A 72,089-nucleotide genomic window follows, 5' to 3' on the forward strand; every position below is an offset into this window, starting at 1 on the left:
AAGCCCTGCTCAAAGTCCTCTTCTTCCATGGGACATGTCTGTAACTCCTCTCTCTGGGATTATAGTCATCCTGATGAATCATTTTTAGCCGTTGCTTTCTGCCTCTCTCTCAGGGCTTCCTCTTCTCACAGTTAACTGTTGCTCAGGCTCTGGGGATTTGTTTTCCTTGGTAATTTTGGCAGCCATTCCTTTCCTTGTGTTATATATTGTTCTTGACTGGGAATCCCCTCAAAAGGCCCTGGGAAGTAGGTAGGAGGTAAAAGCTTCCAGTAAATTCACGAATGAGGACAGGCATGGAAGGGACCATTTGGCTTACTTTCCATGTCACTGGTAAGAAGTCAGCATATGAAAGTAGCTTGGTGCTTCCTCGGGAAAAGTCCACGTGTCCAGCTAGAAAGATCCACGTCACAGGGTCAACTATCCCAACAGTGTAAGAAGTGCTGGGGACGCAGGAGACACGCAGGGAATGGAGAGACAGAACAAGAACTTCACCCTCACCCCATGCAGGCAAGGTGCGGCAGCAGAGGAAGGTTCAATGAATACTGCAGTCCCTGCCACAGCAAGTGGGCAAGGATGGAAAGGAACAGAACAATGGATTCCACAGGCCTCCTACCTCCCTTCCCCCTCAGTAGATGCAAATGCTTCCCCACAATGCGGAGAACACTTTAGCTGCTGTGCAAAGCTTGGGCAAAACAGTATCACCTTAATTTTTATAAATGAAACAATTCTTCACAACTTGTTGATCTCCACCCACATCACTTATTGAGAAATGTTACACACAAATTAATTGCTAGATGTGGGAGCTTGTGGGAGAGCTTGGACTTTCTGGGTGCATTTGGAGAAGGCAAGCTTCCAAGTCTGGGACCACAGTAGAAGTGTTTGTGAAAGGCTGAACGTGCCTAGTTTTCCCATAACTTCAAACACACAGAGAAAACAGAATTACACAGCCAATGAGAGGGACAGGAGCTTTACTTTTAAAGTGACCAAGAAAGAAAGTGGTAGTAACAAAAGAAGAAAGAAAAAGACTCACAAAGGAAGACCGATGACACCTGTTTAAGGCTTTTATCGATTTGCACTATTTTATTATATCAGTGTGGTGCTCGAAAGGAAGTAGGGCTGACAAGTAATGAACTCTAGTTAGAAATTTCCAGATGAAGCTGAAAATGGCATTAGCACCTGCCTTGTCCTAATCATCTGAGACCTTGCTGGTGTAAGTGTCTTGATCATTACAAGGGAGCCCAAATGATCTGCACTAACAATGATCCGTCAAATTCTAAGAGGCAAAGGTTGTGCAAACCAGTGGTGCAGGAAGCCATAGCACATGCAAGACTCGAATTACAGAGCCCGGTTCTGGTCCCTGTTCTGCACTGAATAACTGCGTCACTTTGGGGGAGTCTTCTGAATCTTTCTGAGCCTGAAATTTGCTGCCCTAATAAAGGAATAAGAATGTCAATTTTGACAGGCCACGATCAAGGAGGGCTGCACCAAGTGGCCCCGAGCGCTCACTGTTTTACAGTCCTTCTCCTTGGTAGATGATGTTACATGAATGTCAGCATTATCTGATATCCATAGAAAAGTCAATATTCTTTGGGTTTAGTGAAATTATTTGTGAAATTATATTTATAAACATGCAGTTGTAATGGATGTATTTATCCTCAAAAGGCTTGAGAACCACTGCTTCAAGCTTTGGGGAGTAAAGATGTTTTTTCTTTTTCTTTCTGATCTTATAAGTTTTTAAATGAATCATCAAACATATAAAATGTATTAAACACCAACCCTGTGCCAGTCACTGGTATAGATGCTAGGGACACAGTAGTGAACAAAGCAGCAAGAACATTCCTTCCTCCAAGAAACTGATATTCTAGTGGGTGGGTTCTTTATGCTAACCAATGAGGGGGGCATGACTATCTAAGCGGTGTACTTGAGAATCATGTGAATGGAGAGCAATTTGGGAAGACTCGCCCATGGCTTCAAGGGTGAGCTAAGAGTGAAGATCTGGCTTGACTGACTTCACCTTCAGTTGGCACTCCCTCCAGATGCCCCAGGAAGGAAGGCAGCTGTGGGGATTGCCAGTTGGCCAGGTAGACATAGAATGTGTTGGATATTCTCATGGAGCATGGCGGCACCACACTCATTTGGCCACTGAATTTCTCCTAAGGGGAAACGTTCTTCCTGTTGAGAGAATTTAACCTAAGGACATAATTTCACACATGGTTAAAGGTTACCCAATGCCCATGGCCAAAGAAGATGAAGAAAGTGTGTGTAGAGAAAAGTACGTGCAAGCCAAGGAGGGAGAGAAGAAAAAGGTAGGGAAGGAGAGAGAGAAGGAGGAGGAGTAAAGAAGAAAACAAAAAAAGAACTCATTGAAATGTTTTGCAAAGAAAATGTGCTCTATGTTTGCAAATATTACGAGCTGTCAGCTAGAAGAAATACTGTACAGGCCTTAAAAGTAATAAACACAGAGCTTATGCAGCACCACAGAACATACCCATCACATAATAAGTGGAAAAATCCAGTATAGATTTGTACGCACACATGTTTATATATGTGCAACATGCTTGGGTGATAAATGAAAGGGTCTCACACAGGGCTTTGCTGGGGGATCATGGATGCATTCCCCCCTCCCTAAATGTCTTTAGTGTTGTTACAGATTTTACAACATGAAAGCTTTAAAAGCACATGTTCCCAGATTTGCTTTTATTAGTCTGTATTATAATGAATGTTGAAGTCTGATCTAGAAACCAAATTTTCTTAGGAAATAAAGGGTCCAATTATTGTTCTAAGTGGTAATCACTGGCTCGTGCAGGGGGAGCAGACAGTCTGGGAAGACTCACAGGCAGATCTGACAGAGTCATGGAGGCTGAAGACTGCACTGGGAACGCGGCTGCCTACTGTTCCCCACTTGAACTTGAGCAGAGAATCTTAATGAAATAACTGTGATGAAGCACTTCACCTTCCTTAACAGGGATGAGGCCAATATGTCACTTTTATTAGTCCAAATAGGAAAGTACTCTAATGAGCATTCAGCTTCTGAAACGTGCTGCTTAACTTGGCCTGGTTGACATTATGCAGTAAGCACCAGGTTTCAAGTAGAAATAAGGTGGTTTTGTAAAAAATTCCTTCCAGAGACTTTTATATAATATAGACACATATCTTTCTCTGTTTTCCAGAAACCACGAGTCACCCAAATACCAATGTATTGTTTAGCATATTATGTAACCATTAAATCATGTTCTCAAAAACGACTTGAGTAATATAAATCCTCACGACATATTTATTTATAAATATAAAAAGAAGCTCATTTGCATTCATGCCGATTGTTTTCCAGTGTTTTATTTGTATGCTTATGAGCGGGGGCAGCCAGGTAATGACAACAGCAAGGACAACAGGAAGAGCAAACTGATCTTCAACTTGGATTAGTCAGAGCTCTACCAGGTGCTCTAACTATTGTCCCTTCACACAGCTTAGTGGAGGGGTTATTTCTCCATCTCAGCAAAGCACCTCGTTGTTGTTGCTGCTGTCATCCCACTTTACAGATGAGCAAACTGTAATTCAGAACACTTGTCCCTTGCTTCCGTGTCAAATCCAGTATGGATGAGAGTGAGGTTGATTTTATGTCAAAGTCATAGCAGAAAACAATAAAAAAATGAATAACCACCAACATAAGACAATGTGAATGAATGATGCCCTTAGAATGGCATATTCTGAAGCCATTGAAAATGTCAGGGCTGGAGACCCCACCCCTGGTTTAACTGGGGACATTCTGCCTGGACAGTGCTCTGAGAGACACCAGCTATAAACACTTAACCACGTGTGATCACCCCTCTGTGGGGCCCGGAGAGTGAAGTGTAAAGTATGAAGGAACTGGAGGGGAGTTAATGCTGGAGGGAGGTGACACAGAGACTGCCCCATTTCACAGCTGTCAGCTGACAGTAGGGCCACCATTGCAAGGTGGGAACTAAATCTCTGACTGAAAACTCAGTCTTGCGGTCTCAGAGAAGAGAGGACAGTTAGGGCAGCATCCACTGGGGGGTAAGTGGGGAATCTCCAGATAGGAAAAACTCCAGAGCAGGGAGCCCCACTTGTGGGCATAAACCATACCCCAAATTCTGTGAATGGTGACCCCTGGGCCAGGTATGCATGGGAGTCCCCAAGCATCTCTATTTAAGTTGACACTCAGCTCAGGCACAGAGTGTGAAATTTGAGTTTAACCAAACTAAAAACAATCAAAATTCTCTTTGAGAAAGAATCCCGATGTTCTAAAACACATTATTTGTGATGTTCACAACATAATCCAAGATTTACTTGACCTAAAGAAAAGCAACAAGAAAATTTGACCCATTCCTAAAAGAGAAGGCCATCAATGGAGATCAAGTCTAATGCTATGAAGATGCTGAAATTAAAACCCAACAAATTGAAAATTGGCATAACTGTTATCAAAGACATAGAGGAAAATATACTTATAATAATAAAATGATAGGAAATTTCAACAGATAAGTAGAAAAAAATAAATAAAATTTTAAAAATAGAAATTAAAAAGAATAAAATAAAATATTCACTGATTGGCCTTAGTAGCAAAATGAAAATGAAAGTATATTGTCTGAATACAAACCAATAGAAATTATTAAATAGGAAAAAAAAAACCACAAGAACATTTCTTTTTTTTTAAAGAGAGAGTGAGAGAGGAGAGAGAGACAGAGAGAGAGAGAGAGAGAGAATTTTTAATATTTATTTATTTTTTTTAGTTCTCGGTGGACATAACATCTTTGTTGGTATGTGGTGCTGAGGGTCGAACCCGGGCCGCATGCATGCCAGGTGAGCATGCTACTGCTTGAGGCACATCCCCAGCCCACAAGAACATTTCTTTCCAAGGACTTCTGGGACAATATTAAACAGGGATGAGAGGTGGGAGGGAAAGGGAGTGAGAAGGGAAATCACATGGAAATGGAAGGTGATCCTCAGGGTTATACAAAATTACATATAAGAGGAAAGGAGGGGTAAGACAAGATAATACAAGTGGAAGAAATGATTTACAGTAGAGGGGGTAGAGAGAGAAAAGGAGAGGGGAGGAGAAGGGAGGGGAGGGGGGATAGTAGAGAATAGGATAGACAGCAGAATACATCAGTCACTAGAATGGCAATATGTAAATCAATGGAAGGGTAACTGATGTGATTCAGCAATCTGTATACGGGGTAAAATTGGGAGTTCATAACCCACTTGAATCAAACTGTGAAATATGATATATTAAGAACTATGTAATGTTTTGAAGGACCAACAATAAAAATAAAATAAAAAAAAATTCTAACATGGACAATATTCGTTCCAGGGATGAAGGCAAAAAAATATATTGAAACTATCACTATATAGTTAGTGGGTGAAGATTTCTCAGAAATAGTAGAAAATATAAATGTACTTATTCAAAAGAACATCAATCTATAATCTTAGTTATTCAAGAGGCTGAGACAGGAGGATTGCAAGTTTGAGGCCAGCCTCAGAAGCTTAACAAGGCCCTAAGCAACTTAATAAGACCCTGTTTCAAAATTTTTAAAAAAATTAAAAATTAAAAAAAAATTAAAAAGTCTGGTTACATGCCCCTGGTTTCAATCCCTGGTACCTAAACAAACAAAAACCCAAGAAAGACTCATCAAATTCAAAGAAATATTAATATAAAGAGAACTACATGTGAAGCCATCCTAGTCAACTGCCAAAAACCCAGCATTGTATATTACAGGAGATCAATAATCCAAAATGATTGCTGAGGGTTCATTGGAAGCAAAAAAAGTCAACCCAGAAATACAAATCCAAAAAAGAAGATATCTTTCAATATGAGAAAAAGGAAAAAATCTTTTCAAAAGAAAAAGAGAGAATTCATTTTTCAGTGACACTTCACTACAAAAAAAAAAAAAAAGAAAGAAAGAAAAAGGTGTTCTGATGCTATGAAGGGACCTGATATTGAGGCAAGAAGCCAAAGAATAGGGCAAAACCTGGGTACATATTAAATACTATTTTATTCTCTTATTTAAAATATCTATGTCTCTTTAAAGAAAAAATATAAATGTCGCAACTACAGCATGGAGAGTATGGAGTATTAAATAGATCTATAAGTTCGAAAGTTTTCTGCCTTTCATGTGAAATAGTACTATGTAAATTCTGTGAATTTACATAATCTCTAGGATATATAAAGAACTCAAGAAACTTGACACCAAAAATGCCAATAACCCAATCAATAAGGAACTTTAGACACTTCACAGAAGAAGAAATACAACCCATCAACAAACATATGAAAAAGTGTTCAACATCTCTAGCAATTAGAGAAATGCAAATCAAAACTACACTTAGATTCCTGTAAGAATGGCAATCATCAAGAATATAGGCAACAATAAATGTTGGTGATGATGTGGAAAAAAGGCACACTATACATTGCTGGTGGGACTGCAAATTGGTGCAACCACTATGGAAAGCAGTATGGAGATTCCTCAGAAAACTCAGAATGGAACCACCATTTGACCCAGCTACCCTACTCCTTTGGTTATACCCAAAGGACTTAAAATCAGCACACCACAGTAATGCAGCCACGTCAATGTTTATAGCAGCTCAATCCACAATAGCTAAACTATGGAACCAACCTAGGTGCCCCTCAATAGATGAATGGATAAAGAAAATGTGGCATATATATTCAATGAAATATTACTCAGCTTTAAATAAGAGTGAAAATATGACATTTGCCAGTAAGTAGATGGAGTTGGAGAATATCATGCTAAGCGAAATAAGTCAATCCTGAAAAAACAAAGGCCAAATGTTTTCTTTAATATGTGGATGCTAATTCACAATAAGGTGAAATGTTCAAGATCATCACATTAAGAACTAAAACATTGCTGAAATTAAAAAAGAATTTGAATGAATGCCAAGGTGTACTATGTTCATGAGCTCAGTATTGTTGACATGTTAATTCTCTCCAGATTGGTCCACAGACTCAACAAAAACCCATCATAATCCCACCAGGCTTTTTGCAGAAACTGTCAAAATGATTTTAAAAGTTATATTGAAATGTAAAGAATATCCAAATCACTTTGAAAAAGAATGAGCTTGCCTCAGATTTGCTGTAAGAGTCAACAAAACAGTGTATTATCAGAATCAGGCGGGGCAAGGAGATCAATAGAGCAGAACAGGCGGCCTAGCACCAGGCTCCCAAAGTGTGGTCAACTGACTTGACACAGGTGCCAAACTATTTGAATGAAGAAAGTGGTAGGTGTTTAATTTCCCACCCACAAATATGCTAGAAAAACTACATCCATAAGAGGAATAAAATGAACCTGAACTTCTGTCTCACACCATTCATAAAAATGACATCTAAATGGGTTAAAAATCGAGTCTAAATATAAAAGTTAAAAATATAGTTTTGCAGGAAAACATAGGGGCATACCTTTCCTTGATGGGTGTGGGCATATGTTTCTCAGCCTAGACACAGAAAGCTATAACTGTAAATATAAAACTTTCAAATTAAATGTTAATAGTATTAAAAAGTCTGCCCATCCAAAACCACCATAGGAAAAGAAATAAATAAGTCACAGCTGGGGTGAATATTTGTGAAATATCTGTGGCAAAGGACTAGTACCAGGATATGTAAAGAACTCACATATGTCAATGATAAAAGACAACCAACCAACCAAAAGTAGGATGAAGCAAGTAAACTGAAATGCAAAATCTAATTGTAGAATCTAACTGATGGGTAAGCGGTTGTTTGGTGTAAAATTCTTTCCACTTTGTGTTTGAAAACATTCATAATTAAATGAAGGAAACAAGAGGGCTCAGAAACAACTTTATGAATGGCCGGCTGGGTCTTGAGGGCTCTGGATGGATCTGTGTCTTGCTAAGCACATGGCGTCCTGCCCGTCTGCCCCACCGCCCTGATGAGTGCTAAGTGTGTGCACTGGCAGAAACTCCCATGAAGACCCTGGGGATGCACAGAAGTGCCTCAGTCATTTCCTGGTTTTATATAAAACATTTGGGGAACTTGGCGTTTTCTTTTTGGAATATTATCAAACAATGCTCACAAGTTCCTTGTGCAGGAGGAAGCCAGCCTGGACCTGCATCACACTGAGTGTGGTGCCCAGATGGACCGCATGGTCTTGTCGGAGCTCTTAGCTTTTTTCCTTCCAGTTTTCCAATCACCAGGCAGGGTGTCTGCAAGGAGCAGAGCAGAGGCCTGGCTCTCAGCCTCTCTGCATACTTCTCTCAACACACTCAGACTGTTTGTTTGTCTCTTTCATGCTTTGGGATTTGTTGATTCTGCCACTTAAAGGTAAACTTTAGTTTTATGTCTGCATTTAGGAGATTTTTGCTGCAATTCTGTCCATGTTCATGTTCATTCAGTCTCAAAGCCTTGAGCTGGTTTGAATTCTAGCAATACTCTCTATCTGCAGAGGTCATCCATGAGCCTGTAACCTTTCCCAGAAGCACAGGGAGATCTGGTCCAGCAGGGAAAGAGAAAATCCTCCCAAGAAGAATTGCTCTGTTTCTACTGGAAAACTGAGAAAATCCCAAGCATGACACATCCTTGGAGTCATTTTTCAGGGAATTCTCAAGTACTTGAATAGACACCAGGCTGAAGCCTGTCTTGTGGGAACGTCAATGGAAACAGGCCCCTGAGCACCCTGGCAGTGCACAAAGTTGAAATACTTTTATACCAGGGCTGGACATGCATCTTTTGTAGAGCTCAGAAACCACAGCTGTGCTCTCTCCAACCAGAGCAAGCCAGGGGAACACGGTTAGGCCCCTGGGCCCAGCTCACAAGCCACATTAACTAGTGCTGAGAGGGACTCTCCTGCTGTTGTCAGAGGACATCTTTATAGGGCTACCCAGGCTCCCTCTCAAAGAAGACACTGAGATAAAGATTTGGGTGAGAGTATTCAGGAAGTGCAAGTGAGAGAGTGGGGAAGGGAGACAGGGTGGAGACGACTGGAGAAAAGGCATGTTCATCCCTGGGCTTCCACTGCAGGCCACGGGACCTCAGTCCCACTGGGGAGCCCCTGAGAGTGTGTGGAACATGGCCCGGCAGTGTCCACTATGGTCAAGGGTGCTGGGGAGCTCATCCGCCACTGGCTGAGGATTTCTGGGATATCTCTGGCCCAGGGCACCGGTCGATTGGGTAGTCAGGTGAGTGTGCCAGGCTGCCCATGTTAGCACTGCTGCAGGTCAACTCTGGTGGCCCGGGCATGAGGGTGGGGCAAGAGGTGCTGCAGCAGTCTCTTTCCCACCCTTAGTTTAACCGAGTGTTTGTTGGGCAGTGCATGTTGCATTTAGAATGTCAGATGGGGTTCAAATGGACTCTAGTTTGAAGCCACTCACTCAGGCCATATGCTGTATTTTCTCACCTGTAAATGGTGCTAACAGTAGCAGAGTGAGGCTGATGTGAGACGATGACTGTGGGGGAAGGCTGCACACTCTCACATGTGGAACCTGTTGGTGTGGACAGTTGCTGTTCTGACTCCTCATGCCTGTCACTCCGTCAGGTACCACCATGGAGTGAGTCTGTCATATTCTGGTCGCTGCTACCTCAGGCTACATTAGACATCACAGAGGAACTATGCTACCAGATTTCAACATCACTGTGGAGAGCTGTGAATTCAGGGTAACCTACGCAGAATCCTTTCATAATCAGGGACACCACGGTGTCTCTCTGCTTGCCCAAATCAATAGATGATCTTTAGTGAATAAAGTCTGCATTAGGGACTCTGAAAGCAGATTCTTTAAATGTAGCTTATAAGTTCCCCAGAAATTTTAGGGAGTGCCAACACAGAGGAGGATGTGTGGGAGCACATCACCATGTGGGTGAACTGTCCACCTGACTTTTATGATGGGTAATTAAATACACAGACAAGTTCAAGGTTCTGGTACTGTTTAATGCCAAAGGGAGGTAGCATGTGTAGTGACTAGGGAAGTTGATCACACAGTCACACATCACAGAAGGAACCCAGGTGCTGGCAGGGAGTGACCTTGGTTCTGCTGCAAGTTCAGTTTCTCACTGGAACTGTGACAGTGCATGCTATCCGCTAGTGGGAGTGTGGATGCTCAGGCTCACCCCAGACTTACTGGGTCACAATCTGCATTTTAACAAGATCTCTGGTGAACAAAAGACTGCCCTAGAAGTCATCTAAATTCCCCTGGCTCTAAATTCTTCTTGTGCATCCATTAGACTGCAATTCGGGTATTTCGAGTTAGTGTGGCTCTTCAGGGAGTGGTTTCCTTTCCTAGGATCTGAGTCATCTCAGCACTCACAAGTACCCTGTGCTATGCTCAAAGTATAAAACAGATGCAAAATTTCAAAAACTAAGCACAAAAAAGATATAGATTAATAATTTTAAGTCGACTATATGTTGAAGTGAGCATATTTACTTGTATTGGGTTAATTGAAGTGTATTATTAAATTAAATTTAGATGTTTCTTTCATTTTTTAAATGCCAACACAAGAAAATTTAAAATTGCATAGGTTCTCTAAATTATATTTCTGTTGGACTCTGGTTTAGTCAGATAAACAGAGGGATAGGTGTATAGATAATAGATGGATAGTATCAAAACTATGTATTGACTTATAAGCGATACAGAGGTTCATTTATATGTAATCCTCATACATACAAATTATTTCAGAATTCTCCTGCATTCCCTTCCTCTTAAATCAACTCCATATGCACATATACTGATATATATTTTAAAATGTTTGTTCAAACATTTAACATTGTTAAATTTTCCCAAATATCTTCTCACATTGAGTAACTTTTTGATGTTTGTGACTTGGAACAATGATTATTCGGTCCAATAGTCTTGGACTTGAAAACCAGCTCCTGGGGGCAGTGCCGGCAGCTCCCTGGTCATCGTGCCTCCCGGTTGGTGCAGGGATGCTTTTGCATCAGAAGTGCAGGGGATGTGCTCCTCCCCTGGGAGAGCAGAGAGTCTGGAGGTTTGGCCAAGATTTGGAGAGGCACTCAGGGAGCAGCAGTGTGGCAGTGCTACTTGGTTCTTTAGAGGTAGGTGAGTACATTGGGCACATTTAGCCTCCTGGATTCCCAGCCACCTTCTCTGAGGAAAGAGATCATGGAAGCACATGCCTTATGGGGTAGCAGGGGGATTGAGCAACCTGTGGATGGTGGGGTCTTGGCTTGTTGCCCAGCCCAGACCAGGCATTTGGTCCACATTGGCTATTGTGGTTGAGGCTTCTGTGGCTCAGCCACAACTGGGTCTCCTCTCTTCTGAGCATGTGCAGAACTGCACTTTTTCCCCCTGTGCAGTTGGATGGGCTATGTCGTTGCTAGGATCAATGAATTAATTACAGTAGGAACCTTGGTGTGTCACTTCTAGGTGAGTACTTAGCTATAAGACAAAACCTTTAAGTTCTCTTTCTTTTCCATGAGAATATGGATGCAACCATGATAGCCCTATTCTGCTGTGACCTATGTGGTATGACTGCATGGTGCATCACTCTTTTCCCTATATCAGTTATGTATCATGAGCAATAATAAAGCTTCTGTTGTTTATGTCATCAATATTTGGGGAGCTCTTTGTTACTGCAGCATAACCTAACCTGGTCTAATTCAGATACTACTGCCCAAGATAACACTTTTGCTGAACCAGGTTTGTAAACTTGGGTTTCCAAGGCTTTCCCTTGCTTTCTGATTTGCATCCTCTCACTGATGAGTATGAAGAGTTCAGTCATTCTTTTGAAAGCCACCATAGGTCCAGCAGTGTTCCAGGGAAGTATCTTCTTTGTGCACCTCCAATCACATTTCCCTTCCTGAACCAAGCTACTACTGAGAAAGTGGATTATATAAGCCGTGTTTGCTTTTCTAAAACAACTTTGGCTTCAAAAACAGATTTTATGACCAAGATACTTTTTTTAATACTGCACTAGGGCTGTTAAAAAGAATGGAAACTACAGATCATAAACGATGTCAGCAGTGAAACACTCATTTCCGTGTGAGTTGTGAAATAAAATCAATATATGTTAACCTATTCTTTAGAACAAAGGAAGATAAAGGGAAATTTCAATATATTCTTGGTGCTATTTAACCCAAGTTCATGGCTTATGGCTGGAAGGAACCTTGGAGGTCATGGTACTCAACACCCTCAAAGGGTCAGTATCAAGTTCACGGTGGCTCATGTCAAAATATTCAGATAAAGAGGCAGAGACCACATATATTTCCAATAATACATTTTTAAGGGATAGTTAATGATTTTACAGTTTTCCAGAAGCTAAAGAAGCTGAGATTTGTTGCTGTGAGAACTGAATTTCCTAATAAGCATGACAAGAAGCAAGAGGACTCCGGGACAGCTATGTGGTATTTTAGGTGAAAACAATTTTCTATCTAAAGAAGCATCGAGTTCTTTGGGGGGAAAATGAAATTATCTTTGAAGATTTGGGAGAATTTTCCAAGTGGTATTGGCCCAATTTTTCTTCTTTTCCTTTCTTTTATTTCCTCCTCTGGTCCCTAGGAACCACTCTGATTGCTGACTTCTGCCTGTCTCTCTCTCGAGAGAAGACAGGAATCAATATTTGGTCTACGAGCTTTGTGTTCTTCTCAAAAATAATTGTCTGCTACTTCCCACGTGCAACTGGATCCGGGTCCAGTAATCCACCTGTAGTCTAGGGTGGAGACGCAGGGACCACGCTCTGTTGGTGCTGACCAGGGGTTATCACTAGAATGGGTGGGTAGTCAGGGTATTTGGTAAGAGCACAGAAGGGTGAGGCTGGCCCCAAGGCAGAAATAGGCAAGTTGGTGAGGCCAGAGGGAGCAGCAATCGCCTTTCTGAGACCTCAGAGCCAAATCGATAAGATTCTGGTACCAGATTTTCCAGGTCTGAATCCTATTTAGCTCTGCATTTTTAGATACATGACTTCGCATAGTGACGTTATCTCTTCATGCCCTGGTTTATCATCTTAAAATAAGGAGGATAATAATGGTTTCTACTTTAGGGGGATGTTAAATACTTGCAAAGCACATAAAACAATAGCTGGACTGTCATTGGTGCTACTTCTTCAGGGGATTCTTAAAAAGAAAGTGGTGTTGACAAAAAGATGAGATCATGTTTACAAATTGCATTTATGAAAAAGAAATCTGAGATTCACCTTCAGCATTAAAGTTCCAGGAGACAGCCAGTGTTGGAATGCTGATGAATATAGGCAACTTCATCTGAATAACAGCGAAACTATTACCCCTCTAATGGAAGATGCGCATTGGGATTGTCACAAATAATGCGCAATTAGGAAATCATTTTATTTGATGGTTTACAGGATAATTTAAGGACATGCTTCTGGGATTATGAAAGCCTACCTTAAATTAAAGCAATTGATGCTCCTTGGACTTGAGTACCTGGACACTGAGCCATGGAGCATGGAAATGAACTGTTTCTGCCCCAGCCCAAACCTTAGCCATCTCTGCAGTGCAAACATTCTTACCAGTTGGTGGCGATCGTGTGTCATGATGCAAAAGACCACATTTCCTTTGAGAAGTTTAGACATTGGGCAGAAATGGAAGAATAAAGAGAGTGGGGAATGGCTAAGGCAGAGAGAAGAGAGGAGTGGTGAGCAGAATGAACACAGTCCCTGTGCTAAATATTCTTGCAGCCTGCAAATAAACCATAGCTCTGCAGGAACGTCAGGCCTTCCAAACCTCCCCATGCCAACTGCCTGCCTGATTCTTGCAGAGCTATGGGCATACTGAAAATCATATCACTAAAGATAGAGATGAAGACCATGGAGGCCAGTCTCTGTGGGTGGTAGCAATGGCTCATTGCTGAGCCATGGGAGCTGTCAGGTAGCTGGTTCTGAATGCCAGGGCCTTTCTGTTTAGAGATTGCAAAAGGAGTTTCAGTGCAGCAGGCAGGAGCGCTGGGGTGAGAATCCTGCTGCAAAACCATCCTTGACTTGTTCAGTCCACCGCTCCTACATTCTGAACGCCACTTGTGACAGGGTGGTGTCCTCCCTGTGAGAATGGTCTCTGAAGTTAGAGAGTCCCAGGAAGCCCCACGTAATAACATTAGGTGACCCCCTCGAGTTAGCCAGTTTTCATTCATAAGCCTCAGTGCCTCTTCTGTAAAGTGGGAATGCCAATCATTAAGTCACTGTCCTAGGGTTCCTTAGACCTTCATTGAGTTAATGCTTCCAATATGTAGAATTTAGAAAATGTAAGAAATGATTATTATGCACCCTGTGTAGTTGATATAGGCTACGATTCAACCCCAGAGGTCTGACCACACTCTTGTCCCTCGCTGTCCATTTGGGCCAGGCTGTCAGTTTGCTAACTCCAAGGGGTATCTTCCATAAAATGACAGTTTGTGCACCATCCTATAGAGCATGCGGCCCAGCAGATTCCCTGGGGGTAACAGCTGCTCCTGCTCCATTAGCCCTGCAGCACAGGGAAAGAGGGAGGGCTTCCTAGGCTCAAGCTGTGGACACAAACCTTGGGTCCTCCTTCAAGAATTTTGGCCAGAGCAAGTGGTAGATTGGAGGAAAGAGGAAATCTGAAACTGAGGCACTGCAGTGTTCAGAGGCCGGGGGAGGGCAGGAAGGAGACACAAAGGGACCCAGGACGCTGGCTAGAAAGGAGAATGAGAAGCCCGACTACGGCTTGGCCTTTTCTCGTCCACTGAGAGACTTTCCTCATCCTGCCTGCTTTAACATTTTCCCAACATGCTTTTGTTATTCAATCATGCTTCCCCTGAGAGTAATAAATCAACAGCTCTAAAAATATTATAGGGTGTACATTTTATCTCTAAAGTTAGAGCTCAGTCAGGCTCTTGGGCCATTAATCTTTGTTTGTCTAGGTTGTAAAACATTAATATTTTGAAATTTTAACAGAAAATGATTGTCATGAGTTGGTTGTTTGCTCTCATTCATTAAGCAACAACTCTGTCTCAGACAACGTGCCTGTCCCTTTCCCTGTCTGCCACCGTTTCATACTCATCTCGGCTGACCTGCAAGCTCTCATTTTACAGATGTGGAAGCTGGGGCTCAGGCGGTGTAAGGAGTGGCCCAGAAGAACCCACCAGAAGGCCGAGGTGCTTCTCTGTCCTGAAGATGTGCCCCGCCCCCTGCACTATGCCACATCTCCATGCTACTGATCCAGGTCATGAGGTACTGGTGTGCTGCCTTCTTGGCCCTAGGACTTGGTAGGAAGGGGGCAAAGCCTGCCCTTTGGAATGGAAACAAAGACAAATGTGACAAAGATGAAATGGATCCCGGGGAAGTGGAACTAGGCTGCCTGTTGGAAGATGTCTTCAGCCCCAAGTGTGAGCCAGGTATAGAGTGGAGTCACCTGTGCAGCTGAGGGACAGGGTGGCTCATGAGGCAATGCTGGCAGCAGGGTCCTGGAGGCAGAGAAACTGCTGAAGCAAAGACTCCCAGCCTCTGGCGGCCAAGATGGTATGCCCATGGGTGGAGCTGCCGGCAGGCCTTCTTAGCCCAATGCCTTCACACGTGCACCAACCAACATGCCCTGCTTGTGAAGCAGCCTCTGGTTATAACCTGGCTTTCCAAGAAGAGTGGAGGAGCAGCTCACAATGTGCTGACTAGTGGACCTGGAGCATCCCCAGCTCTGGGACAGTAATTCCTCTTTGTAAATTAATAAATGGACTTCAGGCTGGAGAAGAATGTGCTGAGCACTTGGACTTGTGTATCAGTGCCTGTGACAGCCATCCCTCTTTATAAATTAATAGACCAGCTTCATAGAAGGAAGAAAGTGCTGATCACATGCACCTGGAGTTTTCTGTCCTGGCCATGCATATGTCACTTTGCTAAGTAATACATTGATGTGGAGATTTTCATAATCCCTTTCATGAGTTATCGGTTCTAAGAGGTGGTTCTTCTTTTGGGGTTGACAGGTTGAGAGGTCCTTGGTGGGATGCCAGACTTTTCTGGTATTAGCACTGGAAGCGCTAAATCTTGGGAAACCTCTCTGTCTCTCGAAAGCCAGAGTACCTTGCTGAGGAACAGCCCAGTCATAAAACAAATGCCAAGAATGGAAAAACACAAGCACACACACACACACACACACACACACACACACACACACACACAAACTTCCCAAGTGCTGTGACAGAAGCTTAACCAGGTACATTTAGTTCAAGAAAGGTGATAGGGAGGGATCCTTGAGAAGGTGATATTTAACCAGACATGAAGGGAAGACCACAACACCATTATTCCCAGACAAGATTCCTTCCTCCCAGATCAAAGCCTGGAGCTGCTGTCCAAGACAGGCCACCCGACATCAGGCTCAGGCTCCTGCAAATTAGGATGGTGGATTCCCCTGAAGCCTCACCACTGGTGAGGGAAACTCAGCCTCACCATGTATCTGGAAGAAAGGGAGCACTTACATATACATTGTTTTTGTAAAAGCCAAATTCAAACTTTGTGTCTAGGCTTAGAAAGACCTTTAAGCTTCCCCTGTCTAATGACTTCTAGAATCCAACCACAATATTCTGTATTTTATTTTGTAGCTCTTCTACAGAGACTTTGACAGAAGTGGAAAGCCAGTGCACTTGGACCTGTGATGATGTACTGGAGTTCTTCAGCTCAGTGCAGGAGAGTTATCCAAACGACCTCACTGTTCTCCTATGGACTAAATAACAGAACGGCCATTACATGATGCATCCTGTCAAAGAAGGTATTACTGAAATCAATTTGTCTGCTTCTTTTCACCTTTTAAATGTGGCTACCTGAAAATTTAAACTTACATATGCAGTTTGTTTTATATTTCTGTTGGATAATTCTGCCATGAACTCTCCTCCTAAACAGCCTCAGTGATCTTCACGTATCTGTGCTGATGGACCCCAGGTGCCTTTCCAGCTGCGAAGTGAGGATCACATGTGCTTCTGACTTTTCTGGACATCTCCTCTTGGACATTTCACGAATTTCTCATGGTTTGTCAGATCAAATCTTGACTCTCTTCCCTTAATTTGCCTTTCCCCAACTTACTTCAATGTTCCCAGGACACCCCTGCCCCAGAGATGCTACACACCTGGCTTTGAAGTTGGAGGGAGGGAAGACAAACAGCTTCCAAGCCAGAAGGTACGGGGAATGGAGCCTCCCTAGAGCCTTCAGAAAGAATCACACCTGCTGACATATTGGCTTTAGGCTCGTGAAACACATTCTGAATCTCTGACCTTTAAAAGTGTGACAATACGTTTGCATAGTTTAAGCTGTAACACTTGTGATAATTTTCCACAGAGTAACCGGGTAGCTATAAATGGGTCCACCCTTGTCTAAGGCCTCAAAACAACCCTTGGCAAGTCTGGCCACGCCTCCCTCCAATTGCCTCCAATGCCATTGCCAAGCACCAGCAGAACCTGCTGTGACATCTCTCAGGTCTCTCCTGGGATGGGGTACAAATGGCTGCAAATGCTTTACTAATTTTCCCAACAAGAGAAGGAGTCTGTCTCCTCCTCTTGAACTTGGGATCATCCTGGGCTGCTTGGAGAGCACTGTGGAAGCCTTGCTGTGTAACTGCCAGACCTGGAACCGAGAGAGCTCTGCTTTCTCATCCTTGGGCCACTCCCTTTGAAAGCCAACCACCAGGCAAGACACTGACTCACTGTGAGGGAGCCTGAGACAGCACGTGGAAAGAGGCCACACAAAAAAGCCCCGTGGTGCCAGATGCATGAGTGAAGCTTTCCTGGCTCATGCAGCCTGGCTAAGTCACTGCTGAAAATAGCAGAGTGAAAGACAGAGTTGACAACAGGTAGACCCTGTTGGAATTCTTGACCCAAAGAATCATGACCATGCAGAGTGGCTGTTATTGAAGTCTCTAGGTTTGGGATAGTGCAGTGTTAGGTAGGAGAAGCACTTCTTTCCCACCTGTGTGACTGCCAATGCTCCTGTCACACAGCACCAGACACAGCCCTCTGACAGTTACTCTGATGGTCACTCCTTTGCTTCTGATTGCACGAGGAAGAAAACAGCCTGTGTCCTCTGTCATTCTGCCTGTAGATCCCTGGAACCCGGCAATCAGAAGTCATGGGAACCACTGCATATTTATGGCTAACAGCTATTAATTTAGAAGCGCACTAAATGTGTAGTACTGATCACGTGCCAGGTGCTAAGTGTTAAGCACCTCGAGAGCCAACGGGAATGGGAAATGCACAAAAAGCAAGAAAAGAAACAATGCTTTTAAAAATCATAAATGGTGACATGGCTGAGAATGGAAAAACACAAGCACACACACTCCCCAAGTGCTGTGGCAGAAGGTACATCCAGTTCAAGTAAGGTGGGAGGGGCGTCTAGAGAAGGTGGTATTTAACCAGAAAGACCCGCAACACCACTATCCCCAGACAAGATTGCTTCCTCCCAGATCAAAGCCCGGAGCTGCCGTCCAAGACAGGCCACCTGACATCATCGGGTGCGGAGCCCAGGCCATCCCTAGGACATGTGTTTTGCTGAAACACCTCCTTCTTCATTTTCTTATTCTCCACAAATTGTCATCCTGCCCAGACTCACTATCTCAGCTTCAGGCCCTGATCCCAGTCCCCACAGCCTCTCAAGAGACCCTTTCTCCCAGACAGTCCCCTCCTGGTCACATGTGACATTTCAGTGCCAGCAGGAACTGGACATCAGCATAAGCACTGGCAAACCCAGAGTCTGATTGCCTTGCAGTTCCCCTGGGTCATTGGGACAGACATCTTTGTAGTGCCACATTAAGGGTGAAACAACTTTTTTGTGTTTCTCTGCTCATTATGGGCTGGAGGTTTCATTTAGCTGTGGTACAAAGAGCAACATGAGCTCCATAGTGTTAAAGTCATGTGGTGTTGATTTTGCAGTGGGTTTCCTGGGTCCTCTTGCACTGTCCCTCAGTCCATGGAAGAGCATCTTCCTCTTTCACAGTGGAGGGGGTGTTGGAGGAAGTTTGGGCTGAGAAAGCACCCTTCACTCATTGCATGCATGTAGATCTGACAGTTCCTCATCCCATTGTATTTTGAGGTTGGCACAGGGAGAAGGGCAATGGGAAACCATTTTGGAAAGAAGATTTGCAAGAATCATGATGTGATTCTAGGAATTTGCATGACATGATTTAAGTAACACAGAAAAACTACCCAGCCCCCACGCAGCCCTCTGCTGCTCTGATGTGGAGCCTCCACTGTCTACCATAGGAGTCTCCTCTTCAATGACTCAGAGGATGCTTATTAAATTATCTGTGTCTATAGGAAGGCAATGCACCATTAGAGACTGAAAATTCGCTAGACCAGGGCCCCAGACATTTGAGTTCTCCCTCCAATTCTCTTCCACCATGCTGGGTGATGCTAGGGAAGACTCTAGTGTCAGAATGAACCAGACAGGTTTCCTGTCTGTAAAACAGGGACCAATGTTCAAGTGTATCCACCCACTCTTTCATTCATTCTGCCAAGTGACTGTCATTGGCACCCATGGTGTGCCAGGCACCCTGTAGGCTGTGTACAGTAGCAGGTATCGCCATCGAGCATGAGCACCTTGGCCATGGGGCACATTGCTCACGGGTGAGAGAAACTGGATATTAGGCAAGTGGGCAGCCCAGAAGGTGGTTCAAGGGGAGGAAGGGAAGGCCAAGAAGAGGCCATCAAGCTTGCGTGGAGGATGATAGGGTCTCAGCTGGAACCTGGGGATTCCAAACAGACTGTGAAAACAGAAGTAGGTATGAGACAAGGGATTTTTTTAAAAAAACCAACTTCATCATTTTACCTAAACCAGTGTGTATGGGCCTGGAGACCTGGGACACTAATGTCGTGAGGTGAGTAGGATGGCCTGGGTACGGGCAGTGGTTCAGTCTCAACCTGAGCTCTGCTCTTCAGGGCAGTTACATGAAACTTCCAGAAAATAAAAATACTGACTTTATCTTGGGGCACATCACTGCCTTCTTGACACCTAGGTCGCCCTCCGAGCCTGTCTGGGAATTAGATAGAGCTCTATCCATTCACAGAGGGACAGCGCCCAGTACTGCTCCTGGCTCTCGGTGAGGGCTTGGGGAGCATCAGGAAGCCTCCCTTGCTTGTCCCTCTCACTCCTCTTCCTGTGGAGTCCGCCACTCATGATTGAAGTCAGGTTTGAGCTCTAAGTGAAAGGCTAGATTTTTGTGAATGTAGATCTAGATATTTGGGGACAGATTATCATTTTTGATCGACTGACCAGGTCAAATGGTTTTCTCTAGTTTAGTGCAACCAAGTTGTGGCAAAACAAGCCTCAGCTCATCATCTCTCTTATGTGACTAGGTGGGTAATAAGTTACAGGGAGGTTGGCGAAGCAGGAAGTCAGCTTCTTTAGAGCACTTGAGAAGTTCTGCAGCTACAGCCCATCTAGATTTTGAAGGGCAAAAATCTTCACCATTCACAAAGATGGTGAGGCAAGAAGATTCAAGCAGGTTAAGTGAGCAGGTCATTCTCTGAGGAACGTCTTAGTCTCCAAGCTCTGTTTCAGATGCAAGGTGTGTCAAGGGTCCAGAAAGTCAGCCCTTCGGGCCTCATAGGAATTGTCCTGTGACTAAGGTGTCATGGAGCAACCAGGTTTGAACCACGTTGGTTGGCCACACACCTCTGTGACTGCTTAGAGCCATGACATCTAACAAGAGTCAGATCTCCCTGCAGAGACCGCGTCTATGGCAGGTGCCCAGGTGCCTGGGTCACATCCCCTTGCCACCTCTGACTTCAGCTGAAGCTGTGCTGGACACTCTGGGTGAGCACGCACTTGCCTGGCTCTTCAGGGCTCCACCATGGGCTTGCCTGGCCACAAGTCATTCTGCCCTGGACCTTCTCTGACATAGGGAGGAACCTGCCCTAAATGCAAGGCAGTTAACACACCCGAGGCCGCTCTCAACTCATGGGAAACAGGCAGCCTGTGAATGAGGCTCCAGGCCCTTCACCTTTTCAGACGGATGATGCCGAGGCCCTCCACAGGGTTCCCTGAGGCCCTGAGAACTGAGGAAATAAATCCCACTGTGTACAGAGGCGACCTCCATACAGGATACAATTTTCCTGACTTTTTTTTTTTTTTCGGTTCATCCCTGTTTTGCTCTCCCCTTTGACTCACTTCTTCTGCCTAGAACCACCTCCCAGAGGATGAGCCTGTCCTCAAGTCCTTGTCTTGGGCTTTGCTTTCCAGTGACTCAAACTAAGGCCAATGCTATACAACCTGTGCATCCATCTTTGGAAGAAAAATGGATTAGCACAGAGAAAGGGAGCTTATCAGGCAGGGGAAAAAGCAAAGCGAAGCAGGAATACATCCTTGAAAGCCTCGTGAGAGTCCTGGAGGAGAGAATCTCATCACCACACAGTGTCCGTGAGGTCAGTGGTGTCAGCAGTAATTGTTTTTCTCAGGATGCACATTCGTTTTAAGACCAGCCCAGATGCTGACTTCAAAAGCTTTCTAGTTTGTCATGTGCTACCCGAGACTCTCTCTTCTCTTTCTTGTATGTCCAGCTCCATTTTGCCAGGAGATGAGCATGGCACAAGAGCATCGTTATGGAAACACATGGCTACTTCTCCCTGTGTGGTCAGGGAGTCGGGAGAGGCGGCCCCCAAGGCCAGGCCTCTTCCACTCTGGCCATCCCTCAGCAAAGGGGGGGAACTCTGACAGGAGAACTGTCAGAACACGAAGCACCCTGTGATCAGGGAGGTCTGAGAACATGAGCACCGGGCAAGACGAATGGAATACTGGACATCCACACATTGAAACACAGGAAAAGAAAAACATCAGAGAGCAAATATTTTTCTAGAAGCATTAGCCAATGGCACACGTGGAAATCAAGCAGAGGCTCTTGCTACCTGGACCAACTTATTTATTTATTTTTTTTGGAACTGGGGACTGAACCCAGGGGTGCTTACCTACATCCCCAGTCCTATTTTTAATTTTTTTTTTGGACAGGGCCTCACTAAGTTGCTGAAGTTGGCTTTGAACTTAGGGTCTTCCTGCCTCAGTTTCACGAGTTGCAAGGGATCACAGGTGTGGACCACCATACCAGGTTCCACGGGACTTTTTAAAATCTGATGTGTGAAGTGAAATCTAGTTTTTTTCACCGTGCACAGCAAAGATGAGAAAAACCCCAAACAAAACAGAATAACAACAATAAATTCCTTAGAGAGTTCTGGTGCTTACGCAAAGGCGGGGAGCCCAATCACACCCTAAGCCAACATGGTGTTTAACCCAGAGGAGCCTCTACCCAGTGTTAGTGCCTCTGAATTCAGGGCGGCACCCTGTAATGGCATTAAGGAGGCTCAAGGTCCACATTCTAGCCTCAGTGTGGTGTGTTGGGGCACTTGGCTTGTGGTGGCCTTGGACTCCAGAGAGGGAGGAGGGTCTGACCTCAGGAGGTTTCAGTGAGTGTCACCAGGTCTCAAGAAGATCCAGGATGGAGCGGGGCAGAAGGAATGGCTGGGAAGGGAGCTGGCTGGTCAGGAAGGGCTCTGTGTGCCCTGCTAAGGCCCCAGCCTTGGTGGCGAGTTCATGCTCATTTTATACCAGAAAATAGCAGAAAGAATTGTCTACTAACTCACCATAGGAAGAGTCACCAAATCACCACTTTCTTTTACTTACTTCTAGCTTTTTAATTGACCCATAATATGTGTCATTCATATATTAAACTACATGTATAGTTTGATAATTTCTTTTGATATACATGCAGTGAACGTACCTGCACGGCCATAGGGGTGAAGACACACCTCCGCCATCAGCCCCACAGCTCTCCTCAGGCCCCTGCTAGCTCACACCTTTCCCAAGGCAGCCATGCTTCTGGGTTCTCTGCATCACTAGAGATGAATTCTGCCCAAACTTAGGCTTCATCCACTTGAGTATTCACCTCCACATCTGGATTCTTTCAGGCAACGTTGTGTCTATGAGGTTCAACCATGATCTTGGGCATAATAATATTTCTTTGCCTTTGTTTCCACATACTGTCTATCTTACATGCCCATCTACATGGGTCCCTTGGGCCCTTGGCGGGCTCTCATGTTGCTTCTGGTTTGGGGCTCTCATGCACAGTGTTTTGTCTATAGGAATGCACGCATAGACATTTCTTTTAGATGTGGATCTAGGAGGAGAATTTCTAGATCACAGGACATTCACCATTGCAGTATGTGTGAATTCTGGTGGCTGCACATCTTGGCCAGCACTCGGTATTGCTAGTTGGGTATTCCCTAAGTCATTTTGGTGTGCACGCACGCATGCATTTGTGGATAATTCTGTCTCTGTATAATCTCCTTGCAATTTTGCCTTGCATTTCCTTGAGGATTAATGACATTAAAAGCCTTTTTATACATTTAGTGTTCATTTAGATGCTCTCTTTTGAAAAAGGCCTGTTAAAATCCTTTTTCCATTTTTTAAATGGGTCCTCTGCCCTTTTGTTATAGTTTTGGAGCAGTTGTTAATGTGTCCTGAATAAATTCCCTATAATGGATACATATGTTATAATTATTTTTTTCCCAATCAGCAGCCAGTGTTCACATTCTCAATGATGTGCTTTGATGAAAACAGGTTTTCACTTTTATTGAAGCGGAATTTATTCATCTTCTCATGTACACTTACAAGAGGCACTGGCCTATAATTTCCTTTCCTTCCTTGTTCATGTTGGTTCTGTAGTGATAAAGGTCATGCTGGCCTTAAAAAGGGAGTTACAGTTTTACTTTTTCTATTTTCTGGAAAAATTTATATAGGATGTGGTTTAGTTTCTTCTTTAAAAATTTGGTAGACTTTACCATGAAGCCATTTGGCCTTAAATTTCTTAAGCTTTGGAGTTTTAACTGAATAGATGTAGGACTATTCAAAATCTCCATTTCTTCTTTTATGTATTTTGGGTTTTGAGCTTTTAGATTTCTTAGATTTGTCAATTTTAACTTTCAAACTGATCTTCATAGATGTATTTCCAGCACCTTCTTATCAGACATTTTATACTTGGAGAATTATTAGTGATGCTTCTTTTTGCATTCCATTTATTAGTAACTGTGCCTTTCTTTATTTCCTGATCAGATTTACTAGGGGTTTATTGAGTTATGCATCTTTCAGAGTAACAACTTACTTGAGGCTTGATTTTTTCCAATTATATATCTACTTTCTATGATATTGACTTTAGTACTTAATCCTCTTTATTTTCTGAAAGTTAAATTTTATCTTTTTTGATCTGTACATTCACTTAGGCTGGAATTTTATCCTCTATCAGCAATATATCTACAGGGTTGGGTTTTTTTTCTATATCATATTTTCATTCTATTCCATTTGAAATATTGTCTACATTATTTCTTAGGTTACCCACGGAATATTTCAAAGTGTACTGCTTAGTTTCCAGGCAGGTAGATCTGTCCAAGTTCTTGTTATTGATTCTTGGTTTCAATCCACAGTGGTCAGATTGCATACTCTAAATGAACTCTGTCATCTTGACCAGCACCCCATATATCAGTAACCACTCCACAAGTGGATTTTCAAGTGGCTTTTCCACTTGAGAATAATGTGTAACTGGCAGTTTTTGCATTTGTTATATGTTACTGGAATTTTCATTATCCTTGTTTATATTTAAATTAATTGTGATGTCAGTCGTAAAGGCTTGTGTTAACATTTCCAGCTATGATTATGGGTTTTTCTATTTCTACCATTATTTCTACTTTATATATTAGTTTTTTTATATATGTTATTCAATGCATTTCAATTAAGGATTATATCTGCCTGTTGTATAGTTTTATAATAGTGAAATATCTTTCTTCATCTCTAGTAATTCTTCTTTCCTTAAAGTCGATTTCCTTTGATAATACCATAGGCATAAAACTTACTTTTGTTTAATATTTTTACATTCCTTTAAATTCCTTAACTTTCAGTCTTTCTATATCTTGCACTTCATGTATATCTGCATGAAGCGTGAGGAGCTGTAATTTTAAAATCCAGCCTAATGACTACTGCTTTTAGTTGGAAGTCTTACCAAATATGCTCCTGGTTCCTGGGTTTTCTCCTGGGTTCCTCAATGCTCCCCTTCACCTCGGTAAATTGTCTGTTTGCATTATCTGAATCTGAGTGTGTCTTTGTTAAATAGGACTGACACAAGGTGGAAAGTGGAGAAAGGAGATCCGATTCTGGGAAGCCTTGGGAGGGTGTCCAAGTCCTGCCTGAGCCTAGGGCAGCTCCTCACTCCCAAGTTAGGTGACAAGCAAAGCCAGAATAGCTGTTCCTTGCTTTGAATATGATGGAGAACACCACACACACATATTGTACAGCCCTGTGGCCTTACTAGTTACTGTCACTTAGCTTCATGAGCCAGCACCATACTGAGGACCTCATGTGTCCCAGCAGGCAAATCTCATGATGTCTGGAAGAAGTATTATTTTTATAATTATTCACCAATGGAAAAAGTTAAGTCTCAAAAAGACTAAAATAATTTGTCCCAAGTCACAAGGCTGATGAATTCCAGGATTAGGATTTAAACCCAGGAAATGGGACTCCAGCATTGGAGCTATTAGACACTGCCCTTCACTGCCTCGTCCACTCAGGTGGGCAGAGTCGCCAGGAAGCCTTTAGATTTTGGCTCAATCTGTGCGGCCTACTTACCTCCCCAAGGACTATTTTATAAAATGTCTATTTTATTAATCACTGCTGATGGTCTGTCTTTTCTATTTTCTTATTTAAGGTTTTATTTCTGAAGGTCCCATTTTTGCTTTTCCAAATGTTCTTAAATGTTTTATGGGTCTTCACAGCATATTTTCTATAAAATATATGGATTGCAGCTCACTGCCACATACAGTAGAATTCGGGGAGAGATGAAAATACATGACCCTGAATTGTTAATCTTATATCTTATTTCTATAGGATGCTTTTTCTTACCAAAGAAACGTTGACACTTTGGATTTATAACAATGCCTTTGGAAACCTTGGAATTTTATAACAGAAAATAATGTGTCATTAGACACTGTGAGGGCATAATGAGGCATTTACTACTTCTTGCTCATTTTGGTAAAGGTTTCCAGAAATAAACATTAACTTGTGTGGACTTGGCATAGGAATCATTCATGAAATAAGGGGAGAATGCATGGCATAGTTAACTGCTTAAATTACTTCTCCATAAATTATTCATGCTTCTAATATTTCCCTTCCTTTACAATATCTGAAATATTCTCCTTTCTGCACATCAGCAGTGCATTAGCATTAACAAGACAAAGTTAAACCCCTCCAAAAAAAAAATAAATGGTTGACCAAAGAAGCTATTGTGAGAATTCATCAGGAACAAAGAAGCCCTAGAAGATGAGGGAGGATCTCTCAGGGGAAACCAGCACATTTTTGGTCTTGCTTTTCCCTGGGGATTGGAATACTTCATTTGTAATGAAGCAATAAATAAGTGACAGGCACTGCGAGTTTTAACTCCAGCAACATTTAAAAATGGGTAGATGAGGCTTGGATCCAGTTGCTGGAGTCCAAGGGCACAGGTTTGCTGAGAGACCTCATCCAAGGAAGAACCTGGCCCGCGCATAAAGGATCCAGGGGATTGGAAGGAGACTCCAGTTGTAGAGCTCCCGGCCCCTTTTCTGGGAGTTGTACAACTCTAAGATTTGCAAGCATGTTTCTGTAACATTATTTTGATCATAATTAGTTACAAATTTGAAAGAGAGAGAGAGAGAGAAATCCATAGCAAAGGATTTACCTATTGGCATACAGCATTTGTTTGGCTAAAAATATAGATTTTCGTCAATGGTTCTGTTGACATCAGAACCCTAAACTGGTCCTTATTCTTGTAAACTATTGCAGCCCACTGACACCATCCTGAGACAGAGACATGGAAGGATCGCATCCTTTCAAGTCAACATGGAGGATAACAGCTTGTGTGTGGGAGAATCACGTGTGGGGGGAGCTGCAAGCAGAGAATGAGAGGGCAGCTGGGGTTAACCCGGACGCTGTGCAGGAGGCGTGGGAACCTGGTGGCCTTGGAGCAGGGGGGAACGTGATCCCAAGCACTCCTCAGGAAGTCACCTTAGCAATCACAGGCATGTCAGTGGGGTCACAAGGGGTGGGGGGGGATGAGGCTAGATTCAAGAGGGAGAGGCCCTGCCACACCCAGAGAGAAGGAAATCATGCTTAGACCAATGGTCACTGCCCTGTGAAGAAGACAGCAGGCAGAAACCACATGAGGGACAGAGGGAAGAGGGGAGTGACCCTGACCTCTCAGGTAGGGAGATACGAAGACATATTTAAGGTGGTGGCATGGGTGCCTGGGAAGACAGGGTGCTGGTGCCAAAAAAAAAAAAAAAAAAAACAAATATATATATATATATATATATATATATATATATATATATATATAATATTGAGGACGATGATGCTTGAGGTATATGAGGGACGGTGGGGACACACACGAACCTAGGGAGGCAAGTGCATGTACAGGTGGAGATGCCACGAGCAGGTAGACAGGAAGAGCTCATGGTTGGAGGTTTAGCTACAAACTTGGAGACGTCCTAGATTGGGGATGAAGTCAAGACAGAGCTCTGACAGTCCCCTGCGGTGGCAGCAGGGACAAGAAGATGAGCTGGAGGAGGAGAAACAAAAGGGGTTGTCGACATGGGAAGTGGGGGCACAGCATGGCGTAGCATCTGGAGGGTTCAGGGAGGCCGAGTGCTGGGGGGAGGGGGTGAGCTTGCTCAGCTGCTGTGGACAAGGTCTGCTGGGTTCTTGAAAAGGTAAACAGAATCACCACCTGAGCTGGCAATTCCCCTTCTAGGGGCAAACCCCAGAGGAATACTACTTTTTCCCAGAGGAGAAAAAGTAGTATTCCAGCAAATACAGGTCCACGCAAAGCAGAGCTCACGATAGTCACAAGGTGGAAACAGCCCGGATGGCCATCCATGGATGAATATGTGCGTGAATTCTCACCTGCACATATGATATCATTCAGTCCTAATGAGCAATGAAGTTCTGGTCCAGGCACGATGGGGAGGAATCTTGAAACATTATGCTGAGCAGAAGGAGCCGGTTACAAAAGGCCACAAAGTGTATGATTCTGTTTATGGAACACACAAAATGGGTACAGACTGGTGGTCACTGGAGACCTGAAGAAGGGCATCATGGAGACCCAACAGCAACAGGTATGGGGATTCATTTTGTGGTGATGATAATCTTTTGGAGATAGATGGAGGGGGTGGTTGTACCACATTGTAAGTCCATCATGTGCCACGAAAATGCCATTTAAAAGGGTAAATTTTCAGGTAATTAATTTACTGATTGAGTTAAGGCTCTCATAACCTAATCATTTGTCCACTAAACCTTCTTGCATTGTCTCATCCTTGAGCTTTGGGGGACACCTCATATCTAAACCATAATATCTACCTAAAAACTTCTAACCTAAACAGAAAAAAATATCAAAACAGAATAAATATTTTCAACAGCAACAACTAAAATAAATAAAAGGGTAAATTTTATGTGACTTTCACTTCAATAAAATAAAACTAAAAAAATCAATTGCCAAATGCTTCAGAGAATTCAAGCAGGCAAGAGACTCAAAGACATTCAAGAACATCCATCATTTGGTTTCCATGAGTTTTGAAAGAATATTTTCAGCAAAGGGTTGAGGGCAGGAACTGGTCTACGAGCATTGAGGGTGGAGCGAGCAATGAAGCAGAGCTGAGGGGTGAAGTCCACTCTCCAGAAGACTGAAGGATGGTGAGGTGACGTGGCTCCTGGGAGTTTGCTTTAGCATCAGGCCAACTGGGTGCTTGTGAGGGTGACCGGGGAATTCTGAGAGGAGGAGAGGACTGAAGCTGCATTAATGAAAAGAGGCTCAAAGGAGTGGGCTCCAGGGATAAAGGGGAGAGAGGGGTCTTCCTCAGAGGGGGAGGGAAGGCGGCAGTGTGGGAGAAGGGAACCGAGAAGCTCAAGAGGAGTGGTGTCCTTTGCTCAGCCCAGAGAGTTGGAGAGCCTGCTATGGACACCCGTGGGCAGCGGGGTCAGGCTTCTTTCTTCAGGCCCAGGGCAGAGTCTTAGCAGCGCCCAAGGTGATAAGCAGTAAGTGAAGGATGAAAGTCAGAGTGGAGAGAAGGACAGGGACCTGCAGGAGGCAGCTGGCCCAGTTCTGCGACTGTGAGCCTCAGCGGGGCGCTTCCCACACCCTCGGGTCCCCAGCAGCTGCTCACCCACCTGGCCCACCCTCATGCCTTCTTGACTTCAGTCTCCCCTTGTAGACACCCAAGTTCTTCTTGAATCCCCAGGCTATCCCAGAGCCATCAAAACCTCCAACTCTCCTGCGTTTCTTCACATCCAGTTCCCCAGCCCTGGGAGGAAGCAGTTCCATGGTCCAGGGCCTGCAGACGGAAGCCGCTCAGGCTGATGGATGACTGTGCACCTTCTAGATTCAGCTCTTCAGCCAATCTAAGCCTACACTCTGGTGAGAGTATGCAGCTCATATTTCTCTATTTTGACAAGGATAAGATGTCTTATTAAATGTTTTTTTGAAGAGTCTGAGTACAAAGCAGGGCTCTAAAATATTCAGCCCAATGAGCTTGGGTGCCTCACCTCTCTCCATTTGTAAAATGGAGATAACACTATCTATTTTGTAGAGTTGCTGAAAAGATTAAATGACTTACTATAAGTCTGTAGAGTGGTCTCTGGCATAGAGTTTGAGCTAAATAAATGTTGGCTATGATCCGCATTATGAACATCAATATTCATTCCATCTGTGGCATTTGTTAAGGAATTAAATAAGTTATTTATTCAGGGCCAGATATTGTGTTAAGTGCTAGATTTATAACAATGAACAACTCAGTCGAGTGCCCTCTGGAGCATGTAATTTTACTTTATCAAATAAACTAATACCAAACTTGTGACATTTATGTAGAATTTAGAAAAAAATATAGATTAATTTTTTTTTGCATTTCTTTTTTTTTATTCAATATCTGGGTCTCATTTCTTACTTTCTTCTCCCTTCTTTAGAAAAAATATTATCCAAAATATTATCCAAAGAGAAAATCCCAGATAATTAGGGAAATGAGACCAACAGTCATTCTGTCAGGGGTGTGGCTTTGCTAACAAGGGTCAGATTGAATCAAGGGACTTGGAGCAAAAATTCAGCCACATCTCAGTGGTCTATGTTAAGCAGAGCTTAGGAAATTAATGGATCCTGATTTGCTGTCATACCTTTTATGGCAGAGATGTGAAAAACAGCAGGGTTCAGGGGCCTCTGGAGCAAGAGGGATGGGCAGGTGGGCCTCGGAAAAGCCTGCTTACAGTTCCGCAGCCATCTCTCCGTCTCTTGGAGAACCGGCATTGTTTATAGCTCTGTGTCTTCAAAGGAAATAAGTCGTGAAAAATTGCCGTCCACAGAAGTCCAATTCGCCAGACGTGAAGATGGATTTGTTGACAAAAGAGCACTTCTTGTCAAGAGGATTTGCTGCCAGAGATGGGCAGTTGAAGGATCCATCTGATTACCATAAAACCTGGGAGGCAGGGGAGCTGGGTGGTCCACTGGAGAGGAGAAGCCCTCTGGGACCTTGAGTCCCATCTTTTCTGTGGGCAGCAGAAAAGGTCCCACACTCTTGTGTTCAGGCCACAAGGCTGAGGGCAGTGACTGGGGCCAGGCAGGTCAGAGCAATGAGCTCGTCCTGCTGGGGAGGCCGGTTGGAAGGATGTGTTGGAATGGTTGCTTGGAAAATTGTCCCAAGCCTTCTGAGCCCCTTTGGCTTGAGCAGCCCTGGAATATGTATAGTTTTGCCAGACCTTAGGGGTGGCCCTCCAACGGGCTCTGTTCTCAGTCCTCAGAGACCAGAATCGCCAAGACGCTTGGGAGACCATCATGGTGCACTTGCAATTGTTTCTCTGTTCGGGTCTACCAATGTGCAGAATCCTAAAAATGCCTGGGAGGGTTACTCAAAGTGCTTTTTTCTTTTTTTTTTTTTTAATTTTTCCCTGAAAACTGATCTCTCTTCAATGATAGGAATAAAAGAAAGTTTAACAAATTTGTTTTCTGCTAAAAAAGTAAATAAAAGCAACTGTCTTATGCTTTGATGGCCTCATACACATAATGTTTACTATTTGATTGTGGCTGCTTTTGAGATCATAAAGACTGACAGACACGATTCAGCAAATGTCAGTATCAGCCTGGGCACTGGTACCTCTTTATGGAGTGGGGTCAATTATAACTCATGAAAGTGGCCATTACTTCAGCCTGATGTTCCAGAAGAGAGTGGTGGTGGGGAGTGCATGGACAGGGCCAGCCAGCACCTCAGGTGCCCCGAGGATATGTGTCTGGTCTTTATTCCCTTTGTTCTATGCAATCCATGCTTTGTTGCCATATTGGTGCTGACAATCTAAGCCACAGCCTCACACAGGGCCAAGAGGCTGATTCAGACACATCCCTTTGCAAAGCAATTAAGCAAAGAGCCACAGGTGATGCCCATTCGTTTGCATTTGAAAACTGTTTTCTTCAGGCTTCACAAAGGGGTTCCCTGAGGCAAAGACCTTGCTGACATCCAGGGAAACAGAACAATAGGTAAGCAAAAGGCCCAAAGCAGGGTTTCTCCACTGAGACTTTACTGGGCCCACTGATATCTGAGTTTTCTGAGATGCTCACCATTCCTTTCAGCTATCTAGTACATGGCCATGTCACCAAGCTTGGAGGTGGTACATATCTTGGACACAAAACCATGCTATCATGTATAACTGGTAGCTAGATATTTCCTTCCCATTTGGTTTATTGTGATGGACTTATGTGAGGGCCCCGTATTCCAGGGACATAGGGTCAAGGGTTGCCATGGGAGAAGGCAGAGTCCACCTTCTCTTCCTCTCTGTAGAAAGGGGTATGTAATAACTTGGGCTTCCATAACAACATGCCATGACAGAGTTGATTGAACAATAGAAATTATTGACTCAAAGTTCTGGAGGTTGTAAGGCTGAGATCCAGATGTTGTTATGATGTTTTCTTCTCAGAATTCTCTCATGGAATTGTGTATGCCATCACCTCCCTATGTCCTCACCTGGTCTTCCCTATTGTGTGTCTTTGTCCTAATCTCCTCTTTTTTTGTATGTAAATATGTTAATATATTTATTTATTATTATCACATGCTAGCTGTATAAATTAATGTGTTTCATTGTGTCATTTCCATACATGTACATATAATGTATTGATCTTTTTTCTACCCTTGCTCATTCTCCCCTCTCCCTGCTGCCTTCTTCCTGGACCCAAATGATCCTTCTTTCTAAATATCTTTTTTGGTTTTTAATTTCCACATATGAGAGAAAACATGCAATAGTTGCCTTACTGTATCTGAATTATTTCATTTAACAAGATCCTCTTCTGTTTTCCTACAAATGATAGGATTTCATATTTCTTTGGCTGAATAATACTCTATTATGTATGTATATATATACACACTATATTTGCTTTATTCATGCATCTGTAGATGGGCACCTTGGCTGAGTCCATGTCTTACCTATTGTGAATAGTGTCACTATAAACATGATCATTTAGGTGTCTTTTTTCATTTGCTGATTTCATTCCCTTTGAATAAATACTCAGCAGTGCTATAGATGGGTCACATGGTAATTCTATTTTGATTTTCTAAAGAACATCCATACTGTTTTCTATAGATATTGTACTAATTTACATTCTTACCAACATTGTATATGGTTCCGTTTATTCCACATCCTTACCTTCTAGTGTGTTCTTCAATCACTTTCTTTGTTACTGTTTTTTTTTTTTTTTTAATAATAACTATTCCAACTGGAATAACCATCTTACCAAACTGGTTTGGTAGGTTTGATTTGCATTTCTGTAATAGCTAAAGATGTTTAGCTTTTTCACATATATTTATTGGTAATTTGCATTTCTTCTTTTGAGAAGTGTCTATTCAGTCACTTGTCCATTTTTATTATATTACTTGCTTTTTGATTGTTAAGTTTTTCCTATATTCATCCTGTTAGATGAATAGCTACCAAAGATTGTCTCTTATTCTCTTTTTTGTCTTTCACTGTGCTGATTGTAGTCTTAGCCGTGCAGAAGTTTTTTAATTCTATGCAATCCTGTTTGTTCATTCTTATTTAGATTTCCTGTGCTGTTAGAGTCGTAACTTGGAAATCTTTGCTTATGCCATAATCTTGAAGTGCTTCCTCCATGTTCTTTCTAGTAGTTTTGAAGGATTCATCTTACATTAAGGTCTTTAATCCTTAGTTGATTTTTGTACAGGGTGAGAGACAAATCTAGTTTCAGTGTTCTACATGTGAATAGCCAGTTTCCCCAGCACCATTTGTTGAAGAAGTCTGTTCTTTCTGGAATGTTTTGGCACCTTTGTTGATAATCAGTTGCAATGTGTATTTATTTCTGAGTTCTCTGTCCTGTTCCATTACTCTACCTGCCTCTTTTTATGCCAATACTATACTGTTTTTGTTACTATGGCTCTCAGGTATAATTTGAATTCAGGTATTGTGGTGCATCTAATATTGCTCTTTTTGCTCAAAATTGCTATAACTATTCTTGGTCTTTATTTCTTACATATGAATTTTTGATTTTTTGTTTCTAGTTCTAAGAAGAATGTCATCGGTATTTTGTTGAGGATTGCAGTGAATTGTAGATTGCTTTGGGTAGTATGGCCATTTTAACAATACAGATTCTCCCGATTCATGAACATAATAGGTGTTTTTAACTTCTAGTGTGTTCTTCAATCTCTTTCTTCAGTATTTTGTAATTTGTATTGTAAAAACTTTTCACATTCTTAGATTTATTCGTCAGTATTTCTTATGCTTCTTCTTTTCCTCCTCTTCCTCTTCCCTTTTCCTCCTTCTCCTCCTTCATTTTTTTTTTAATGAGATTGTTTTCCTGATTTCTTTCGCAGATAATTCATTATTGGTACATGCAGAAGCAACTGATTTTTTTAAATGCATGCTAATATTGAATCCTACTTCATTGAATTTATCAGTTTTACTTTTGATGTTTTTTTCCCCCAGATTTCTAGGTATTCAATCATCATCAACAAAGAGGGCTAATTTGATTTGCTACTTTATCTTTTTCCTGATCTTATAGGAAGCACTTTAGGCTTTTCTCAGTTAAGCATAATATATAGCCTTCACTATATTGAGACATGATCTCACTATGTTTATTCAGGGTTTTCATCATAAAGAGTTGCTGAATTTTATCAAAGGATTTTTTTTGCATCAATTGAGATAATCATGTGATTTTTATACTTGATTTTACTTAGTGCTATATTACATTTATTGAATTGTGTGTTGAACCATTCCTGTATCATTGGAATGAAACAAACTTGGTCATGGCATACTGTCTTTTTAATGCACTAGTAAATTTAATCTGAAAGTACTTTATCAAAGATTTTTATATCTATGTTTATCAGAAATATTGGTCTGTAGTTGTCTTGTACTGTTGTGTCCTTTACAGGTTTTGTTAGCAAGATAAAACTGGCTTCATAAAATGAGTTTGAAAGCTTTCTTTTCCTGTTTTATGAATTAGTTTGTGTAGCATTGGATTCTTTAAAAATTAGGTAAAATTCAGCAATGATTCCATCTGGTTCTAGGATCATTCTTTTTTTTTTTTTTTTTTTGTTCCTCTTCTTTTAAACAAAACATTTTATTACTGCTTCAATCTTAATACCTGTCATTAATTTATTTGGGTATTATATATCCTCTTGGTTCCATTTTGGCAAGTCATATGTGTCCAGAAATTTTTTCCATTTCTTCTAGATTTTCTAATTTATTAGGCATACTCCCACCCTCCCACCCCCGCCCCCACCCCCACCCCCAAAAAAACTTTCATACTGATCTTTTGAATTTCACTGTACCTGTTAATATTAGTTTTTTGGGGGGTCTAATTTTGTTTATTTTGGCCTTCTTTCTTTTTGTCAGTTTAGCTAAGGGTTTGTCAATATTATTATTTCAGCAAACCAACTGTTTCATTGATGCTTTCTATTATTCTTTTAGTCTCTAATTCATTTATTTCTTTTCTGATTCTTATTGAGTCTTTCCTTCTATGGATTTTGGATTTGGTTTGTTTTTGTTTTTGTAACATTTTGTATTATGATTAATCACAATGTTATTGATTTTTTTATTTTTTAAAAATTTTTATGTAGGCATTCATTCCTATAAACATGTGTGTTAGTACTATTTTTTCTGTTCTGGTACTTATGGTTCTATATCATTTGATACAAGGAATTTTAAAATTTCCCCTCTGATTTCTTCTATGATCTACTGTTCATTTAGTAGTGTGTTGCTCAATCTCCATGTGTTTGTGTAATTTCTGCAGTTATTTCTAGTTTCTTTTCATTGTGATCTGATAAAATATAAAAATTAATTTCATTAAAAAAAATTGGTACATCTTGCTCCATGGCCTAATATATAGTCTATTTTGGAAAACTTTTTTGTGTATGCTGAATAAAATAATGTATATTTTGCAACTGTTGCATGGAATATTTTGTAGATGTTTGTTAAATCCATTCAGTCTATAGTAAAATGTAAGTCTGATGTTTCTTTGCTGATTTTTAAAAAAATCTGGATAATGTATTTATTGTGGCCTGTTTCTATTTCTCTCCAATTATGTTGTTTTTAAAAATTGGTTGCTCCAAGACATTGCTTATGTATTTATAATAATTATGTCTTTGTGATGAATTGTTCCCTTGATAAATACATAGTGATCTTTTTTCTCTTCTAATTTTATTTTAAAGTCTGTTTTGTCAACTATAAATGTAGCCACTCCCTTTTTTGCTTTTGGATTCCCTTTGTTCAGAACATCATTTTCCATTCTTTCACTCTTGGTGTGTGTATATCTTTGTACCTCATGTACAAAGATATATACACACCAAGAATGTATATATGGTCTTATTTTTTTAATCCATTCAGCCAATCTGTATCTTTTATATAGAAAATTAAAAACATTTATATTCAAGGTGATTATGAAAAAGTATATATATTTTTTTCCTGTCATTTTGTTCTTTTTTCTTCTGGTGGTTTTTAATATTCTTTGTTTTTTTTCCTCCTAGAAGTTTGATTGTCTGTTATATTGATAATGTATGATACTTTACTATTTATCATTTGCATGTCAACTCCTCTTGTGGGATTTAATTTTTCACATTTACTGATGATTTTATCTTCCTCTTCTGGGTATACATTATTCTCTTTTATATTATCTTAGGTTTTCATTACTTTGACAAAATATCTGAGAAAATATCTTATTTTGCTTCCTAGTTTCAGAGGTATTATTCTGTGGTTGGCCAGCTCCATTCCTTATGCCTAAGGTAGAGGCAGAACATCATGGCAGAAGTGCTCGGCGGAGGAAATCTGCTCACCTCCAGGCAGCTGGGAAGCAGAGAAAATGACAGTAAGAGGCTGGTGACAAGATATAATTCCCAAGGGCCCGCCCCAAAAGACCCACTCCCTTAACTAGATCCCACTTCTTACAGTTTCTACCACCTCCCAGTAATTAATTCATATTATGAAGCCATCAATGGATGAATCCACTTACGAAGTCAAAGTCCTCTTGATTCTATTATTTTCTAACAGCACCACCCTAAATACTACTACATTGGAGATCAAGCCTTCAGAGTATGCACTTTTTAGGGGACATTCTGAATTCAAACCATAATGAGTATCTGCAGTGATGCTGATCTAGTGGTCATACCTTTATTTATTCTTAATCAAAGCTCTTTATCTTTCCTTTTTTTCTTGAAGACTAACACTGCTAGGCCTATCAGTCTTTTTTTTGGCATTCCACCCCTTACACAGACTATATTTTTTTCAAAGATCACCAGTCAGAATGGATTATAGTTAATCATAATAAGGACCTTATTACCTTAATTACTACTTTAATGGACCTATTGCCAAATCAAGTCATATTCTGAAGTATTGGTGGTTGAGACCACATATGAATTTGGGGGAACATAACTCAACTATAATAGGCAGGTATGGAGAGTTTGGTTGTCTGTGGTGAGCATCAGGGACCTCAGGGTCACCATAGTGTTTATAGCAGGGATGCTCATAGGGCCTGTAGACGAGGGTGGGGCGGCATGGCTGGAGAATCTATGCCTTTGTTTCCCCAGCAAGGGACAATAAGTGACCTCATGCATGAGTCAGTAAACAGCCAAAGGACAACTAGGGTCTCTGAGACTTGTTAATTAGTTGGTTGATTGACAAAAATGAATGATGTTATGTATATTATTAGTAGTCAGACATAATGTGGATTTAAATCCAAAGTGGATGTGCAGAATATTATGAATTTTGGGTCCATGTGACATAACTTAGAAGACAAAACTAGTGTGATGTCACTCATTGAAAGTAAAAACTGATTTAATTCATTCTTGGGTTTAATCTGATGTTTATAGTGATATTGTGAGAGTAATCAATATTTTAAATATGTAACCAGTTTAAAGACATGGCTAGAAACTTAAATACACATTGTTTTCCTTCTCTTTACATTAGGCCATCTTCACCAACATCAGTCATTTCAAAAGGATGTGATGAAGCCTCAGTGTGTCTTGTCAACACTGTGAATAAAATAGGGTCATTTTGCATTTTCCTATCAGTTGGCCAAGACAGAATCCAAGGTTAGCCTGGGTCTGGGTCTATGGGGAATGAGAGAAGTAAGAATGATTTGATAGGTTTCTCTGAAGTAAAATGTGCTGTCCTCAATTCTGAGATTATGCCCTTCTTAAATTATGCATTAAGTGTTACTCACTTTTAAGAAATTGAAGTCATAAAATCAGTTTGAAGTTTTTAAAATATATTTTTATTACTTGTTGATGGATCTTTATTTTATTTATTTATACGTGGTGCTGAGAATCAAACCCAGTGTCTCACACATGCCAGGCAAGTGTGGTACCATTGAGCCCCAGCCCCAGCCCTGAGTTTGAGGTTTGAACTTTTTATTTTATTTTAAATGTTTTTACATCTTTACTTGGCCATGGCAAAAAAAAAAAAAAAATATATATATATATATATATATATATATATATATATATATATATCTCATACCTTGATTTGGAAATATCAAATGTTTTCTTTACTTAGAGGCTTCATAAATGTATAAAGTTTAACATTATTCTTGTAATGCAGCATCTCCTGGGCCCCAGGTCAGCTGCAGGATCTGTGCAGTCAATCACAGGCAGCTTGGGTGAGGAAGAAAGTGTTGGAAACTGGGTGTGCACATCAGGCAGAAGGGGTGTCCTTGTCTTCCTCATTGTTAGTGAGCAGGTGGTAGGGTACCTCCCTGGCCTGTGCCACTCCAGGTCCCTGTTGATCCTGGGGTTGGCAGTGAAGAGGAATATTCTCCATGCACAAGGTCTGAAGGGTGGTCTCTGTCAATTACTCCTCTAAGCGGAGTATGATGACCCCAGCTGTGGGTATCCCTCTGCAGGATTTGCAGATGACATTTTCTAGTTATAATTAAAGAACCCAGAATGGCCTTGTGGCTTAAGAACATTCCTGCCAAGAACTTACAGACTATGATGGGAACAAGCTTCGTCTGCCAATTGACTAGTGAAACTTATGATAAACTAGTCACAACTGCAAGAAATGAGAACTTTTGAAATGCATTTATTATCCTGCCAGTGGCAAACAACTTTCCCTGAGGGTCATAGCAGAGTCATTAGAAATAGAGGCTTTAATTAGTTATATTAAATATTGAGCAGTCCCTTTTGTAATGTGCTGTGGGTTATAAAGTATATACTGTTAACCACCTTTTTTTGAATATATAAATTTTTAGTTGTAGATGGACACGATATCTTTATTTTATTTATTTTTATGTGGTGCTGAGGATCAATCCAAGTGCCTCACACATGTGAGGCAAGTACTCTACCACTGAGTTATGGCCCCAACCCCTGCCCTGTTAACCTTCTTTATCTGCAGTCCTCATCCATGGATTCAACTAACCTCAAATCAAAAATATTGACAAAGAAAAATTTTTCTGTATTGAACACATACAGACTTTTTTCTCCTTGCTATTTTTTTTCTTAAACAATACTGTAAAACAACTATTTATCTGGGCTCCTAGCCCATGAGAGACATGAGGGGGCAGGGCACAAGGCCTCCCAGAACACACTGGGAATACTCCTGTGTACTGTGACTGTAACACTTTGGGCTGGGGAGCATCCTGATTTGGGGTTTCTTCAGGCAGTGATTGAGACTAAAATTCTGACCTGTGTGGAGGTGCCCTCTTTCTCAGGTGGGGTGCACAGGGTGCATTGGAATATACCTGGGAGAGGGGGCCTGTCACTGATTCACTGATAATGATCCAGGGGCTGGGGTGACAATGATGGCCCACTGGTATCACTAACCAGACACAGTTTCCGTCATTTTGCATGAATTAAGTAAATTACCATGTCCTTAGAATTTAGGTGTGGAAATAAGAGGCTTACCCTGTATCACACAGTGGGTGTGGGGGGAAGTGCTCAAACTTGCCAGGGTGGCCTCTTCTCCAGAATCACTATGGATTTATGGACCCTTTTGGAGTGTGACCAGGACTCCTGATCTTACAAATATGCTCAGGAGCCCCTTGGCAGGGTCTACCATTTCCCTACTGACTCTAAATGCAAAAAACATTTATGCCCCTTTGCTCACCCAAGGAGCAGACCCTGGGTAAGGTAGTTGTTAGTTGTTCTCCACCTTCCATGGAATAATCCAGAGTTCCCTGTGGAAAAGACAAGCCTCCTGATTGTAGAGGCACATACACTGTAAAGTTGAGAGATGCCTGATTTTCTATTTAGCAAAGAATAAGAAGTCTGTAGTTGTCCTTGTGAACAAAGTATTAACGAACAAAGAGAAGTAGACACTTCAAGAGAGCTTTTGATGACTTTAACATCTTAACATGAAAAGCCCCTCATGCAAAGGGGTACTATGAAAGGAGCACTGTTGCCTTTGGGTAATGTTGAGTGTGTCACACACATCCATGGAGGTGCCAGCACTACAGGTATCCTGAGTGCATCTGATGACAGAGGATAGAAGGGAGAAACTGATGTTTCACTGGTCTGTGGGATTGAACTATCCTTTCTTGTAAAGGAAAAAGTAAATATTTTTCAATAAACCTGAAATCTATGGCACAACTAAAAGAGGAGGGAGAGCTCAGGGCAGATAAATTTTTAGCAAGAAAATATGCCTTACTCTGCATAATTTGGATTATGAATATTTTAGTAATGAGTTATTAATATTATTTCAGGGAATATTTTGTTGAAATATTCAATAAAATGGAATCAAGAGTTGAATCCCATTGGCATTATTAAGTAAACATTAATGAAGTGGGATAAAATATATTTACATTGATTGCATTTTCCCATTATAATTTTATTCATATTTTAGTAAGGTTAACAAGATAAAGACATCAGAATATTCACCTTGCTCACACTCATGATCACTACCACAACTTATTCAGTCATGCAAATTTAATATTATTTTGATTAATGACCATAACAACTTTATTTAGGTTACAGTGGGCCATGAGATGGTGATGGGCTTGAGGAAGGCAGTGGGACAGGAAATGGCATTGGGTCAGGAGATGACATTGGTACAGGAAAAGGCAATCAACATCTTAATAATATTTAATTTTTCTATCCATATTATCATCAAATAACTTCTCATTCATTTAGATCTTTTTTGATTTAGTCCATCACAGTTTTAAAGTTTTCCTCATATAGATCCCTGCTCCTTTACCAGTGGGTGCCTGCCCCTACTGCCCCACACTCCCTGCAGGAAGGGGTTCCTGTGGCACCCATTCCCCTGCACACACTTAGCTCACTGGCAGCCATCTGCCCCAAGACAAATGGGGACATGCTGCACTTGTAATTGGCAGCTTCCTGGAATCCCTATCCCCTGCCCCAGAAGTGTCATATGTCAGTGTCATGAAAAGACATGAGGCTTGGGGGGGGGGTTGGCAAGTGGCAGCTGCCAGTCACTTTCTGAGTAGACCAGGGTGGGGGCATCTACTGCACCAGAGGGCATGCTGGGGCTCTACCATGAGCAAAGCCAGGGGTAGGGTATGTGAGGGTATATTCACTGGTCCTCATCTGGGGGACACATCCAGCAGAGGCACCCAGAGCATATGAGTGTTGCTGGCCCGAGGGGACAGGGCTGAGCCTGACACTTGGTCTCTGCCCACCAAGTGCCAGCTGACCAGCCCACATTACCTCCTCCAGGACACTACCCCAGGAATGTACCCTGGACCCTGTTTCTGACCTGAGAATGTTCCACTGGGCTTCACCAGGGTTGTGCCCAAGCCACACCTGTGGGAGGTGTAGAGGGAACCAAGTTCAGTAAGTTCCTGCTGGGGGACCCTGTTCATGTTCACAGCACTCCTGGGAACTGGGCTTAGCATCCCCATCCTAAGAGGAGAAAATGAAGCTCTTAAAGGTTTTCAAAGGCTGCTTTAGTCTTATAGCTTTCCAGCAGTAGGGGACAAATCCTGCTCTGGTCTGGCAGTATGTGACACCTGGTTCAGGCACAGTGCCCAAGGAAGCCTGTCTCTGAGCCAAGCCAGGGCTGGTCTGCACCTCGTGGCCTACCCATCCCCATGCCACCCTTGTCCCTGGGCCCAGCCCCTTCTTTCCTCCTGTTCTGTGATGTACTCCTGCCCTGCCCACCTCCCTGCCCCGAAGATGCTGTTTGTCATCTTTGATTCCCACAGAGCTGCAAACGCCACCTGCCTGCACAGCTGTCTCTCCCCAGCACTGCCCTGTCCCCTGTCAGTCCCCTCTCTTGAACACTACTCATTTTGGCAGGTGACTGATAAATGAATGAAGGGACTGAAGCAGCAGAAACCAGAGTGTATGCCCAGTGTATGGTGGCAGTGGTAGAGGAGAAGAAGTGAGGCCCAGCCCCACTGGGCCCTGCAGGTCCTTTCCTCTTCCTCTTTCCTGCTAGAGGCTGAATCCAAATCCAACTGATGCTCCAGGTTGATTGGCTCTCTCTCCCTTCTAGCAGGAAGGATCCTGCCTCACGTTTACCCATATAGTTAATTGATACCCAAGTAATGTGTCATGGAGACCTCATTATATACCAAGTGGATCCCCTAAGCCATTTCAGTGCCTCAGAAACAAGATCAGCAAGTTAATAATGGGCCCTTAGTCACACTCTTCCCTGCTGGCATTGAAAGAGAATTACTGGGAGATGGGACAGGGCACTATTGGGAAGAGATGTGTCTTCCTATGGCCTTGGGGTGAATGAAACTCTATGAGTCCCTGGAGCTTCTACACTTCTACAGAAGGCCTCAGCCTCAGTTTCCCCACCTGGTGTTTTCCCTATGTACAACAGTGCCTTGACTTTCCACTGAGAAACCCCATTTCCATATGTGGGTGGAGTCTGGCTTTGCCCCTGGCTCTGGCCACCCTCAGCCACAGTGACATGCTCAGGGAAAGGCCTGTGACAGGCTGGGCCAGTGAAGGTGCACCACCTGGGGTATCTCCTGGAGCCATTCAGCTAGAATACCCCATGCATGGGGTCACTAGATACAGGAGTGAGGAAACCTGGGGCTGATTCTGAGCCTGCACAGGGCAGGGCTGATGAAGAGCCAGGAGGCAGCCAGGCCGTGCAGTGTTGGCTCTCCTTGGACCCAGTTTTGCTTCAGGTGGTATCTGTCACACACGACCTATAAGTTCTGATTACACACAGGGCAATGTGGCTAGTACACCTGCACGCTCTTACTCCAGGATTCACCCACCTGAGAGCCTGTGAGGAGTCCCCAGGGAGGATGAAAGCCTGGTAAAAGTCCAGGCCTGGAGCAGATTATGCTTGAGGATAGCTACACTCTTCCATCAGGGGTCTGCTGCCCATGCTGGGAGCCATGGACAAGAGAAACTAACAGAAGCTGATAAGCAGTGAAGCTGGAGGAGGGTCCCTAGTACCTCGAGGCCAAGGCAGACAGCCCAGCCCAGTGGTGCCATTGTTTGGACTTTGAGTGTCCCTGAGAGGCCCATGTGTTAGGCTTGGTACCCAGCCCATGGCCCTATCCAGAGGTGGTGGAACCTGTAGAAGGTGGGCCTAGTGGGCAGTCCTAGGTTGCTAGGGGTGTGGTCTCCAGGAGAGAGTGGACCCCTGGTTTCTTCCTGTTTTCTCCCTGGCTTCCATGAAGTGAGTAGCTTCATTCCTGCCATGATATGCTGCCCTGCCACAGGTCCAAAATAACGGGACCAGGTGACCATGAACTGAAACCTGGAAATATGAACGTTCCTTTTTTTTAAGGTGATTTTCTTAAGTATTTTATCACAATAACAGAAAGCTGGCTAGCACAGGTAGGCTCAACCCACACAAAACTGTGGGCCCAGAGGAGAAGCCAGCAGGCCCTCAAGGCAGATGGGCTTCAACATGGTGACATCCTTCAGGGCAGTTCATATCCAGGCTGTTGACAGATACTGAAATCTTATGCAAGTTAACAAAAAAAGCTTCACTCCTAGGTCTTCCAGCTGGAAGATCAGGGCTGGGGTGCTGTCTCTGAGGCAGGGGCAGGTTGGGCTGGTACTTTTGCCTCTCAGTATTAAACCAGGGAATTTTACAAAACATAGGGCTGTGTGGGATGTGGGAAGGAGGGGATGCCAACCAGAAGCAGACAGAAGAACTTCCCAGGCTAGAGTAAAGGGAAGTCCCTGATGGTAAATGGTGCACAGGTGTGAAGATGACCTTGACAGATGCATGCCTGAGGAAGAATGGCTCTGTGTTGCTTATCTTTTGCTGTTTAACAAGTAATCCCAGAACAAATATTTACTACCACACAGTTTCTAGGGGACAGGAATCTGGAAGCAGAATGGTGGAAGACTCAGGCTGTAGGTGTCATGAAGTTGCTTGAAGTCAAGAGGACAGCTGGGGCACCATCCTCCCAAGTCTGAGGGCTGGAGGACCACTTCCAAAATGGTGTCCTTGCATGGCTAATGGCAGGAGGCTTGCACTCCTAGCCAAGTGGACCCATTCACAGAGTGGCTTTTGATGGGGCAGGGGACCTCTCTCAAAGCAAATGCCAAAAGGAGGAGGCAGAGAGGAAGAGAAAAAGGGGGACAGACAGAAGAAAGGGAGAGGTAAAGAAAGACAGGGAGAAGGAAAGAAAAAGAGGGAGAGAAAAACAGGAAGAAATAGAAATAGAGAGCAAAGCAGAGAGAAAGAGGAAAGGGGTGGGGGAGAAATGGAAACAGGGAGAGTGGAAGGGGCAATAAAGAGCAGTGGGAAGGGAAGACCACATCCAAGACAAGAGCCACAGTGTGTTCTGTAACCTAAACTGGAGCCCGGGAGAGAGCCATTGCTTCTGCCATCCTCTGTTTGTCATACAGACCAACTTGTGCCATGCAGCAGGACAGGGACATCAATTCCAGAAGGGCAGACCACTGGGCTGTCTTGGAGGCCAGCTACCACAGGCTCTAGGAAAAATTAAGCATGTAGATTGCCTGATGTTTTCAGTACCAAAAAGAGATTCATATTCCATTCCATTCCATGGCAGGATTTGAGGATAAGTAATGGGCACATAGAAAATACCCACCCCCAAATGAGGCAATTATTAAATCCAGGAAAAACAAGAGTTTATATAGAGATGTAAGTACAACACATTACTCAATGGTAACCAGTGTATGCAAAGAAACATGTTGTACATAGTGAACCCTTATTAATGGAAATGGGAGGAAGCAGGACGAGTGTGCTGTGTGTGCACACACGTGTGCATGTGTGCATCTGGGCTCTATGAAAGAACTTTGACTCCCCACAGTGGGATGTCAATGGATAATTTCTAAGTCTGAAAATAAAAGGAAAAAGCAGCAGTAACATTGCTATTTAGAAGTAAATACCGAGAGACCAGCCTAAAGGAGGATGGGGAAAGCAGGGGTGGCATGCAAGAGGCACTGGGTTCTATCCCAAGCCCCACAGAACTATCTGATCATCCAGACTATGCACATTTATGGCTTTGTTTAGGGAAACACACACACATACACACATACATACATACAAATGAAATTTAAATCACTAAAAACAAAACCCAAAGCACCCAAGCTGCCTCTTCCTGGGTCTGGGACCCTCAGTGTCCTCCTCCTCTTCCTCCTCCTCCATAGGTGCCCTAGGTCTTTCCACTCTGTTCTGGCCCTCACCTTGAGCATCTGCCTGCCATCACCTCTGATTGCCCTCTGCAGGGCCTCATCACCTTCCTGTATTGGCCTCTGATGTCAGAGGCTGAAGGGCTTAGTTGCCTGGCTGGAGTGGGGCAGAGCAGGCTGTGCTCCTTGCCCACCGCCTACCTGCCACTCACTGGCATGCCAGTGCAGCCACCTCTGCTGTATTAGTAATTGGCAAAACTGTACAAGTGGCTTGGCCAGGGGGGTGCAGTGGGGACCACTGGGCTGCTTGAGCTGCTGAAGAAGCAGGTGGAACAGGCTGGTGAGCCCCCACCCCACACAGGCCCCTAGTGGCACCCCAAGTTCCTCACCTCTCTGAGGGACCTGAGATTGGGCTGCCTTGGGCAAGAGAGAGATGTCTGCAGCTGGGGCACTGTGCCTGGAGGGGAGGGTGCAGACACCTCCTCTTTTCCCCAAATACACAGATTATTCTGGAGACACTGGAGTAGCCCTGCTGGGGACAGGACTTGGGCCAGATGTTTCTAGAGAGTTCCCACCAAGCCAGGAGTCCATCTCACTCTCCTCCCCCTTTGGGACCTCTCCTATGTTCCCTACCAGTCATGAGCCACAACATCGCAACAGGACGAGCCTGGACCTCTGAAAGCAGCCACCTGTGGGCAGCTTAAGTCTTTCCTGGTACTTACCTTTCCTGGCCTGGTACAAATGACTTGGAGTGCCCCAGAGTCCTGTAAATGTTCTTGAGAACAGATGTCAGACTAGAGGAGACAGAACTTGGGAATGTGCTGGCTGATTCTGAGCCAGACACTGGACACACCCTACCTGCCCAACAACCTGGGATTGCCCTCACACCTCCCACAGAAAGTCCTCCTCAGGCCCAGACTTCTGGATATCAGGAACAGCCACCACTGGTGGTGTGGGTGAAAGGAATGCCAAAAACCTCAGTGTTCAGGTCCTGATATGAGGACGAGGGTCTTAGGTCCTCCCAATATGAGTAGCTCTATCTCGCTTTACTGGAGACTTCATTCAACTCTCTTCTGAGGATTCCCAGCAGAGCTAGTCTGTCCTTCCAACTAGTGTCACCTGTGCCTCCTGCCATCTCTAGAAAGTTCAGCAAGGTTACCTTTTACCAGAGTAAAAGAGGGCTTGTGGGTTGCAGGTGAAAATTGGGACAACCCAGGTGGGGAGGAATATGAAACAGGGCTCAGTCCCAAGTGGGACCCTGGCCTCAAGAAGCCCCTCGATCCTGGCTCAGATTTGTTTAGCTGACCTCTGTGGCCTCGTGACTCATGGGCACGAGCAGCTAATCCCCAGATGGCTCCTGCTTCAGTTAGTGAGAAAGTAGCTGGGGTTGGTGATGGGTGTCTGGCAGGCAGCAGTTCAGCGTGGCAGGAGCATTTGCACCTGGCACTGGCAGTGCAGCAGCATCTATGACCAGGGGCCCACCAGAGCAGCAGGAGGGAGACCCAACTCCAAGACCCTCTCTCTTACTATCTAAGAGGGCTGAGAGGCCAGCGGGCCCAGGAAGAAAATAGTGAGCCTGCAGCATCCTCACCCATTCCAGCAGGTGGCTTGTCTCTGAAGTGTGGGTTCAGGACTTGGTGGGCTCTTCTCCAACTCAAGGCACATGATCTTGCCTATTTTGGGTGGTCAAAGTACTTTTCAGGTGGCTGACTTCTCACCTGCAAGAACAGGGGGCCACTCTCTGGTAAGCTGAGAAGAGGACAGAGGCCTGCCTAGCAGGTCTGGGATAGCACAAACCAGAGTTCTCTCAGGTTGAGGGCCTCAGAGAATCTCCTGGATTTTTTTTTTCTCATTATGCCACTGGGAAAGAATGGATGAGAAAAGGCCTCTTAGGGCTGAAGACACACACAAGTTTGACAGCCCATGTGCTTAAGACTCCAGCAACACCCTGGATGGGAAGAGAGCAAGGCTTTTGCTGGTGGATGCTCACAAGCCCACTCATTCACCCACATCTGCCCCAGGAGCCTGGCCCTGGTGGTATGCAGACTGCTGCTGCCACCTGGAGGCCATTCTGCATGCCAGAAACCAGGCTGAGGCAGGACAGAGTCCCACTCTTAACAGTGTGTGTAGCCAGTCTCCTAGATGGTTGCCGGTAACCTCTATTACAGGTTACGGGCATACAGGAAGCAGTAGACTGGAGGGAGGCTTCTAGGCCCTCTCCCTCAACCCTCAGCAGTCTCCAGGGCTGGGCTGTGGAAGGCAGGGACTCAGGTGCAGACCATGCCCCCAGCTCCTCCCAAAGGCCCAAGGGCCTGGTAGCACACAGAGAGCTGCTGCCTGAAAAAGGCAGATCTGAAAGTCCTGCACACTGGCTGCTGAGTCCCTGCAGAGAGGTCTGCAATCTGAAAGCTTGAGACACAAACTGGTTCCAGGTTGCTTTACACCTCCCTGCTCTGGCTGAGCTGCCTGAGCACATCAAACTTCCCCCTGCTCCGATCTTTTGCAAGTACTGTTCCTGAACCAGGATTTCTCTCTTCCTGAGGATGGCTTCTCTTGGATTTTCACCTTATAGCTTCTGTGGAACACGTACTAGTATGTGACTCGTGTCCCCTCACCATGACTGTGAAGGTGAGCTGTGGGCATCATGTGCTCAGCTGCAGGCTGAGTTCCTTCTCATCTGAGCCAAGTGGCTCATCAGAGAGCTGATCCCCTGACCCCTGAGCACCAGTTTAGGTGCTGGGTACCTGGCATAGCCACACCCTGGATTTCCTGATGCCATCATAAGCCTTCCTCAGCACTCACCCCCAGTGTTTCTGCAAGGGCCTCTGGCTGAGGGCTGCTCCTGGTGGGCTCCTGACTGGGGACTGGTGGAGTACTGTGCCATTAGAGCTGACATCAAATTATCCTCCAGACAACCTGGTACCCAGGTACAGGAGGTCTGAGTGAGGGAGAAGCTGAGTGTTGGGCACAGTGGCTTATGAGGCACAGGCAGGATATCTCAGGTAGAATTCCTGGAAACTCTGCATCCTCCTGTCTACCCTTCTGCCTCCAGGGCCCAATATGTCCACACCAGGTTCCTCAGCAAGGGGCTCATGGACTTGCCCTCATCCCAGGGCCATCTTGTCCTCAAACCACTGCTCTGTGACCCCAGCAGAGCTGACAAGTGGTGAGAATTAGAGGAGCATGTGCTGAACCCCCACTGGCACAAGAGCTCTGGGATCCAGAATCTGTAGCAGCATCAGATCAGGCACATGGCTGCCTCCAGGCTCATTTTGTGGCCCATGGATATATAGAGAGGCTTGTTGCTGTGGCTATGGATCTTCAGGGCCCACAGCATGAAAAGGAGATCAGATGCAGGAACACATGCCCCTAGTTCCAGGCCAGCCGCAGGGACTAAAGTTTCTGATGAGGTCCTTGGTAGTAGCAGGGAGTTCTCACCATCAGAATCTCACCATCTGCAGACCAGCAGAGCACTTAGGGCCCAGACTCCAAGACCCTCTGTGCCCTGACTTCATGGGTGAGGTTGGGACAGGCCCAGCAGCCTAATCAGCACAGTCACACTATGTCACCCTGTTCTTCCTTTCATTTTCTGTCAACTTCCTTCTTCCTCTTCACTTTTCTGCTACTCTCAGGCCACTGCATATGTTCCCATGGCCTGGGTGCCCATGCTCAGGAGCGGCCTGCTAGTTCCAGCACTAGAATCCAGGTTAGAGTGAATTTACCTTTTGGCTTGGGGTCCAAGGGCAATGGCCAGGATGACCATCAACCTCAGAGCCCTCCTGGGCCAAGGTCCCTGCATCTGCAGGAAATGGTGCTCCTGTCTGATTATGGACAGAGGACAGACTGTCCAGCTCAAGGATGGTGGTGAGGGTGGAGCTCCCTGAGCTCAGGCCCTGTAACTTTTCACAGTGTCCAGGTTGGCACTGGACCATGGTCCTGGAGATGGGCCAGTGTAAGTGCTGTGGGAAAGAGGAAGGTAGGTAGTAAAGGTGGCGTGAAGGGTGGGGGCCGCTCTTCTCTAGGTGGGGGATCATCTTCCTTTTTCTCAAGACCTTGTCTTTGTTATTGGATTGACATTGAGGATGAGGACTGAGCTTCCAGTTATAATTTCAAAGGTGCCCACCTGGGATCTGGTGTGTGAGGGCTCCCAACCACCCTTCCCAGGAGTTCTTCTAAGGGTGGTAGTGTTACTGAGGAGTAATGTGGGCAGGAAGGAGCTGGCAGCAATTTAGGGCTCTCAAGTCCAGGTGCTGTGGAAACTACACCAGAATAAGAGGCATTTAACAAAACCAGTGTTAAGATGGAAACACATGCTAATGCTGGTTTCTGATGAAGACACACCTGAAGGGGAACAGATTCTCTGGTGGTAGTAACACACATTTTATTGCTACTGCTATTATCTGTATGCTTTTAAATAATGTTGTTCTACAATGGTTGTTTTGAAAGATTTTTTCAGGTAAGCAAAAAGAAACTGAAATCTCTCCTAATGCCACTCAGATAACCACTTACAGAGTCCCCTCACAGATCTTTGCTTTGGGCATGGATTTAAATATTTACAGTAGAAGAGTTAGCTCGGCAGACAGTGTTTTGTAGCCTCCTTTGTTTATGTAACAAATTGTGGACTTGCACATATTAGGTCAGAGTACAAGTGTGACATCTCTGAAAAGCAAAAGTGGGACACATTTCACCTGTCGGGGTGCCACGTGCTCCCAGGGCACAGGTTAATGCTGTATGCACAAGTACCAGGTATAAGTACTGCAGGCCCCCACCAGGCAGGTGCTGTGTGGAAGAGCTCAGCAGCCCCTCCAGCCCCCCGCAAGGAGAGCAGAGCGCTTGCTCCCATTCCTGTCATGCCATATACCAGGAGCTGGGGAAGCCTGGCCTCTTGGCAGTCATACCCAGCCCTTACCCCTTGCTTATTCTGGTCAGGAAGTGGGTGCTGCTTTTTGAGAAGGCAGTGCAGCATGAGGTGGACCACATGGGTGGTCTCGTCAGCACTCTTCCCCAGCGTCTTTGTTAACTGCTCCAAGTCTTTCCAGATGTGCTGCTGCAGGAATCCTTTTGAGTCACCCACTGGAGGCCTGATGATGTTTATCACAGTCTGTGGGAGAAAGGAAAAAAGACATGCAGTGGGATCTTTTGTAGAGGATATGGTGACAGGCCAAGGGAGCCAAGCACCAGCACTGGGAAGAGGGTGGTTTCTAGGTGAGGTCTGGGTGCTCTCAACATGATGCAGGAGCAGAGGAAGGGAGGTAGGTGAGTGGAGCCAGAGACTGCTGGTTCTGATGTAATCTTGGTGCTTTCCTGCACCTCCTGAAGCCACCACAATGACCTTCTGGCCACAGAGGAGAAAGCAGAGAGCACACAGCAGGAGGGCAGAACTAAAAAAATACCTGAAATGTTTGAGCATCATTTGCTCTTGAAAAGGCCAATACTCAGAAATACAGATGTGGGAAGGAGACTAAAAAAGAAAGTGATATGTAAATGTGAGCATATGCCACTTTCTATTAAACAAAAAGAGAGAAGCAGGGAGGGATGGGGCAGGAGGAGGGAGGAAAGGGGAGGCTTGGGCGCCTGAGTTGGAGCAAATAATCTTCCTTGCTTGTGAGATTATTGAAAAGGAAGCCCTCTACTGTGTTTAACTCTGATGTACTAATAAAGAAAAAATGAAAAAATGAAAAAGCAAAATTCAAACTTCAAAGCAAAACCCAAAGCAGTGCCTTCCTTGATTTCCACCTGAATTTCTCACAAGGATCTGCAAACCTGGCATGCCACAGCCAATGTGGCATGTGCTAGGGGATTCCTCAAAAGCTAACCCATGTGGCAGAGATGTGCAGGCAAAGGAACCACAAGAACATTGCCATGAATTGCCCTGGAAACTGCTTAGCTAAACACTTGGCCAGATAGAGGTACTGCATGCCAAAGGGTAGGCAGGGAAGACAAAGGACAAGGCCATAGTGCTTAGTGCCTGAAGACCTCAGTATGACCTTGCAACTCCCTGCCTTCACCTTTGTAACCAGGCTCTCCCAAGATTCTCAGTCACCTTTGGGCACCACTTGCTGGAGCTAGCTGAGGGAAAATTTTATGAAAGCCTCAGGAAATCATTTCAGAATCCTGGAATCTCTGATGTTCCCATAGGTGATATTCTTGCAGGTAATCCTTGGGGCCCAGCCCCTGGGTGACCATGCCAACACGTTTGGCCAGCCTGGGCACCTGCAAATGGCTATGCTGGCAGCCTCTGCTCCCTGTGGTTGCTGGAACAATGCTGGACACCCTGGGTGACTTCAAGACTCAGCCTTTGTGTCCTGGAGGCCAAAAGACTAAGACAGGTAACTAGGCCTGCTCTTGGGACACCTCCAGGTGCCATCGTGTGCCCTCCCAGCTCAAACGGTGATGCAGACCTTGAAGCCTTTTCCTCCCAGCTACTGGGCTCCAGCCTCCTTCTCTATCCTCAGAGGGCCCCATGTGTCCTTCTTCACCCAGCCAGCCTCTCATAAGAACATGGTCACCCTGCATTCGGGCACTCTCTGCTGTACTGTGAAATCACCTTGACTAACTCTGCAACAACCCAATTCCAAATCAGCTCATATTATGTCCTCAGGGACAGCATGTCAACCTACCTTCGAGCAAAGACACAACCATCACAGAGCTCTATCCCAGCCCCAGGAATGCACACCCCTTCGAGGCCCACACCTGGGCTCGTAACCCTCAGAGTGTTGATTTGCTTCATATCTGGGAGCTTCATGTTTGCCAGCACTGGGTGGGACCTGGGTGAAACTCCTCCCTTCTGTAACCTGTGGACCTTGCCAGCACGCCACCTAATGAGCTGCAGGCCCTGTCATGGCAGCCTGAGTTCTGGGTGTCTTCTGGTTCTGCAGGCCTCACAGCCTTCACACTCCCCTGCAGTCCCCATTCAAAGGAACAAGGGAAAGGCCACCTCAACAGAAGGGGATACACATCACGTTTGCACTCACCTCAGGTTCAAAAAGCAGTCCTGCTCCTAGTGGGCAGCTGTGAAGGGGCCAAGCAGGTTCCCCAGAAAGAGAGGGGCACAGATAATGGCTGAGCACTAGCAGACTCAACTGCAGGGTCAAGAAGGTGACCCATCAGCATTGACCTCTGGCCCTGACCTCCAGTAGAGGGCTCTGGATTCCCTGGAAAGGACAGGGCCTTAAAATGGAAGGAACCTGGTCCCTGCAAAGCTGCCTCCTGGCCAGCCTGTCCCAGCTGGCTGGCTGACCCTGGTCCCCAAGGATCTGCCTCTTGCCCAGCCTCTCCCAACAGGCTGACTGCCCCAGTCCCCAAAGATCTGCCTCCTTCCCAGCCTCTCCCATCAGGCTGACTGCCCCAGTCCCCAAGGATCTGCCTCCTGCCCAGCCTCTCCCTGCCAAATGACTGCCCCAACCCCCAAGGAACTGCCTCCTGCCCAGCCTGTCCCTGCCCAGCTGGCTGACCCTGGTCTCCAAGGAGCTGCCACCTGCCTAGCCTCTACCTGCAAGCTGGCTGCCCCTGGTTGAAATGAGAAACTGCAATACAATTAATTTCCCTTGGCAATAGCCATCCAGACTTGAACATCATCCTGGGTTCCAGCCAGGGTTTTTTTCCTGAGATTTCCAGGCACCTGGCCTCCAGAAGCAACATTCTCTATAAAAAATGCTGCTCCTTGCTGAGAGCCATTAACCAAGTATGTATGTCAATTTCCTTGCCAGTGTACCCCATGTTGCTTAGAGGAAGGACTCCTGAAAATGGACTTGCCTTGGACATTCCCAGTGACATTGTTTGCATGCTTGAGTAAGGTGACCTTGCTCAAGGACTAGGGCCGATCAGGGTTTAGGGTGGATCAGGTTTTAGGGAGTATCCCACTCCTTGGGTTTAGGGAGGTTCCAGGTTTAAGGTGTACCCTGCTGGGAATAGGGCATATCCTGCTGCCTCAGGCATGCCGGCTCCCAGAGTATTTGGGGCAGAACGTGGATTTTTCCCCAGAACGTGTTTGTAGAGGGCCGGTGTGAGTTCGGGAATAAAGAATTGCTGTTTGAATCTACAAAGCTGTGAGTGGCTCGTGATTTTGTGCCCAGCCAGACTGCGGCAGCTCCTGACTGCAAAAAGTAAGGAAAAAAATTAAAAAGTAAAACCGTGAAATCATAAAAAGGCTCATCATCCCCACCTCAGGTCATTAAAATATCTAAAATTCCTGGTGTCTCACTTTAGCCACAACATCCTTTAATATCTGTAAGACTGTTGGTACTAATTCATAAGAATTCTCAGAGAAATGGGCCCCAGAGGCAAGAGAAGAAACTACTAGGGCTGGGGACGTGGCTCAAGTGGTAGCGCGCTCACCTGGCATGCATGCGGCCCGGGTTCGATCCTGAGCACCACAAAGATGTTGTGTCTGCTGATAACTAAAAAATGAATATTAAAGAATCTCTCTCCCCCTGTCTCTCTCTCACTCTCTCTTTAAAAAAAAAAAAACAAAGAAACTACTAAACACCAGCACTAATCAAAATTCTTACAAAAGTCTTGTGAACCCTCAGTCAAGATATGTATCAAATCCATTTTATCACCTTCCCTATCAATTATCAAAATGTTTTCATATTTAAACAGTTTCTTATTGAAGAAAATCTTTTCTTTCTTCTTTATGAGTCATTTGCTTTATTGTGTATTAAGCCAACAAAAGAAAAATCAATCTGACATTGATTCTAATATGTGATTGAATGTACATATGTGTGAGTTTAGAGAGAGTTTCTCTATCCCTGCAGCCAGAGTGTTTCCCTCCCACCGGCTGCAGGAAAGGTTGTCAAAACAACTTTATAACAGATCCTTCCTGTTGTAAGGGTCCAGCAGAGCGTCGGAGAAAGAGACCACACAAGAGACTGGCTCCATGCAATTGGCAAAAGGGGATTTATTGGGGATCCATTCCAGCATGCTGGGGCCCCGTGCTCACTCAAGAAGGGAGAGCAGCCCAGAGCCCAGAGCAGAGGTCAAGCAAAGCTTAAGTAGACTTTCTGGAGAGGGCGGTGGGCTTTGCATACATCAGAACAAATCTTCATGAGGCGCAGGAAAATTGAACAACAACTCTGAGACATGATTAGCACATTCATTGGCGGGAACAGGTCGGGCAGGGGTGATTGGTCATTCCTAAGCGGGTACACATTCAAACTGATTGGTTCGGGCCCTGTGACAAACTGCACAGGGCCCTAGGCTAAATGGCCAGTAGGGCGTTGTCTTAACTATCTCAGGAATTTCAGGTTCTGGGTGTAACAGAGGAACTTAATAATACCTAATCTTTTACATTTTAATTTAAGCTTTCCAGCTTAGAAACTTTACCCTTTCACTGTGGATAAAATTCCTAACTTAATTCTCATTTTAATCCAGAGTTTCTCCTACCACTTTCTTCAATGGAAATAACTAAAATAAATATATTGAAAGATTGAAATATTGGCCACAAAAAAAATGTTTTTAAATAAAAATTGGCCACACTGCTAATGGAGTTAATGTTGACATTTATAAGAATGGGTCCCAGCTAACCAAGAAAGCCACGACATCTGATTTTCTTAAACTCTCTGATCACTGACCCTTTCTATAAAGGGAGGTGGTAGTTTGGGTTTCTGTGCACAGCTGTGGAGGTACTGCATAAGTGGACTGCATACTGTGGTGTCCTGCCACCCTGAAATCCCACCTTCCAACTGAAGAGCTGCAATCCCTCTGGGACTGAACAGTTCTCAGAGGAAGTGTCTCAGCCTGTGAAATGCAAACTAACCACCAGAGCTGGGCCTGCTCCGTCTGATCACCTAACAGTGGTTTCATGCAGTCCCAGGACTAAGGCTCCTCCACTGTTTCATCCTGCCATCCCCTGGGCCTACAAGCCAAGACCTGGATGCTCTTTATCTTGCTGAGAGAGGAAGTCAGGCAGGCCTAAGGGATAGGCTGAGGGATGGGCTGGTAGTGGGCACATTTCTGAAGTCACCCATACCCCAGTCCATGGATGGTGACTAGCATCACCCAGCCAAAGGTGAGGTGTAGTAGCCAAAAGGCTGGTCCTCACCACAGTGACATGAACTCTCCTTGAGCACCCTTGAGCCTGGAGAAGACAGTGCAAGAATAGCACTTGGCTCTGCATCTGGCCTGTGGTGTGATGGGGTGTGTGAACTAGATTGGAAGACACTCTAAGGAGCCCACCATTATTGTTATTCTGTCATTATCTTGAAAACCTGTGTGTGAGCCCCTCTCTCTAATTCAGAGCCAAAAGTGGGGTGAAATTCCTTTTCCTGATAGGAAACCAGGTACAAAACTGCTCAGTATTATTATTATTTTTTTTTTTGTAGACACACTGATAAGAGACCCTATTATGCAAAAAGCTCTGAACACACAAAGGAGCTTTTTGTTTCCCACAGCTCCTGACCATCCTTGTGGGGTCAGGCTGAAAGCACCCTTGTGTGCAGATGGAGAAAATTGAATCATTTGACTCTGAGGCCTCAGGGACTCTGAAGGAAAAAGAACATCCATTCTTTCCTTCATCTCTCAAAGGAGGAGAAGGCAATATAGAGGCTATGAGTTTCCAGAGCTATTGGCAGAAACAGATTTGGAAAAAAAAATTGATTCTTCAGCTTTGATCTGCTATCTTCATTGCAGCAGAGGTGGTTATTAGATGAAGATGCCAGGCATGGCAACCAAGCAGTGACACTGTGCTCTTAACCAGTTTGGCTGGTTAAGCTTTCATGGATGAAAAACCTTTTAATAATGTCTGCTGAGAAGTTTTCCTCTCCCAGAGAAATACAGGTATAAAAATCATTGTACAGCCATTATCCAAAGGCTACTACAGATAGATAATGACCTTGGCTTTCTAAAGTAGGATGAAAGTGATAGATCATGACCCAAACAGTTAACAGTACAGTGTTGTTCAGTGACCAGCAGAAGTCCCCATGTCCACCTAGGTGCCAGGACCCACAGACATATACTGCCGCCTGCCAGCTCATGCAGGGTAGATTTTCCTTTGAGACAGAAATGTCTAAAAGAAACACAGCCAGGATATTGGACAGAAGGCAGCCAGGGTGCTGGAAGTGAGAGGGTTTCCTTGATTCCAGTGGAAAGCAGAGGTGTCATGCCTCCAAGTAAATGAGAACTAAATCCCCCAAGGCACACAAAATGCTGCTCAACCTAGGGACTCCCCAGAGCATGGGGAGCCTAGTAAAGAAAGAAAATGCCTTCCAGGTGGTCACCTGTCAATGTTGCCTCTTTCCTGGAGCTAAATACTAAAAGTAGGTACTGCTTTGTGTTCTCCCAGGATCTAAACTTGTGCTGGAAACCTGCCAGAAATAGCCCAGCCCTCTCTGCCAATGGACTCCTCACCATGAACACAGTGTAACTCCAGCTGCACTCACCTTCCTCCCACAGTCCCTTCTCAGCCTCCCCAGCCTGGGTCTGTCCCTCTCTTCTGTGCTCAGCATCATGTTCCCTTTCTGTCTCACTGATAGGTATCCAACTCAGAATCAAAAGTCTATTGAAAGTGTCCCTTAAAGATGGTGCAATTCTGGGCTGCGGATGTGGCTCAAGAGGTGGCGCGCTCGCCTGGCATGCGGGCGTCCCGGGTTCAATCCTCAGCACCACATACCAACAAAGATGTTGTGTCCGCCGAGAACTAAAAAATAAATATTAAAAATTCTCTCTCTCTCTCTCTCTCTCTCTCTCTCTCTCTCTCTCTCTCTCTCTCTCCTCTCTCACTCTCTCTTTAAAAAAAAAATGGTGCAATTATGTGACCAGGCCTGGGACCATCAGGATGATATGCTCCCCACCCTAGGAGCCACCCACTACATCTGGAGTACACACAACCAGCAAGGCCAGGGACCCATTCACTAGCAAATTGGAGCCTTTAATGGGTGCTTGTGGGTCCCCCATTGAAGAAGAACCTGATATCATGGCAGAGACACAGGACAGTCTTTTCTACCCCACACCTTTTCACAGGCAGGGACAGTGTGACAGCACAGGAAATGCCATGCCATTATGGAGGATGGCATGGGAGTGGCAGGAAAAAAAAGAGCATCACATATGCAGGGGCAGGGGCAGTGACTAAAAGGTGTTATTTGACTCTGATTTTGCTGAGCTTTGATGTAGGGCCTGTGATTTTCGAAGGTGCAGGGCACTAGTTTATGCATCTGAATTTTGGACAGCTCCTGTCCCCACACTAATGACAGCTTTTTACTTCAAGACTGAAAGCAACATTTCATACATGGTGTCATCTTCATGCAACCAGAAAAACACCACCATGGCATGGCTTTCCAGCACGAGGCCTGCTCCAGGCAAGGTCATCAGATGCAAAGGTGGATGTTCCAGGAAATCGCCATCCATTTTTCATACAGAGGTGGCCCCGCAGTTGTCTGGCCATGACCACTGGAGGTAGAGATGAGAGGCACAGAGAAAGATGACTCCAGCCCTGCATCTGTGGAGGGCCTAGCTTCTTACACCCAGCACGGCTCACTCCTGCAGCCCAGGAGACAAGCCTGCTCCCTTTGATAAACAAGTTTAAGCTGACTTAGGGTTATTCTTTTACTTTAAACAAAGACCCCTACCTCATATAAATTTCCCATGGTCCTAAAACCAGATTCATTCAGTCAATGAAGCTGAGACCAGAGCTGAAATGGTCCTGATCCTGTTACAGGCTGAAGCTTGGATGTTGCCTGTCCCCCAGGGTCCCTATGTTTAAGACTCAGCTCTCAGAATGTCCCTGGGGAGGTGCAATACAGAGGCATGTCCTCAGGAGGGCTCTGCAGGTGATGAAATCCCAGGCTTGTCCTTAATTAAAACAGAACAAATGCCATACAAAGAAAGTGCCCTGTATACAGAAAACACTTCTATAAAAAAAAACCCCACTGGGCAAAATCATATGCCCAGCTCCTAGCTGCAGGTCAGTGCCTTCTTAAGTAAATGCTTTTTGACACTTATGAGTTGACTAGCTCTCTAAGTGTTCCTTTAAGCAGCTCTGGCAAGTACCCAAAGATTCATTAAGGGGCTACCCATGTGCAAAAGTGTCTTTTGGCTGTAATAACAAAGACATGGAACTTCTGAGAAGGCAGAAAAACTAGGGATAACAAGAACATACCTCAATATTGTAAAAGCAATCTATGCTAAGCCTCAGGCTAGCATCATTCTGAATGGAGAAAAATTGAAGGCATTCCCTCTAAAATCTGGAACAAGACAGGGATGCCCTCTCTCACCACTTCCGTTCAACATAGTTCTTGAAACAATGGCCAGAGCAATTAGACAGACGAAAGAAATTAAAGGCATAAAAATAGGAAAAGAAAAACTTAAATTATCACTATTTGTGGACGACATGATTCTATACCTAGAAGACCCAAAAGGGTCTACAAAGAAACTACTAGAACCAATAAATGAATTCAGCAAAGTGGCAGGATATAAAATCAACACGCATAAATCAAAGGCATTTCTGTATATCAGCGACAAAACTTCTGAAATGGAAATGAGGAAAAACACTCCATTCACAATATCCTCAAAAAAAATAAAATACTTGGGAATCAACCTAACAAAAGAAGTGAAAGATTTATATAATGAAAACTACAGAACCCTAAAGAGAGAAGTAGAAGAAGATCTTAGAAGATGGAAAAATATACCATGTTCATGGATAGGCCGAACTAACATTATCAAAATGGCGATATTATCAAAAGTTCTCTATAGGTTTAATGCAATGCCAATCAAAATCCCAAGGGCATTTCTTGAAGAAATAGAGAAAGCAATCATGAAATTCATATAGAAAAATAAAAGACCCAGAATAGCCAAAGCAATTCTAAGCAAGAAGTGTGAATCAGGCGGTATAGTGATACCAGATTTCAAACTATATTACAGAGCAATAGTGACAAAAACAGCATGGTACTGGTACCAAAACAGGCGGGTGAACCAATGGTATAGAATAGAGGAAACAGAGACTAATCCACAAAGTTACAACTATCTTATATTTGATAAAGGGGCTAAAAGCATGCAATGGAGGAAGGATAGCATCTTCAACAAATGGTGTTGGGAAAACTGGAAATCCATGTGCAACAAAATGAAACTGAATCCCTTTCTCTCGCCATGCACAAAAGTTAACTCAAAATGGATCAAGGAGCTTGATATCAAATCAGAGACTCTGCATCTGATAGAAAAAAAGTTGGCTCCAATCTACATATTGTGGGGTCGGACTCCAAATTCCTTAATAGGACACCCATAGCACCAGAGTTAATAACAAGAATCAACAAATGGGACTTACTTAAACTAAAAAGTTATTTCTAAAAAGAGAAACAATAAGAGAGGTAAATAGAGAGCCTACATCCTGGGAACAAATTTTTACTCCTCACACTTCAGATAGAGCCCTAATATCCAGAGTATACAAAGAACTCAAAAAATTAGACAATAAGATAACAACCCAATCAACAAATGGGCCAAGGACCTGAACAGACACTTCTCAGAGGAGGATATACAATCAATCAACAAGTACATGAAAAAATACTCACCATCTCTAGCAGTCAGAGAAATTCAAATCAAAACCACCCTAAGATACCATCTCACTCTAGTAAGATTGGCAGCCACTATTAAGTCAAACAACAACAAGTGCTGGCGAGGATGTGGAGAAAAGGGTTCACTTGTACATTGCTGGTGGGACTGCAAATTGGTGCGGCCAATTTGGAAAGCAGTATGGAGATTTCTGGGAAAGCTGGGAATGGAACCACCATTTGACCTTTCTATTGCCCTTCTTGGACTATTCCCTGAAGACCTTAAAAGAGGATGCTACAGGGATACTGCTACATCCATGTTCATAGCAGCACAATTCACAATAGCTAGACTGTGGAACCAATGCAGATGCCCTTCAATAGATGAATGGATAAAAAAAATGTGGCATTTACACACCATGGAATATTACGCAGCACTTAAAATGACAAAATCATGGAATTTACAGGGAAATAGATGGCACTCGAACAGATTATGCTTAGTGAAGCTAGCCAATCCCTAAAAAAACAAATAACAAATGTCTTCTTTGATATAATGAGAACAACTATGAACAGAGCAGGGAGGAAGAGCAGGAAGAAAAGATTAACATTAAACAGAGACATGAGATGGGTGGGAAAGGGAGAAAAAAGGGAAATTGCATGGAAATGAAGGGAGACCCTCATTGCTATACAAAATTACATATAAGAGGTTGTGAGGGGAATGGGAAAATAAACAAAGAGAGAAATGAATTACAGTAGATGGGGTAGAGAGATAAGATGGGAGGGAAGGGGTGGGGGGATAGTAGGGGATAGAAAAGGTAGCAGAATACAACAATTACTAATAGGGCATTATATAAAATTGTGGATGTGTAACCGATGTGATTGTGCAGTCTGCATTTGGGGTAAAATTGGGAGTTCATAACCTACTATAATCTAATATATGAAACATGATATGTCAAGAGCTTTGTAATGTTGTGAACAACCAATTAAAAAAAAGAGAGAGTATGATGTGCATTATCTCATTTTAATGCTCACAAGAAGCATATAAATTAGTACATTGGGCATTTTTTTTTAATTTGGGGACTCCACAGAACCAATAATTGTGTGTGTGTGTGTGTGTGTGTGTGTGTGTGTTGCTGGGGACTGAACCCAGTACATGCTAAGCAATCACTCTACAAACCGAGTGATAATCCCCGCCCAGAACCCACAATTCTTATCTCACTGTTTTCCCTTGTGCATTATCCTTCCTGTATGATACTCCCTAGTAGAGACTGTTCCACCAACTCCTCACCTGCCCTAGTGAAGTTCAAGATGTATAAGTGGTGAGGCCAAACCTGCTCCCTGCTGGAATCTGGATATTGGGCAGAAGGAAAAGAGACTGAAAGTGGCATTTAAACCAGACTCCTCTGGCCAGGAGACCCTTTGGGTAGTCCTTCTTCTACACTGCCTTAAAACCTATAAGTCCCTGCTACCCTAAACAAACAAACAAACAAACAAACTGTTCCTGCTTAAGCTAGAGTCTGCATTTCTGATACTTATGGCTTAATAAAATTGTCACTGAAATGATGGCAAAAACAAATTGAGGGAAAAGATCATAGAATTAGAAAATGGTAGAATTAGGATTAGAACCCATGAAGCCTGATTCAGAGTTGTTGACAAACAAGGTAATATGTCCCCACTAACATGACTCCATTGAGTTAATTCCAGAAGGTTCTCTGCCATCTCACTTGGAACAGGGCTTCATTAATGTGCCAACATCAGCCTCCAAAGTGTCCATGTTTCGGTTTGTTTATTTGAAGGGTTCAAAGGACCTCCTAGAGTAGAAATAGGAGGGTTACTGACAAGTAATGGCTTGGTAGAGGTGTGAATGTAGAATCTGTTCCAGGACAACTACAACTATCAGCTCAAGCTGGAGACGTAGCAGAAGGGCTGGCCGATGGCGGTTAGAGGTTTTCCCTGCTTAGTACCCCCAAATGAGCCAACCTGAGTTGGCTTTCAGTTTGAATAGTGTTCCCCTTTTCCCAGCTGGAAGCTTATCTGATTGTGGGAAGTAAAAAAACACACTCGCCTCTCTGAAATCGCATGCCTCTGAAATCTTTGGGCTAGAAGCCTCTTTCAGGGAGTCTTCAAGTGAATGTGTTGATGCTTCAAAGTGAATGACTCAATCCTGGGGGAAGAACAAGTCCCCTTGGGAACAAGTGAGACAGCACAGCAGTAGGTAGGGACACTACCCAGTTGGAGTCCTAACTGTGCCTAATGACCTTTCCCCAAATAAGCGTACTGATAAGCGTACTGATAAGCGTACTCACAGGAGAATAAAATGTATAGAAAGACATTCTTGGGGTCCAGTGAAGAATCGAGAGCATTTCTTTGACTATGTTGGTTATGGATTTCTCACACATACAATAACAAGTTTCTAGCTTCCCCAGCACATATGTTTGAGCAATGTGTTGTTGTATCTCTGACAGTTGGTGACATTTCCTTTGCAGTCAGCAAGTCTTGTACAGAGGCTGTGTGTCCAATGAAGAAATTAACATCCTGAGTCCCTCAATTTGTTATCAGTCATCAGTGTGCCTCTGTTCAAAAAATTGTCCCATACCTACTATGTGTTCAGCCCCCGCAGACACAGAGATGAATCCCAAGTAGTCACCTGTGCCACAAGGAAACTTCACGTGGGCCTAAATAGTCATATTACCCTGTGACTTTATTAATTAGAACAATTGCAATTGACATTTATTAGAGGACTGACTTTGTGCCAGGAACTATTCTAAATATTTTGCATGAAATAGCTCCTCTAATCCACTTTAAAGGAAAGGAACATTGAAAGTTTCATATCCCAAAATCATACTAGGACCATTAAAACAGGGCAAAGTGCTTCTAAGTTTCAGGAGAAGGGTCTTGGTCCCAGTGGGGCGCCAAGAAGGTTTAGCAGCAGAGACAGTGTGTGAGCTCATCTAGCTGCCGTGCAATCTGTGAAGTCTGTCTGAAGGAAAGGTGAGCACGTGTCTTTTTTAAGTCTCACCTTCAGGAAGCATCATTAATCTGCGTCCTTCATCCCAATGTAGTTTATGAATCTGCAGGTCCTGATCAGACTTAACATGAAGACCTTGGGCTTATATTGATCTCTTTTCAAAGCTAAAAAAAAAGAAAAGAAAAAATAAAAAAAGTTCTTTCTATTGGTCTATTGTGTTGGAGAGCTGAGATTTCAGTAAATCGATTATACACAGGGAAAAAAAAAAAACTACTACCGAGTTAGGAGATCAATTGAAGAAACTGATATCTTGATAAGTTACCTATTGGCTGAAAAGGCCATTATATAGTCAAAACTTTTCACATGGGTGGGACCTTAGACATAACATAATCTATCACTTTTGATTTAAAAATGAAAGAATGATCTGGGCACAGTGGTGCACGCCTGACATCCCAGCTGCTTGGGAGGCTGAGGAAGGAGCATTGCAAGTTCAAAGCCAGCCTCAGCAACTTAGTGAGGCCCTAAGCAACTCAGTAAGACACTGTCTAATAAAATACAAAATAGGGCTAGGGATGTGGCTCTGTGGTCGAGTGTCCCTGAGTTCAATTCCCGGTACCCCCTCTCCCAAAATGAGTGTATAAAGATACGTAGTGATAAAAAAGGCCTGTCCAAGACTTATCCAAGGACACAGCTGTCTTTGTATAGGAGTCAAGATGGCAACCTCATCTTCTGATTCCTAATCCAATGTTCTTCTTACTTAAGAGAATCATTCTATTGAGCTGAAATTGATTACACTAAATCACATGTGTCTAAAGTATACAATTTAATACATTTTAACATACATATTCAACTGTGAGATCATCATCATAATAAATATAAATGATTTCATTGCCCCCCAAAAATGTCCCTTATGTTTTTTAATCCCTCCATGCTTAGGCAAGCACAGATCTACTTTCTATTCACCTAAATTTATATTTTTGACAATTTTATGTAAATAGAATAACACAGTATATATTCTTTGGAGCTGACTTATTTCACTGACATCATTATTTTGATATCTATTCGTGTTGTGTGTTCCATAGTTTATTCCTTTTTCTTTTTCTCTTTTTTTTTTTTGTTTAGGTATTTAGTTTTTAATTTATTAGGTACGTAGTACTTTCTTGTTGAGTAGTAGTCCACTTGTTGAGTGTATAAAGATGTGTAGTGATATTTGATCACAGTAGCTACTATTTAATTACCACTGACCACATGTCAGGAATTGTACTAAGAATTATCATTACAGTTGGATCTAGATGACCCCCACTAGCTCATGTGTTGTAGGTTTGTTCAAAGGTGGGGCTTATAGGAAATGATTGGATCATAAGGTCTCTGACATCATCAGTGGATTAATCCATTGAGGGATTCATAATTTAAATAGACTATTGGGAGGTGGTAGAAACTGTAGGAGGTGGGACCTAGCTGACAGAGTAGGTCTTTGGGGGCATATGCTTAGGATTTTGGACATCTTGGGTCTTTTTCTCTCTGTGCTTCTCAGATGCCATGAGGTAAGCAGGTTTCCTCCACCCCACTCTCTCCGACATGATGCTCCACCTTCCCACAGGCCCAGAATCAATGGAGCCAGCAGAAACCTCTGAAACCATGAACAAAAACAAATCTCTCCTCCTTTCAAGTCACCTATGTTGGGTATTTTGTCACTGTGACGAATAGCTGACTAACACTATTTCACATCCGTGATCCCATTTTAGGTCTCATGTAACAACCATTGGAAGTCAGTATTACTAGTTCTGCTTAACACATGAAAAAAAAAGTGAGTCATAGAGATGATAAGTAACTTGTTCATGATCCCCAAACTAACTAGCAGAGACCTACTTGAATCTAATTCTGTCTGATTTCAAAACCCAAACTAGCCAGGCTTGGTAGCACTCACCTGTAATTCCAGGGGCTTGGGAGGCTTAGACAGGAAGGTTGTGAATTCAAAGTCAACTTCAGCAAAAGCAAGAGGCTAAGCAACACAGTGAGATCCTGTCTCTAAATAAAATAAAAAATAGTGCTGGGGATGTGGCTTGAGTTTCCCAGTGGTTGAGTGCCCTGAGTTCAATCCCCAGTCTCCTCCTCATCCCCCCCAAAATATTGTTCACCATTAAACTCTACTACCTTTTGAATAACTGAATATGAATGTGAATGTAAGTGAATATGAAACCCCCTTCAACTGTCAATGAGTCTATCCCATAATATCATGAATTGATTGCAGATATCGCAGCAATTGACATTGAAATAATTCAAGAAATTCCTGCAGTTTTTAAATGTTTCAAAAGGAATAGGTCCTCCATGCTCCTGAGCAAATTCTGGAAGGAAGAGGGAATCCATATTTAGAACTTTGGCTACTAACTCTACTAACTTTTCCCTTTCCTTTTCCTTTTTTGCTAACCCATGCAAGTTAATGTTTCAGCAGTTAATACCCTTACTCAGAGATATATAAATGTTTTTATAATTTTTTTCAGAGATAGATGAATATATATATATATCTACTATGGTTTGGATAAAAGTCTCACAAAGGCCCATGTCTTAAAGACTTGGTCTCTAGCCCACGGATGCTATAGGAAGGTGGTGGAATCTTTAACAGATGACACCTAGTTGGAAATCTCCTGGTCATTTGAGGGCATGCCCTTGAAGGACATATTAGGACCTGATTCCTCATCTTTCTGCCTTTGCTTCTCAGCTGCCATGAGAGTAACAGTTGCTCTGCCACATGCTCCTCACAATGATGCACACCTAGCCACAGTCTCAAAAGCAATAGAGCGACATAATTGGAATCTCCAAAACTGTAAGTCAAAATAAAACTTTTCTATTTTTAAGTTGATTTTCTCAGGGATTTTGGTATAGTAATGGAAACCTGACTAACACAATATTCTTCCCCACCATGTCCAGTGTTTTCTCGCCTTTGCCATGTACAAGTCTCACCTTTGGAACTTATTAAAAACAGAACACCAGGGCCTTGCACACTGATAGTCTGGTTCAGTAACATTGGTTCTGAGCCTAGCATCTGAATTTTCAACAAACACTATAGCTATAATACACACTTTTTTACCTACAAGCTGCTTATCACTCATTCTGTGACCTAAAATCAACACAATTTTATTTGTAAGAATTGTCCCTCGGGGCTTGGTCCTGGTAGGAGGGAAATTCCAGGAACTGACTTCCATAGAGGCCAACCCCCTCTCCCCACCATTCATTAATCTAGATAAGAAATTGGCATGGGACCTAAACTGAGCCAATTTTATGTTTTCTCCCAAGACATTTTGATGCAGCTCAAAACATGGCATTCTTTTTCAACCACGCCTACTTTTTGACCACAGGATTTCCTTGGTACCTACCTGGTTCCCTCAGGATCCAATCAATTCTGCAAACTTTCATTCGACTTGCCAAAATATTTTTCAACAAATATCTTTCTTTCCTCAAGTTAACTGGTCGGTTTTTGAGGCTTGCAACCAAATAGTTGCAAGAGGATACCTCAAGCAAATCTGAGGCAACAGAGCCAAAAGCCAGCCCTGGGGAAACACCAACATTAATTTTTAGTGCTTCCTCACTTGACATCATTTTGGAAAAGGGCTTATTACCTCTGCTAGCTATATCCAGCTATCATTGATACAGAAGAAAAATTCAAATGTTTTGCAAATCATAAGGGAATCCTATTATAATGTTTTATTCTTGCTTATCACACATGATGCATGTAATCTCAACATGGAATAAGGATCTCTTTTGGACCAGTACATTGGAGCTCCAGAATGCATTTCTTGGGCTGCCAAACCCAGAATCATCCTCACCAGCTTTTTCTTTATGTGTGCACCTCAGGGGCCTCTGTTACAGCAGAAGGAGAATTGGGAGAACCAAGTAGACATCTGACAAGCCACTAATTAGCTTCCCTGGTAGTGTGCTGATGTGGGACGTGACCTCAGGGAACTGATTACAATGTGAAGATCCATAGGAAAGCATGGAAAAACCAAAAGAGCACCATTATTAGCAACTCCTGATGAAATGATGACATTCCAATGATAACAACAGATGCTAATTGTCCCTTCAAAGGAAGTTTCTATGGTAATAAGCCCTTGGTCACAGATTCATGGCTAAAGAGTTAGTCATTGTAGAACAAATTATAGCAGAAAAGAATAAGGGTTGTGACCTTCTTTTCCCAACTAAGGCAATCTTTGTGTACTTTGGTGTTATGTAGCGTTGTTAGCAAACTAGTTCTGGATGTAGCCTTTATGTTGATCTTCAGAAGCATGGACATCTGGTGGGGTGTGGACGTCTGAGGCTTTTGACTATCCAGAATTATTATTACCTCCCTTACATTATTATTTCTCTTTCTAAGGATAATATCCCGATGTGTCTCTGAGAGCCCTCCATTCCCTGTGGTAGTCGATGTCATTTCAGTTGAATTGACACCATCTCCTTAGTTCAAGGTGGGCACAGAACACATTCCATTTTCCTGTGCACACTGACCGAGCCAAAGTGGGCATATGAGGTAACCAGACCCGTGAGACTCAGAGCTGGACTTTTTCCTAGAGCTATTGAGAAAAACCTGCTTCTGCTGAGTTGCTTAACTTACTTTATCTAGGCCAGTTTTGCTGCCATTAAGGGAGAGTCCATCTAAGAATCAAGCCAACTCAGGAGAAAGCAAAACCAGGAGACTGAAGAAGACAGATTCCTGATCCCATTGTGGGAGCCCTTGATTCCGGCCATGACGGACACAGCACTACCCACTGGCCTTTTCAATCACAGCAGCCAATAAAGTCCCTTCTGGTTTTACCTAAGTTGTTTCTGAATTGGGTTTCTGTCACTTCCAACCACCAACATCTTGATGAATTCACACAGGAGGCAGGAGATTAACCTCCACAAAGGTGATTTGATCAGTTCGTTAATCCATTCATCCAGAACTTTCTGATCCACTCTTTCTGGCCTAGGAGGGAAAGTGATATAGTCATAAGAAAAGAACACAAAGCTCTTATAATTGAATCCTCCTATTATAAACACTTTCCCACACATTTCCTAAACTATGCAGCAAAAGTCTTGTTTCCCTGCCTTCCTTCTGTACAATGTTTCCAAATTCAGAACATATGATGAAACACTCCAAATGAACTTGTCTTCTGCTGTTTCTCTTTCTTCAGGAAACCATTTCAATTTCCAATGGAGTGGCGGGGCCTTTCCTGTCACCTCGATGTCTTTCTTCCAGTTGTGATTTCTTAAAGAAACCCTCCGAGGTCAAGGTCATGAACTCTCACACTGCCACTCAATATCTTGAGCCTGCTCTCCATCAGAATGAATTTAAGACTGGTCAGGTTTGCCTGCTCCACCCTGTGCACACACTCTTCTCCTTCTTGAATTCACACCCAGTGAGGGACTCCAGTCCATTAATATTTAATCACCTTTTGGATGTGATGGGACAGAACTATTGAGTATCCCAACGCACCTCACTAGCATGAAGTTATAAAGTCAATTTGCAGCTTATTACCATTCTTGACTCGTCACAAGCAATTTATTGCCAAACCCTGTGACTTATATCCACAAGGAGCTTAAAAAAATGAAACTCAGATTGGCTAAAAGACATCTCAGGGTTTTCAACATCACCAGGTCAGGGTATGGATAACCCCATGATCAAGCGCATTCGCTACAGGACAAAAAATAAGGTCTAAAATCTTGTGAAGACTAGCCAGGAACAAAGGAGAAGATTAAGAAAATGTGAATAACAAAAATCAAATCAAATCCCTGGATGGGTAGATTCAAAGGAAGAGACAAGTGGAAAATCATTCTGGAGTTTCTTGCTGAGGAAATTTAGAAAGCAGAAAGTAGTAAGAGATGAAAGTCGGCAAGTGAAAAAGTATTACTTTTTTTTTGTGCAAAATAATACTGTTTGATTGTAGCAATGGAAATCACCTGAAACCACACTGTCCAAGTATAAATACAATTTAAAGTTTAATGGGTTTCTTTCATACCTAAATACATGCTCTGATTTAGAAAATTGGCATGACATTATTCGTACTATTTATTACAACCTGTTTGCTTAGGCATAATATTTTATGATTATTTTGACACATGGCTAAGTATTCTAAACATGATTTTTTAAAATTTCATTTTTCACCTAATTACTTAATAGTTTAGACATATCAATAGGGATAAAGAATGAGATAATAGGACTGGGGATGCAGCTCAGTGGTAGTGTGCTTGTCTAGTGTGCATGAGGCCCCCGGGGGGGGGGGGGGGGGGAGGGAGGAAAGCATGAGATAACAAACACCCAGCTCAAGAAAGAAGTCATTACCAACACAGCTGGAGCTTTCCATGTGTTCTTCGGGATACATTCTCCTCTTCTCCAGGGGTAACCACTTTACGCATGAAGAGTGATATTGTCCTGGTTGCAAAATGCTCCATCAGAGAAATGTACCGTGAGCTATTTAACCAATTCTTTATAGTCAGGCATTAGGATGGTTTCGAGTTTTCCATTGTGATAGCCAACACTGCAATAAACATCATCGTATATATGTTGTTGCACACACATCTGTGATTTTTTTTTATCCTGAAGACAAATTCCTAGAAATAAAAATGCTCTGGCCCAATGGTTAGCACATTTTGCTGGAGGGCAACATTGCCAAGTTGCTTTCCAGGGAAGTTCTAACCAAGTGTACCCATCCCACCCTCAGCCGGGTTTGGAGGGAATTCAACCAAAAGCAGCTGCATGAGGAAGCCTGGGGAAGTGTCATAAAGTGTGCTTCTAATCCACCTTGTCAACAGGCAGGCCGGATCTGCTTCTAGCCCTGGGCTTTCTGCCAGGTACTGAGAATACAAAGGCCAGTAAGCCACCCCCTCCTACTCCCACCCCTCAAATCTAACTGGAGATGGTGCTGCTGTGGGAGCAGAACTGTGTGCAGTAGAGACACAGCCTGGCAGAGCGCTTTGGAGCACTGCTTCTGGAGCAGGCCTTGACCTTGGCAAACTGTTTCATTTCTCTTGTGCCCCAGTTTCTTTATCTGTAAAAATAGGTGGCATGAAACTTGCCCAACTTCACCCATAAATCTGAGGTTCCAAAGGTGCCATGCACAGAGCCAATCACTTGGAACATAATGTTCTTAACTCCCGCTTTTGCATGAAGTCTTAGAAAAGCAGGAAAGGGAGGTCAGATCAAAGTGTTGAGATGAGTCAGGGAATCTGCCCAAGCTCATCTCATGGAAGGGAAGAGTAGAAAAGTGGTTGTCAAGGGCTGGAGGAGGGCCGAGGGCAGGGAGGGATAGGAAGTGACTGAATGAATGATCGAGACAGAGCTATGGTTCGACAGCAAGAATAAGTCATTGAGTTCTATTGCACAGCAGGGTGACTACGGTTAATGATATCATATCAAATATTTCTAAATAGTGAGGAGTCTGAATGTTCTCACCACAAATAAATGATAAATGTATGAGGTGATGGATGGGCCAAATACCCTGATTTGATTAGTACACAATGCGTACATGCATCAAAACATCAGGATGGGGGTTGGGGATGTAGCTCAGTGGTAGAGCACTTGCCTACCATGCATGAGGCCCTGGGTTCAATCCCCAGCCCTCCAAAAAAAAAAAATTAACAATGTACTCAATAAATATGTTCAATTATTATGCATCCATTAAAAATAAAATTAAAAAATAGAAACAAGGAAGGAAGACAGGGAGGAGAGCAACGAGATTTGGGCTCATGGCACAGAAATACAATTACATCCTAAGTAAGAAGGCCCAGTAAATGATCCATGCCAGGTTTCCTGTGTCCCTGCTGGTGTGTCACCCCCAAAACAGATTAACAAAATGCTTCCTGACTGTGATTCACTCCACTAGCCCAAGGCAACATCTGAGCTGTACAGAAGGCCAGTTACTAAGAGGGCCCTGGCTACTACACAAAAGGGTGTATTTTCCGTGGCCAGAATGGAAAATGCTTTCTCTCCTCATACACTTCCTTTAGTTTATGTTTATTAGCACATACAAGAAAGCAAACTGCGGGGCAGACAGAGGTAGAGGGATGGGAAGTTTGAACATAGCCTCAGCAACTTAGCAAGACCCTATCTCAAAATAAACTATAAAAAGGGCTGGGGATGTGACTTTGTGGTAGAGCATCCCAGGATTCACTCCCCAATACCAAAAAAAAAAAAAAAAGAAAGAAAGAAAAGAAAAGAAAAAGCACACTGCAGAATAGTAGATTGCAAAAGATACCATAGACACAGATACAGCATGCAGTAGTTCATTAAGAAGTATTATTGAGGAGCCAGGCATGGTGGCATACGCCTATAATCTCAGTGGCTCAGAAGGCTGAGGCAAGAGGATCTCATGTTCCAAGCCAGCTTCAGCAAAAGCAAGCCCCTAAGCAACTCAGTGAGACCCTGTCTCTAAATAAAATACAAAATGGGGCTGAGGATGTGGCTCAGTGGTCAAGTGCCCCTGAGTTCAGTCCCTGGTACCCATCCTCCCCCCAAAAAAAGAAGTATTACTAAGGATTTACTATGTGTCAGGTCCTATGCTAAGTGCAGGGGACAAGACACAAATATGGTCCCTTGCCCTCAGCAAGTTTCCAATCAAGTAGCAGAGGCTGACATTGGGTGTATTTCCTTAGCATTTAACTTTTTTTCCCCCAAGGAGTAGATATTTCTTGTCTAATAAAAATACGTAATTTTTGTTTTTAGAAGAGTGAATGAACCAGGCATGATGGTGCACACCTAAAATCCCAGTGGCTTGGGAGGCTGAAGCAGGAGGATCGAAAATTCAAAGGCATCTTCATCAATCTAGTGAGGCCCTCAGCAACTTAGCAAGACTCTGTCTCAGAAACAACAGCATCAAAAATGGGCTGTGGATGTGGCTCTGTGGGTAAGCACCGCTGGGTTCAATTCCTACCCACCACCCCTGCCCCCCAAAAAAATACACAATCATGAGATCCACAATGGCCATAAAGGCAGAGGCAGACAGACTAACAGAAACAGAAAAATAACCAAATAAACAAGCTCAAAGAAAGCTGAGAAAGAGCCAGGATGAAAAGGGGAATTAAAGACACTTCGATACCAGAATGAAACTGTTCTGCTTAATAATCTCATTTAATGATCTGTTGGAGACAGAGGTCAGCAAACTTTTTCTGTCCGGGACCCAACAGTAAATATTGTAGGCTTGGCAGATCTTCAGGTCCCCGCCACAACTACTCAGCTCTGCCATGGCAACACGGAGATGAAAAGGCAGGCTGTGTTACTACAGAACTTCATTGAATGATGGGGGAATTGGAATTTCACAACACATTTTCACCTGTTATGAGATATTATTCTTCTTTTAATTTTTTTTTCTTGATCATTTAAAACAATAAAAATTATTCCCAATTCTGGGAGCACATTTGGCCCAGGGGTCAAAGATTGCCAACCTTGACCGAAAAAGCTAAAGCTACATGTAAGTCTATTCATGAATATTTCCTTTTTTTTTTTTCTTTTTCCCCTAGTCCCCAGGATTGAACCCAGGGGCACTCTATCATGGAGCTACATCCCCAGTTCTTTTTATCTTTTATTTTGAGACAGAGGCTGGTTAAATTGTAGAGGCCGGTGTTGAATTTGCAATCCTCCTGCCTCAGCCTCCTGAGTGGTTAGGATTACAAACATGAGAACTTGGCCCAGTATGCTTTTTTTAAAAATATTTTTTTAAAGGAGAGAGGGGGGA

At 43.5% G+C, this 72,089-nt stretch overlaps 1 long non-coding RNA gene and 1 other non-coding gene across 2 annotated transcripts; both read left to right on the top strand.

The window, feature by feature from the left end:
* Window positions 1-36,134: 36,134 nt before the first annotated feature.
* Window positions 36,135-37,694, top strand: LOC144370196 (uncharacterized). The gene is made up of 2 exons (XR_013430097.1): window positions 36,135-36,278; window positions 37,376-37,694. It is a non-coding gene; the product is annotated as an uncharacterized LOC144370196 (long non-coding RNA).
* A 32,215-nt stretch (window positions 37,695-69,909) lies between these two features.
* Trnag-acc (transfer RNA glycine (anticodon ACC)) lies at window positions 69,910-69,984 on the top strand. The gene has a single exon. It is a non-coding gene; the product is annotated as a tRNA-Gly (tRNA).
* The last annotated feature ends 2,105 nt before the right edge of the window (window positions 69,985-72,089 follow it).

This window comes from Ictidomys tridecemlineatus, chromosome 13 (genome assembly GCF_052094955.1).
Source record: "Ictidomys tridecemlineatus isolate mIctTri1 chromosome 13, mIctTri1.hap1, whole genome shotgun sequence".
In the NCBI taxonomy this organism is placed as follows: domain Eukaryota; kingdom Metazoa; phylum Chordata; class Mammalia; order Rodentia; family Sciuridae; genus Ictidomys; species Ictidomys tridecemlineatus.